This window comes from Gigantopelta aegis, chromosome 3, assembly GCF_016097555.1.
Source record: "Gigantopelta aegis isolate Gae_Host chromosome 3, Gae_host_genome, whole genome shotgun sequence".
Classification (NCBI taxonomy): domain Eukaryota; kingdom Metazoa; phylum Mollusca; class Gastropoda; order Neomphalida; family Peltospiridae; genus Gigantopelta; species Gigantopelta aegis.
This window is the reverse complement of record NC_054701.1, coordinates 48,655,793-48,722,627: the sequence shown is the minus strand read 5'-3', so window position 1 is coordinate 48,722,627 and position 66,835 is coordinate 48,655,793. Positions and strand designations below refer to the sequence as shown.

The window sequence follows — 66,835 nt, the reverse complement described above, 5'->3', positions numbered from 1 at the left end:
TAAATTATCACATTCTACAGTTCAGAACATGACAATATAAGACGTGGGTACTGTGCACAAACAAAAATATAAAACCTAGAAAACATATTTCAGGTTTGCAACAAAGGACGGAATTCTTCCTAATGAAAAAACAATTGAAATTGGTCTAATGTATTGAGCGATCAATCTTGCATCATTTATATAATTGCTCACTATATGAAATGAATACCATTAGATTATATTTCAATGAAAAACAAAAGTATTAAGAAAAACAAACTTGATTCTAATGCAATAGATTTGGGCTGTCCGATACACTATAACATCAAGTATACAAACAGACTGGGAAAAATTGCAAAACAGTTTTGGCTACTCAGTGGCTTCACTATTTAACAGTGAGTGGCTAAAACGTTTTAGCAATTTTTCCCATAGCATCTATAAAGGATTTATGGAACTGTTTCAATTCATCTAAAATTGCATTTTCCCTCGATTCAATGTTTTTATCACTCTGTCGTAAGTATTCCAGAACGGCATCATTGTCACCAAGGCTCCGCTTTCGATGAGTAACTGGACGGGTCAGTTTAATATCTTTGCCTTTGCATGTTGCAGGAGAGGTGAGCACAGAGGCTCTGGATGTTGAGGCCTTTCCCCTTGTACTAGAAACTGTTTTGGTAGTGACAGTATCTGATTCTTCAGTGTTAGACTCTGAGGCATTGTCCCTATCGGTATCGCTCGCTGAACATTTAGACTGCATAGGTGTCACAGACTCCGGTCTATGGACAGTGACTGCTTTGCTGTTTGCAGTAACCACAAAGTTGATGTCATTTCTGTCACCTAGCAAAACGTTCATCTCCGCAAAGAACATGAACCGACTTCGGCCCTTGCCAGTCGTGCTGTTGTTATCTATGGCAGACTTGAATCCATCACATAGAGTCTGCCATTTCCTGACAACTTGCCTGACAGGAAAATCACAACTAAAAGCTTCAGAAAGCTTCTTTGCAACATCAGTGAAGAGGTTCTTCTGGTGACCCCTACCCCTTCTTACCCGTGCATTGAGGTCAGCAAGTGACGAAGGCAGGTTTTCTTCTTCTCCAAGGAAGTTGCGCATCTCGCTTATCAGAAATAATGTTTTGTCTCTCGTCCAGGAATCATGTGTTTTTGGAAATGAAACTTGTGACTGAGACGCAGTGACTGAACCATCGCCATCATTGGCTGAGACTACACTAGCAGGAGATCTACCCTGTGGATATCTGAGCTGACTGTTGCTGTTACTGGTAGCTGGTGGTATACCATCATCATGTGCTGCGGTCTGTTCAATAGGTTCCACCAGCACATCATGTACATCCAGTTGCATGGTAAGGTTTTCATCCAGGTATAACACACCGTTTTCGCCCTCTTGATAAAGTGTCTTGATAGGAACCTGAAGATGTTCATCCAAATATATTTTTCCGCTGGGTATCCGGTAAGCTGTAAAACAAATTAATTTTAAAATATTTAAGCAGATATTTCCTTAATTCCTTTATCAGTGTTTATGGAACATAAGAATGAATATTTTAGCTTGTATTCAAAATTTTATACCATCATATTCATAAATTAATACCTGCAAACATTCTGTGCACAATGACAATTTGTGTATGCAAATTATTTAGGGAAGCATAAACACTCACCCACCCCTAGAACCGTTGACAAAATAGACCGGTCAGTGTTGCGTCTAGACACGGCTGGTTAATATTGCATTCATGTGAAAGTGCACACTACCATATTGTAATGTTTTGACTATAATTAGCTAATAGTTCTAATTGATATATCTACTAGATGCAATCTAACCTTCTATTCCCGATTTACCGCCCCCGCCCCCACCCCCACCCCCACCCCACACACACACTGATCATGATGTTGCAGCCGTGTGAAAATAATACATCGTGGCGATAACACACCAATTGGAAACATTAGCAGTGAAATAACTTTGTTTTCAATCTGCAATGGCTATCAGATACAAATGACTATACATATCTATGCTACTCTCTTGAATGACAACTAACATTGCAATTATTTCATGATTTACCATAAACTACTTCTCTTCCGGCCGCCATTTTTGTTCACGACTTGTGAAGATTGAGGCAGAAATTCCTACCCCAGTTCACAAGTTGTGTTCACGGGTTATTTCGCCAAATGAACGCTCTTCACAAATTGTGAAGTCCGGGGTGGGCGTGCCAGAACCTCTGTGGATATGGGCACGTAAATAGTTTCCATTCCCATTTTCTGTCAAATCTTCTCTAGCCTACTCATGAAAAAAAATGGAGGAACAAACACAAATCATTCGTGGACATCGTGGTAAAGCTTAAAAAAGAATTGGAATTTTTAATTAATATTCATTCACGATAGGCCTATCAAACAGTCATTATGGGGTTCGATATGTGAAGCCTGAAGGGATCTTTTATATAGGCTATAATGCACCATCCCACATGCACGGTAACACATATAGGATACGACGGCCTTTGATAGCCTATATCAGCCGTGATGCACTGGCTGGAACGAGAAATATTCCAATGGGCCGACCGACGCGCACATCGGATATTTCAGATGGTTTCCCCCTGCAGTTTTCTTTTTAGATTTTGATTCTAAATGTTAAAATACTATGAAATTCAAAATATTATTGTTTACATTTCTGGCAGTTGTTTTTAATTGCTTATTGAAGTATTTTAGTTATTGGTTTGTTTCCGTCATTAATATATCAGGAAATGCCACTAATTTGTAGCCCCCCCCCCCCCCCCCCCCCCCCAATAAAATAAATAAATTGAGGTGTAACATTTCGTAAGACATAAACTGTAAAAGAAAGGTTAATGAGTGAGAACAAATTTATTATATATCGTACGAACAATATTTTATTCATCCACTGAACTCATCTCGTTTATTTCTGAATCCCGAACATGAACTGTAGTGGTCATCTTCAAGTCTGTTGATACTTGGAACAAGCAACAGTTCCATTCAACGTCAACACTCAGCTCCACCAGAAATAACATTTTGGGCATTGTATCCAACAACGCTTGCAAAGCGAAGTTTTCACACTAACAGCAGAAAGCCATTTGTTGGTCAATTCAGTGTCAAGCTTCTCCAAACATTCAATATGGGCTGTTACAACTCCAAGATTAAAATAAAGTTGTGGTGGTGGAAATATATCAAGAAGTGGACGATCTCCATGTTGTCTGATAAAATTCACAGGAGCTGTATGAACGCTGTTGTAGTTTTTCGGATCAGCATGGCCACATTTTTGTTCCTCTTTGATTTGTGCTTCATTATCAGCAATGATTGTGAGTGCTGTACGAGGAACTTCTGGTTTGGAATGTTTTTTCCAGGGTGAGAACAGACACCAGACAAGGGGTCGAAGAGATCCGTGTTCTCCAATTCCAGCCATTTTATTAGCTTGTTTCATGCCTACTGGCACAACAATCTCAGCATTTATAAAGTAGGACTCCAGATCATCCAAATCAATTAGCGAATCACAAAGGAATTTTGTTGATTCAAAGTTTCCTTCGCTCCACTGATCAGTCCCTGAATGAACACCCGACGAACACTTGTATCAAATACACCACCATTTTCTTTGGCATATACAGCTCGTTCTGTTTCAGTAGCATTTTTCTTTAGAACAGGATCATCAGCATAGATAACCTGGGCACACAATTTTAGAGAACCACGACCCCCATCAACATTAAACTTTATTAAGGCAACGTCTTTCTTTTGCTTGCCTCTAACTGCAGTAATTTTTTCCAAAAAACCTGCAACATGTTTACACATTATGGCAGCACCATCATCTGGTGAAAGATTACAGTCCACTGATTCAAAGTTACTGGCAAAAATTTGATTGAGTTTTGATTTATGTTTTCTATAGTTCGCTCTTGATGGAACACTGAGACCACGAAGACCAAGTGTTTCCAAACCACGGGCTAAACCTTTTCCTGTGGAGCTCATTGCAGAACTCATTGCAAATGCATCATAAAGATTAATACTTGCTGAAGACTTTGTTTTTATTACAGTGCGTTTTCTTCGATGCGGAGATATTAGTTGGTTGATGTTTGAAGGTGCATCTTTCTTCTTGATAATGCACGAAGGACTGTTAATTAAACTGGGATCTGTTTGTCAGATCTCGTTTTTCGAATATCTAATGCTCTTTCCAGCTGTTCTTTAATCTGGGACTTCCGTTTTTCGGAGAAGTTGTGTTTGGAGTCTGGATTGACCAGATTTCTTAGACAAGATGGACAGACTGATGTTGCAAAAGCAAGAACATGTATGTTGTACATAGGAAAGAGTCTTTTGATTGCAGAAAGTGCATCTGGATTGTCTGGCAAATGCAAAACTTTGCAGTTTCTTCCTGTAACAGAACGCCATTTCTGGCGGCTGATTTGCTTGAAATCAGGACAGGTCACGCATTTACGCATTCGACATTTGTCAGTTTCTGATGTTTCATTGTCATAGAAAGCTTCGGGGAATGGTTTCATGCTAGCTGGACCTGGATTGGACTCAACACATCCACAAACAGTCAAATTATTTCCTCCACGCCCACTGCTTAAATGTGACTTACGTTTCATTTTAAGTTCGTTTTCATAGTCTTTTGCAGCTAAAATCGTAAGTGTATCTAAAAAAACATCCATATCGCAAGGTTCTAATGAATTGTTTGTAGCTTGTTTGAAAAAGGGAAAAATTCTTAAGTAATTTATAGCATTCGCTGCATCAGTAAAAATAGCACACTGATTTCACTGTAAAATTGTGAGTGAGAAATTTTAGCTGTAAATAAAAAGTAAAATAAAAAACTGCCGGAAGAGTAAACGTTCAAATTGTAAATTTCACATTCTTTTCATATATAAAATAAATTTCTAAAACAAAAATTGCAGGGGGAAACCATGCAAAATATCCAATGTGGACGGGAATCGATCTTAAACCGATCACTCACCAGAAGGGCACTTTTACCCCTTAGCTACGGAGGCAGATCGAGGGCGGTGTGTGTGGGGGGGGGGGGGGGGGAGGGGTATAACCCACAACCCTTCACCCTGTCTGCTTTGCAAAGTGCGCTGGAACGTCAATGGCAAAACGTAACAGTTTCAAGAACGTTTATGTTAATTCAAAACGGCAATGTCTAATGTTCAGCGTAATTTTGACGAACAAATAGGCTACACCATAGATGACACTGTTCAGCGCCTGTTAAGTATAGGTTGAATTTTAAACTGAGTTACTAGACTATGCATATGCAATGTTACCTCCAATTTCCGACTGAGGATTTCGATTTGTCCAATTGTGTTACATAGAGAATACTAAACGAGTTCCCGTGTGAGACCATTTATATTACAACGAGTGTTATCAATGGTACATAACATGGGCGTACATAGGATTTTGAAAAGGGGGGTTCCAATACATAGGATTTTGAAAAGGGGGTTCCAAAATAGATTGCAGAGATGTTGGGCATATATTTCTATGTTGAGTAAATATAATAATGTCAGATATGAATGTGAGATATATTAAATTATAAAAAAAAAAGCCATTTCGGGGGGGGGGGGGGGGGGGTCGAACCCATCGAACCCCCCCCCCCCCCCCCCCCCCCCCCCATGTACGCCCATGCATAACGCCTCGATCGAAAGCGAGTCATATACGATTAAAAACACACGAGTTGTAATATAGACGGTCTCACGGGAACGAGTATAGCATTTTATTTATTACACCGCAGATCAATGAACAAAAATCGCACAGAATGACTTCCAAAATAACTAAACAAGATATGAAAATGTATAGATCTATAACGTTATGGTCAATTCATTTAGCTATTTAACAATGAAACTTTGCATTCCTACGCCACACATTTATCAATGAAGTTTACACAAACAATATTATAAACATATTCAAGGCAAAACAAAATTATTAAAATACATGTATATATTTTGTTAAATTATACTGCTAACATTAATGATAAGAATTGACAGCAAGTAATTTTCCTATTTAAAAAATATTAATCTAAAGAACCATGCTCACACTTTTTGCATGAAGATCTGTGAGGAATTGTAGTGTCAATCCACCTGATCAGAGGTCGTGACCTCTGAAAAGGCATATTCCACAATGTGAAACATAGAGAATACTACACGACTTTCGATCAGTTTTTAATGTACGAATTCATAACAAAAAAATGCATTAAACTAAAAGGAGTGTAGGCCTAGTATTTTATTTATTACTTACCTATAATTATTGCTTAGAATTCATCAAACAAAAGTAAACATTCAGAGCAGCTGGTGTTCGAGTGTCAGCATAGGCCCCGCCCACAATCGAGGTTAACGAACTAGATTTTGATTTCACAAATAGTTTATTCGACGGTACTTTTAAAACTAAAAAGTTCAGCCAGCCGTTTTACGCTAACGTTTACGAGCTATTTTGACTGGTTTCCGAAATGGTCATTCTTTTTAACATGAAACGCATAAACCAGTTTGCTGGATGTTTTTCTGCTCGGTCTGGCTGAACTACACTGCTTTTAATGAGACAAAATATTACGTCACATTGTGTTGACCCCATTCTCCCTTAATGCGCTTTTGGCCAATGGCGTTAACTAGCGTTTATATCCCAGCTTTGTTAAGGAAAACGGTAACTCACAATGTGACGTACTGTTTTGTTATTAAACTCCGTTATCTCCACAGGTATGTAATAAATAGAGAATACTACACTCCTTTCAGTTTAATACCATTTTTGTGAACGAGTACAGTAGAAAATGGAATCTAGCGAGCGAAAGCAAGCTAGATGCCATTTACTAATGTACTCGTTCATAAAAATGGTATTAAACTGAAAGAAGTGTAGTATTTCATGTATTACCTACCTATACTTATTGCTTAGAATTCATCAACAAGTAACAAAAGTAAAGACGCAGAGCAACTGGTGTTCGAGTGTCAGCATAGGCCCCGCCCACAAACGAGGTTAATGACCCAGATTTAGATTTCGTAAATAGTTGATTCGACGGCAGTTTTAAAGCTACTTCGTGTTACTGAGAGTAAAATCAGCCCTAAGTTCAACCAGCCGTTTTTTGCTAACGTTTGCGAACTATTTTGACTGGTTACCGAAGTTTTTATTCTTTTTAACATGAAGAGCTTAAACCAGTCTGGCGGACGTTTTTCTGCTCGGTCTGGCTGGACTCGGCACTGCTTTTAATAAGAAATGTACAAAAGCTTACGTCATATTGTGTTGACCCATTCTCCCTTAATGTGCTGTTGGCCAATCGTGTTAGAGTTTATATCCCAGCTTTGTCAAGGAAAACGGTATCTCACAATGTGACGTACGATTTTGTTATTAAACTCCCGTTATCTTTCACAGGTATGTAATAAAAGACGATATCACATGGATATTTTTTTTCACCGCGGTGTAATTATTATTATTACAAAAATTAATGTGAACAAATATCCAGTGAATTGTTTCTTTTGGTTTCCAGTATATATATTAAAGGATATCTTTTTTTTTTCTTTTTTTTTTAAAGTTTCATTGTATTGTCCTTTTCATAAGTTGGTCAATGTGCCATTTTCACTTATTTGTGTGTGTATTTATGTGTGTAGAAGACATTAGTATTTGAAGATTAAAGGCAAGTAGAAAATCACAATGTAAAAATGGTTAGAAGGGTGAAAAGATTCATTGTTGTCTTAATATAAATACCAAATGTTTTATACTATGTACTCTAGCTGTGCCATTTTAAATACAAAATAAACTTTTCGCCCTGTGGCCTAATTCATTAAACTCGCGCAATCGTGCGATCTAGCAGTACTAATACTAGATATAAAAAAATACTTGACAAGACGAAGAGAGCCTAAGCGAGCTTTAGAGCGTTTTGTGAATTAGACCCTATGTTTACTCAGTCTGCTACACTGATAACTGGCAACTTCATACAGAGATCGATATTCTAGGGTGGCATTATTTTTTATATTTTTTGTTGTTGTTGCTGTGGGTTTTTTTCGTTTTATTTGTTTGACACCTAATAGCCGATATATTTTTCGTGATAGGGTGTCATTAAACATTCATCCATTCGCTTCTTTTGTCAACACTTTCTACATTATTAATTTAAGGTAATGTTTATATATTGGCAGCAGCACAAAATTACACAAATTAATAGGCAGCAATAATTTTACTTTAAGGTGAAAAGGAACGGTTTGTATTCGCTAGTGTAACACATTAAAATTCAGTTTTGATTATTCATTCAGGCTACAACGACAACAACAACGACAGTAATACTAATAATAAAACAAACAACAATAACAACAACAACTATAATAATAATAACAATAATAATAATAATGGTGATAAGATTATTATTATTATTACATGTATTACAATAATATTGATGATAGTGATAGTATTGGTGGTGATGATGAAGATGAGGAAGAGAATAATATGAATTAACAACCAATCCTATTAACACTTCCTATTCTTACTGCCTAATACAAAGAGGAATTTCATATATATTTCATATAAATACATACATACATAAATAAATAAATAAATAAATAAATAAAATAATAAAATATTAAATAAGTTAATAAATAAATAATAAAAAAAAAAAAAAAAATTAAATAGATACTACTAAAACATTTCCTTTTCTTCCCTTTCATCTTCTTTCTTTTACTGTTTTTCCCTTCATATTAACCATTTGGTTAATTTTATTCTTTTGGTTTAAATATATACAGTTGTAGTAAAACAATTAAAAACAATTGTATATACACCTAAATCCACGCATTTATGAAACAAATGTTCTTCTAATAGCATACTTGTGTGTGTGTGTGTGTGTGTGTGTGTGTGTGTGTGTGCGTGCGTGCGTGTGTTTGTTTGTTTGTTTGTTTTGAGATAGCCCGAGTACTCTGACTGTGAGAGAGATAGACGGACATTTGGACATAAATACGCTCTTATGTCCAAATGTCCGTCTAGCTCTCTTACAGTCAAGAGTACTCGGGCTAGTTTTGAGACAGCCCCTAAACCAAAACCACTTGAATAGTGAAATCGAAATGATCATTCGCGTAAACACTAACTATTGCAATAGCGATACCCAGTTAGTTGTTTTTAAACAACATATATGCTTATTAACGAAAACACACGAGTTTATTAAAAGTGTAGTTGATTTTGTATTTTGCTTTAATAAACGATGTTAAAATATGGTAACTAGAGACCGTAGCGTTAAGCTGAAAATAGGGGTTCGTCCCTCTAGACCGGCCTCGGTGGCGTCGTGGCAGGCCATCGGTCTAAGGCTGGTAGGTACTGGGTTCGGATAGGGGCATGGGATTTTTAATCCAGATACCGACTACCCTGTAGTGCTCCGCAAGGGTTAAACCACTTGCACCGACCAGTGATCCATAACTGCTAACAAAGGCCATATCCTGCCAAATAAAAGATCCCTTGCTGCTAATCGGAAGAGTAGCCCATGTAGTGGCGACAGCGGGTTTCCTCTCAAAATCTGTGTGGTCCTTAACCATATGTCTGACGCCATATAACCGTAAATAAAAATGTGTTGAGTGCGTCGTTAAATAAAACATTTCTTTCTTTCGTCCCTCTACATAACATGGTTTGTTCTTGCTAGGATATCAGCCCATTAAAACAGAGTACCACAAGTTTTGTTATAGTTACACTCCAAACAATAACATTGGGGATTGTTTTAACGGCATCACTAAACCAGATTGATTTATTATTTGTCGGCTGTTTGGATGTCAACAATTTGGTAATTTTAATAGTCTTAAAGAGGAAACCCGATACATTTTTCCATTAGTAGCAAGGGATTTTTATAAGCACTATTTCACAGACAGGATAACACATACCACTGGCTTTGATATACCAATCGTGGTGCACTGGCTAGAACGAAATATAGCCCAGTTAGTCCACCGACGGGGATCGACCCTAGACCGACCGCACATCTAGCAAGCGCTTTGCCACTGGGGCTACGTCTCACCATCAACGCTAGGGATAATGCTATAATAAAGAGTATACACTTTATTATATATACAACAATAGCATTACTACCCGAAGTTGTTGTTTGGGGTTATTTGTGATTCTGTAAAATGTCTTTATAACAAGCATCAGAGGATACTAAAATGACTGTTTGTAGCTGACCATGGAAATTTCGTTTCCTGTAGTAGTACTCATCGTAATGGATCCCTGTTTTTTAACCGGACGTGCGCAAAATGAAAGCAAAACCTTTCGAAATTTAGCGCCAAACAAACAATAATACACAAAATTAATAGCAGAGTTGAATGTATACATGAAACCTGAGGTCAAATGTAAACCGTAACACATTTCTGGAAGCTGCACGGTTTTTTCAACGGGCACAAAACACAGGTTTCTTTCAAACTGCAACACAACGAGGGTGACGCAGAATGTAAAAATTATCGCCAATGTCACGGCCGTGATCTTATCAGCGACGCTAGCACGTCGTCCAAACACTGCGGAACCCTCCGTCTTGAACTGTCGAGATTTCTGCCAAAGTTTATAAAGAATACAAGCGTTGAAAATCACCAACGCAAGAACTGGGAGGGCCAAGAGGAAGATTTTTCCCAAATATCTTATGTATATGTTGTAAAAGAAGAATGTCATTTCGCTGGAAAACGTAGTTTTGACAAAGACAAATTTAGTCAGATGCGTTATTTGATCTTCTTCAATGTGAATAGTGCCAAGCAAAAATTTAGGTATGTTGTATACAACAGATAAAAACAATATTATGAAACCACATATTCTGGCGTGTTTGATCGTGCACAATGAGATGGATCGAAGAGGAAACAAAACGACACAAAACCGTTCGAATGTCAGCAAAACTGTTGTGTAGACGGAACCAAAATAACCAATGTGTTCAAATGAACGAAATATAACATGTACCGGAATGCTATAAATCTCCTTCAACCTAACCGGGGATAAATACTCACTGAGGATGGTTTTTACTGTCCAAAATAAAATATGTCGCAAGAGAATGAGCGAGTCGAAGAAAGCTAGGAATATGAGAATTACGCTGTTGGGTGACTTCATCCTAGGGGACGCGAGGACACAGACTGCTATGCAGTTGCCCACGAGACCAAGCACCGCGATAACAGAAATGATGACTACACGAACCACCCAAGTGACCACATCCACGCCATTGGTAGTATCAGTTTTGTTAACTGCTGCTTGTACACATTCTGTGTTGTGCGATGAATTCTGACAGTCAGTTCTAGTGGAGTAATTCACACCACTGTTAATCATCTCGCCGACTGTTTTAACTGAAGTGTTTGGAGGACGCTCACCGTCTTCAGTGATGTTTGTAGAACTCCTATCGTCTTCAGTGATGTTTGTAGAACTCTCACCGTCTTCAGTGATGTTTGAAGAACTCCAGTCAGGGATGCTGTCCAGTGTTAAGTTTGTCCACGGATACTGAACTTCACCAAGTGTTTCTGGAGGAACTGGCTGAATGGTGTAGCTGACAAACATGAATAAGCTCATCGCGATTGCGTGTAATCTCGCCATTACTCTTCCCGCTATTGCTGTTCAGTACCGCAGTCCTTGTGGATCTGCAATATTAACGGAATGCTTTATCTATATATTAATAAATATGTTATATATGTCCCACTGTCTACAGCCCAGTTAATCCAGATCGTACTGTAGGTATTATTTAACTCTATTACTAGATCTGTCCAAAGCCAAAACGATTTTTCATTTCACTGAACAATACACCAATAGGACTTGCCTGACAATGGGACACAAGTGATTAGTAATTAATTAATATGAAATACTATGAAATAGCAAGCAAGGTTTTTTTCTTTGGGAAATTAATACACGGCATAAGGGGAATCCCCATTCTGTAGTTCTGCTTTTTCCGCCAGTAAGCGAATGAGAGATTTTCTCATTCTTACAATTTTAAACAATAGACCTAAATAACATTTACTGATTAAACATTAACAACTAACATAAACAGTCATTTTATTAATTTGAAATAAAGAAAATATCGCTAACGATCAATTTGAACGTCGGGTTTTTTAAAAAGTCACATAATATTATTTGGACCAAACAAAGCATTTATAAATAAGAAAAGAGTATTTACATATTGGAATTATTTACATCAGTACATACATGCATTCAGAAATAAATGTAAACATGTCGACACACAAAGACCCAGATTTTATTTTATACAATATATATCAAAAATATTATTAATTACAAAAACATTATATTGATATAGCAATTATATTTCTTAATTTGATTAACGTAATATATATATATATATATATATATATATATATATATATATATATATATATGTGTATATATATATAGTGTGTGTGTGTGTGTGTGTGTGTGTGTGTGTGTGTATGTGCGTGTGTGTGTGTGTGTAATACATGTATACAACAATATAAAATATAAATGAGTGAATGTTTTCGTAAACCATCAATCTGCAGTGATCATCGTCGACAGCAGAATTGTTGTCAGTGGGCCCATTGGGCTATTTCTCGTTCCAGCCAGTGCACCACGACTGGTATATTAAAGGCCGTGGTATGCACCTCCCTGTCTGTGGGATGGTGCATATAAAAGATCCCTTGCTGCTAATCAGAAAGAGTTGCCCATGAAGTGGCGACAGCGGGTTTCCTCTCTCAATATCTATGTGGTCCTTAACCATATGTCTGCCGCCATATAACCGTAAATAAAATCTGTTGAATGCGTCGTTAAATAAAACATGTCTTCTGTTCTAGTTTTGTACTAATTTGCCATGTTATGTTTTCCACACTTTTCTCCGGAGCGGGATGTAGCTCAGTGGTAGAGCGCTCACTCGCCTGAGATGGGTTGTAGTAAGATGGGTCGTAGGACCAAACACTCTAATTAATGGTCTTGATTTTTGTCTCCTGCCAACCAGGACCACACGACTCCTACATCAAAGGTCATATAAAAAATCCCTCACTGCATATTCAGTAGGAAAAGCTTATATGGCGGCTGCGAGTTTCGTCTTATTCTTTCGTAATTTTACGATCTTCTTGTACTTTTCCCGCAATTCATCTTCAAAAAGTAGGAAATTTCTGTATGTGTTAGTGTGTTGTTGTTGTTTGTTTGTTTGTTTGTTTGTTGTTGTTTTTTTGGTTGGCCTTTTGTGGGTTTTGTTTTATTGGGATTTACAAATTATTATTACCTAGTACGTTGTATTTTATTTTAGTAACGATCTTCCACATTTTCTATTCTTATCATTTACCATTTTATATTTTTTAGGCGCTGTCGCTAATATATGTCACATAACAAGGTATTAGCTCGCCATTATCAGCCAAAAACACAGGAAGACATTTTCACTGTTCACTGTTCACTAACAATGTAGCGTATATATATATATATATATATATATATATATATATATATATATATATATATATATATATATATATATATACTGACACACAATGAAAACGCAAAACAGATATTTTTCAATATTTTGTTGTGATTAATGAAAAATATATTTATTGGACTTAAAATAACAATTTATGAGAGGAAGCCATTGATTGGTACTTTTATATGGGTTTTAATCCTGGTTTTGTTCTCGTTACACATACAATAGCAGAAACACAGAATGGTGCGAAATGCGTTCACTACATGCTCAATCATGCTGCATGCAATGCACGTGAAATGCCAGTATGTGGACACATAAAAGTCACGTAACGGTACCATATTCCGTGTCACATTAAGAATGCCACGACTCGGAGAAGAACAAAGGGAGCGAGCGTTGGGCATGGTTCAAGGGGGACTTCGCAAAGCCAAGTTGCTAGGACCTCCAGAGTCCATCCATCAACTATTGGACGACTTGTTGAACGTCATCAACAGATCGGGAGTGTCTGTGATCGACCTCGACCTGGTCAACGTCCCGTTACGACCCCACACCAAGATCGGCAGATTCGACGACACCACCTCCGTGACCGGTTCAGAACTGCGACGATGACAGCAAGCAACACGATAAGACGTCATGGAAGGCATATCCATCCGATGACGGTCATCCGTCCACTCAGAACGGCTGGACTCCGATGCAGACTGTGATTTCAGGAGTGATCTCATCATTGTCCACGATGCACTTACAGCCCAGCGTTATGTTGACGTTATTCTAAGACAAGTTCTCCAGCCACTTTTGCGCCGTCATCGAAGACCAGGAGGTCCCCTTCTGTTTCAACAAGACAATGCCCGTCCACATACTGCAAGAATTACCCAGGCATTCCTGCAACAAGCCGGTATCACCATTATGAACTGGCCCGCAGTTTCACCGGATTTGAACACAATTGAACACATGTGGAATGAGTTAGGACGTCGTGTACGTTACCGCCAGCCATCACCGCGTAACGTCGCTGAGCTTGCACAGGCGTTGCAGGAGGAGTGGAGGAACATTCCTGTGGCTTATTTTAGATGTTTGTGCCAATTCTTTCCCCGTCGTCTTCACGCATGCTTACGGGCCAATGGTGGACACACCATATACTGACCTTGATATGGGGGGGGGGGGGGGGGGGGGGGGGTTTGAACTTTTCGATTATGAATGCAACTCGATTACTTATGATAACTGGTCATGTTTCCATGTGAATGTATCTCATGAATACCAGTCATATATATATAAAATCCCACTAGTGTATTAAAACTTTACTTGTGTTTCGTAATTTGAATTAAAAAATGATGTTATAACAAGGTGTAAATTTACTACTACTAGTCTACAACAACAAACTTACTATAACTACTCGTACTACTACGAATAAAATGTGTTGAGTGCGTCGTTAAATAAAACATTTCCTTCTTCTTCTTCTTCCTACTACTACGCACGTACCACGGCCTTTGGTATACCAGTCATGGTGCACTGGCTGGAACGAGAAATAGCCCAATGGACCCACCGACGAAGATCGATCTTAGATTACTGCTACCAGTGCCACTAATATTGCCAAGTTAGCCAATTGCTAATTTTTATACATTGTAGCTACAACATTAAAATATTCGAGGCGGGATTTAGCTTGTCATTTGAGTGCTCGTCTGAGGTGCTTGCTCCGAAGGATCGAACCACCTCTGTGAATTCATTCAACTGATTGTATTTTCTCGTTCCAACCAGTGTACAACAACTGGTCAAAGGCCGTGGCATGTGCTTTCCTGTCTGTGGAAAATTGCACACAAAAGATCCACTGCTGCTAATGGAAAAATGTAGCAGGTTTCCTCTAATGACTATGCGTCGGAATTATCAAATGTTTTACATCCAATAGCCGCTGTGCTCTAGTGGTGTCGTTAAACAAAACTAACTAACTTTTAATTTAATAAAGATATTCCTTAAATTAACCATATTTTAACAATTTGTTCCAGTGTGAGCCCTGAATACTGCTGCTGCTACAACCACTACCACAACTACTACAACTACCACAGTCACCACCGCCACTACTACTACTACTACTACCACTACCACAACTACTACAACTACTACAACTACCACCACTACTACTACTACTACAACCACAACTACTACAACTACCACAGACACCACCACTACTACTACTACTACTACAACCACGACCACAACTACTAAAACTACCACAGACACCACCACCACTACCACTACTACTATTACTAATCCCACTATCACTACTACAATTACAACCCACCGCCAAAGAAAGAAATGTTTTATTTAATCAAGGGGTTGTAGTAAGATGGGTCGTATCAATGTCCCAGAGTTACATTATATAGCACCAAAACAACACACTATCACTATCTATTATATGCTAAGTGACAAAAGAAAGAAAGAAATGTTTTATTTAATCATGATGGGTCGTATCAATGTCCCAGAGTTACATTATATAGCACCAAAACAACACACTATCACTATCTATTATATGCTAAGTGACAAAAGAAAGAAAGAAATGTTTTATTTAATCAATGGGTTGTAGTAAGATGGGTCGTATTAATGTCCCAGAGTTACATTATATAGCACCAAAACAACACACTATCACTATCTATTATATGCTAAGTGACAAAAGAAAGAAAGAAATGTTTTATTTAACGACGCACTCAACACATTTTTATGTACGGTTATATGGCGTCAGACATAATGGTTAAGGACCACACAGATTTTGAGAGGAAACGCGAAGTCGCCACTACATGGGCTACTCTTTCCGATTAGCAGCAAGGGATCTTTTATTTGCGCTTCCCACAGGCAGGATAACACAAACCATGGCCTTTGTTGAACCAGTTGAGCCTTGCGGAGCACTCACTCAGGGATTGGAGTCGGGTATCTGCATTAAAAATCCCATGCCTCGACTGGGATCCGAACCCAGTACCTACCAGCCTGTAGACCGATGACCTAACAATGACGCCACCGAGGTCGATAACTCACCACCATAACCACCACCACCATTACTACTAGTACAACCACCACAGCCACTACCACCACCACTATTACTACTACTACCACCACCACCACTACCACTACTACTACTCCGACTGTCACTACTACTACTACTACTCCGACTGTCACTACTACTACTACAACTACCACAGCCACCACCACCACCACCACCACCACTACAATTAACACTACTACTATTACTACTCCCACTATCACTACTACTATTACCACAACTACCATAACCACCACCACCACTACTACTACTACTACTACAACCACCACTGCCACTACCACTATTACTACCACTACCACCACTACTACTACTCCGACTGTCACTACTACTACTGCTACTACTACTACCACCACCACCACCACCACCACCACCACAACCACCACCGCTACTACTACTACTTAAACTGGGATCCTAATTAATTAAAAGTTTCAATAACTTCTCAATCTTTATAAATTTATTCCAAAAATTGGTACTTACCAGAACTAAAGTCTGTTTCCGCGTGTTCAGTGTATGATAAAAATGTAAATGATATCAAGTAGTTTCGATAACTGTAAGATCATGCCCAGTGCGCGACATGTGTGCCTCAAGTGAAACCTAATCGAATCCCCAACATGACAACATAATCATCCAAAGTGTTATAATTGCTTTACTAATGACCACCAATTTGCCAACATACCACGCATCAATAACCGATAAATAAACGCATTTGCCATCCAGTTTGAAATAACACACTGGTCAGTGTCGATTGTAGAGGTTGGAAGATACACATTAATCACGAATATAATAGCATACGTTGATTGGTAGCATACGTTGATTGGTAGCATATGTTGAATGGGATAAAAATATGTTGACTTTAAGCGGAAAGCAGCAGTGTTTTGTATGAAGTTACATTAACATATTTACTTATGTTTGTCCTGCAAGCAATAAATCCAAATTACTTGGACCATTAAACAGTCCTTCCACTAAGAGTTAACAACACCCTACTTCTACTTTATTAATATTTCATTTCATTTATAGTTATTTTCGTGTTTATATCCAATTAATGTTCGTACAGGCTGTCCTTGGCACACAATTCCGCTATCTGGATTGTTTGTCCACCCTCGACAGTGGGTTGGTTGTTAGTTGTTAGTGAGAGAGATGTGGGCGTAGTGGCCTTACACCTACCCATTAAGTCGTTAAACGTTCTCAGGGTGGGAGCAGATACCGGGAAGCGAACCCAGTACCTACCAGCCTTATGTCCTATGGCTTAACCGTTACAACACCGAATATCATGAATGTTGTTCTTTTATAGTACATAAATAAATGTAATTGCCAAGAGATTGGAATGAATTCAATTAAAAAGATCCATCAAAAAGAATACATCAGCTATTGGGTGTCAAACACAGGTATGTAGGCCTACATCAATGATGTGATGACAAAATTAATATAAAAATTCAAAAGTTAAATTAAAACAGTGTAGAGCCAAGAGATTAGATATTATATAATATTTAGTGAAATATCTTAAAATATCAGTGAAATAAAAGTGTTATCAGTCACTCAGTGACGATAACACATATTAGAGTGAAAATTTCACTATTTCACTCTAAAATGTGTTATCGTCGCTGTAGAAAGTGTTATCTTCACTTTCAGAAAGCTGGAACTATTTTGCTGCTGACATTTTAAAAATAAAGGTAAATTGCCAAAGGTTATATAATAAATAGAAAATTTCATGTTTATTGTCAGATTTGACTGTTATCTCATCTCGTGAAGTTTGCAATCATATCACACTGATCGCGCTTGCACGACTCATGATATATGATTGCAAACTTTACTCGATGAGATATAAATCATATTTGACAAAAAAGATGAAATATCCTCTATATATTAAACACATTCAGCAAGTAGACATCATTAGTAATTGGTTATATAGTCCAGTTGCCAAATGCCAGTTTGGGGTCAAAGTGTGCCAAATTTAATGTATAGTTGTTCTCTGCAGATTTTGACTCTGTAGGCGTTCCACATCGATAATCCACTGGGTGCCACCCGGACACCCTTAAGGAATTTGAAAAATCCAAGATGGCGGCCAAGATGGTGGTGGTCATAGATTGCACATAACTTGACGGAGAACACAAATTCTTGCATTTACCCCATGGTTTTAGGAGCAAAGTAAACACTGGTGCCAGCAAAATTCAGATTTGATGAATGGGTCACGTAATGTATACAAGATGGTCGCCAGTATGGGGGTCGAAATTGAGAAATTGGCAATAACTTTATTATTCCGTGCAAAAAAGTAATTATTGCATCCAACCATGATTTTAGGCATCATGGAATACAATGAAAGTAGTTCAATTCTTCTACACCAGTTAATTTTAATGAATTCAAGATGGCCACCAATACAGGCAACAAACCGAAGAAGAAACTTAAAAATAAAGTCAGATATTTTCGTGCCACTATTTGGAAAATGATTAACTGTCATGAAAAACACTTGTTGGTTTAAGATAATCACTTAAATAGTACTATGTCAGATATAAAATACATCGTACCATTATATTACAGTGACCTTTTCTTGGCTATTTTAAAAACTCCAATAGAAGATTTCGGGTAGCGTTGTGTGTGGTGTAAGCATGATGTGATTTTGTTAATTTGCAATGGAATGTGATTTTAGATGGCCTAGTACTCGCCTTTTATTCCCAGTGTTAAATACAGCGGTAAAATGCTTGATTGATGCGCGATCGGTCTAGAATCAATTCTCATAGATGAACCCATTGGCTTATTTCTCGTTAAAGCTAATGCTCCACATCTGGTGTAACTAAGGCCATGGTATGTACTATCCTGTCTGTGGAATGTGCATATGAAAGACCCCTTGCTACTAATGGAAACATGTAGCGTGTTTCCTCTCTGAATTACCAAATGCTTGACGTCCAATAGCCTCTCAAAATTACCAAATGCTTGACGTCCAATAGCCAATGATTAATACAACAATGTGCTCTAGTGGGATCGTTTAACAAAACAAACTTGAACGTTTTGTTCACCATGATCCTGCTAATACGCTTCCGCAATTCAAGACATTTAAAGAAAACTATTCACAATTGTTCATATGTCTGCTGTTTTTGACAAATAAGTTTGTTGGCCGATGTCTACCGGTGGAATGTTTCATCCAGAGAGCATTTAGTTTCTTTTGTTATCTCATGTCTTGAATTACGGAATATAAAGTAACACCAATGCCATAAACATTCAGGGACAAGGGTATATTGCCCACCATCTTTTGAATACAGAATATATTTACAAGATTTCTTCTTTAGTAAGTCGGCTACCAGTACATATTACATTAAAGTTAGTCAGTACTATGTCTTCTGTTATATATTTTAACAGTTATGCTAGGGACAGATAACACCAATGACGTTTTCCACTGATCCTGAATAAAATCTTTATCAAAACTGATTACCAGAGAAAACAAATGCTATGGCAGGATGATATTATTAATAAGGCATCGTTAAAGACAACAAACTTAGTTTTCTACATATAAATAAAAAAGAAATTGTGCAGAGACATAAAAGTGACACTTTCTGTAGAATGACCCATACTCGTTAAGAGCATGTGGGTTCCGTGTGGATTGTGTTTACATGGTGACTATGGTAGTCGTACACAATCAGGTAACGTACATCAGTGACATTGCAGAAGACCTGGATACATTCGCATCCGTCAATCAATAGCTGCATCAATAGTTGGGGGATTATATCTAATTTGTCATGGGTGGTTGTAAGGTCATGATACTCCCTAGAGACTCCTGTTTTCCAATGGAACTGGAGCCTTTACTGAGATTCAGTCCTCCATTTGCTTCGCACCAGTGAGCACCCTACTAAGGTAGAGCAATTTTCGAAAGAGCAACAGGTACAATGATGTTTGGGATTTGGAATGAGGCATACTATGGCGTAGGTACAGATTCCGAAAATTATATTAAAATAAAATTAAAATAAATAATCTGAAAAAGTACATGGCATTATTACATACTTTGGTGGTTTCAAGAAAATATTTTCCAGAAAGCTGACAAAACGTACTCGTCCTTGATTTGTTGCGACTAGTTTTAAAATTGCATTCATGTTCTGGGAATCACTTTCTTGCCTTTCCATGAATTTTCAGTTTGTTAAAATGGGATAGGTTGTAATTCAGTGGTATAGTGCTGACTTGATGTTAGACTGGATATTTCAGTCTCAGTAAAGCTTTATTTCATGTTTTATATTTATGTTTTAATGATTTGTCTATTTTATATTTATATCATATGTTCAATGGCTTGTAAAATTTGATTGAAAACAAACAACAAAACGAGATGTTTAAGACTGTAACATTTTATACATAAACAGTATAAATACACAAGGATACAAATCCGAGACAAATGACACATCACAAGTACACATTCAAAGGATTTCCTGCTTGCATGTATTTCCATAAAACAAAAGGAAAAAAAGAAGAGAAAAACAATAATAATAAAGTAAGATTTAAAAAAAAAAAGAAAAAAAAAGTACCTTCAATAGTAAAATGATAAATAATGTCCATGAACACTGAATGGATCAGATATTTTTTTTATCCAGAATGATTAACCAGACTAAGAAAGATGACTGTCCTATTAATAAGACTAAGACGACGACAGGGTCAGCTCTATGTTCCCTCAGGGTTAGGGTTCCTCAGCTCTATGTTCCCTCAAGGTTAGGGTTAGGGTTCCTCAGCTCTATGTTCCCTCGGGGTTAGGGTTAGGGTTCCTCAGCTCTGTTACGTCAGGGTTAGGGTTAGCGTTCCTCAGCTCTATGTTCCCTCTGGGTTAGGGTTCCTCAGCTATATGTTCCCTCAGGGATAGGGTTCCCCAGCTCTATGTTCCCTCTGGGTTAGGGTTAGAGTTCCTCAGCTCTATGTTCCCTCTGGGTTAGGGTTAGAGTTCCTCAGCTCTATGTTCCCTCGGAGTTAGGGTTAGAGTTCCTCAGCTCTATGTTCCCTCGGAGTTAGGGTTAGAGTTCCTCAGCTCTATGTTCCCTCTGGGTTAGGGTTAGAGTTCCTCAGCTCTATGTTCCCTCAGGGTTAGGATTCCTCAGCTCTATGTTCCCTCTGGGTTAGGGTTAGGGTTAGGGTTCCTAAGCTTTGTTCCCTCAGGGTTAGAGTTAGGGTTCTTTAGTTCTATGTTCCCTCTGGGTTAGGGTTAGCTGAGGGAACATAGCCATGATCCCAAGAAGACAGGTGTTCCAAATCTTTTCCACTGTAGTGATATAAGAAAGATACCACTCCTCTAGTCATAAAGTCTGAATTATAATATTTTTAATGTTTTCTTTACATATGTACAAAACAGATAAACTCAAAAATGGCTTATGAAGTCCATTAATACTTTTAGCAGCAATTGCTACTGGCAAAGGGTGATGGAATTAAGATATTTTAAAGTAAGGCCTGATGTGATAAACAAAAAGAAAAAAAAAGATATAACTTGCATCCATAAATGACTAAATATACACTCAGTATGACCATACAGATACATGTATAATCCAATAAAATATTATACACATTCATGACTGCTGCCCTTCAACACCTCAACATATATACACACTTTACTATAGTGATAAATACTATATTTGACAAACAAGACTGTACAACTTGTTAACACATCTACACACACTTTACTACTTCATAGGTCAGTCATAATTGTGGCCAGACTTCAGAATGAGTCACAAACTGGGGAAGCTGGGGTGAGTCAGACTTCCCATACCTATTATACACAACCACTTTTTTTTTTTAAATAACTGAAAAGATTTTTTTTTAAATTCCCCTCACAGCTTTCTAATATTCCTACATTATATTAAAGATGATTGAGATGTTCACCACTACTGCACCACCACCCCAACCCATAACAAAATGTCTGATTGCTTGCATATGAATTAACTTAACATAATTTGCTTAATATCATCAATAAAATGTGGGGCTTAAATAGCAAGGCTGTCAGTATGAAAATATTTACACAGGAAATTATATTTAATACTAATAGTTAACAAAGTTAAAATTTGTCTTGTTTAACAACACTACTAGAGCACACTGATTTACTTATCATCGGTATTGGTAATTTTTTTATTGTCTTAGAGAGGAAACAAATTACATTTTTTCCATTCGTAGCAAGGGATCTTCTATATGTACATTCACGCGACAGGGCAGCACATAACATGACCTTTGATATACCAGTCATGGTGCACTGTTTGGGATGGGAAAACCCCCAATCATAGACTGGGTTCAATCATATGATGCAGCCACCTCAGGCGAACACTCTACTGACTGAGCTAGATAACAGATCCCGCTCTAATGGCTAACAAAGACCAATTGAACCTCAACCTGCTAACCAATTTAAATTTAATTTAATTCCTTTTCTTAGCAAATGACCTACATATCACTGAAAATACATGTATTTTGTAAGAATGTAACTAAGGTACAGACAGGTATTAAACCTTAAAACACTTCTTATTTCTTCATTAATGTCATACAACAAGAAAGAAAGAAATATTTTCTTTGACAATTACGGTTATATGTTATACAGAGTATAAAAGTAATAAATGTATAAAAACAGTTATGAAATAATCATAGATGAAATATTTTGCACACTATGAGGGTACTTGGTCATACAAAAATCTTTATTATTAAAAAAAGACACATTAACAGTAACAGAGATTATAGTTTTGTGTGCGTGTGTATGCTTATGTGCGTGATTTGTTTCTTTTTAAAACATGCATGAGGTCAAGGTTGAAATTTGTAGACACACAAATCACACATAACCTAAATTGAAGATGATACAGAAAATCATTTGTATTACTTCAAACTATATTAACAGGACCATTTATTTTCAAAATGTGTACATACTGAGCATTACAGAACAAGCATAATGTGACCATTCATGGATTCTGAAACTAAAATACCATAGTGCCAAATTAATTTAGTCTTTATGATTAATCAATTATAAGCTATCTTAATGCTTTTTTTCCCCAAGTTAACCAATCACAATGACAAAATGTCAGTTGTGTAAAATGTACATAACCATGTACACAAGTGTCAAATAGTCATATGATTTTGACATAACCTATAAAATACACAATCTATCCCCTTGTAATTCTCCCCTTCAAATTCTTTCCACTAGCAGTTCCTATTGTTTAACTTCCTTTGCTGTCCAGCTCCATCTGAAATGTCTTACAGCTTTCAGATGAGATTATGTTATGTGTTTCTCACGACATGAGTCACTGAAAAGTTCTTGGCCTATTTAACAAGGGATGTCATAATTAAGCAAGACTGATGGCTAACCACCTGGTACATAGCCAGTGAAGTAGGCATATTACAAGAAAGACTTCAGAACATCCTGACGATGGTTTGAATAACTATTATGCACAAAAACTTGATTTGAACTATTAATATTAATTGTCATGCTATCAAATATAATATTATATACAACTTTGTAAAAGTACATGCTTCCAGCAATTTTCTTTAACACACAGTGCAAAGGACCTACAAAGACCAAACTTCAATGTGAAAAAAATAGAATATTCAGTGGGAATCGAATATTCAGCTTCAAAATAGAGATCTACAGTAATTCTTTGGTCACTAGTAACTGGAATAATTTTATCACTATAGTCACAATATACATTACTTTAATTTGACAGGGAATATGGTTAACAGTGACCAATATATAATATAACTTAGGAACTAAATATTTTCTAATAAAGAAGAATATTGCTAACAGTGAATTCACTGAGCAAAAAGCAGAATATATTGTATTATGAATACCAATGATATATGTCTATTTTCTTAGCATGTTAATTCTTCTGTATGTTTTTTTCAAAACATTCTATCAACACATGGATGTACCTTCTGTCCTATAGTTACATATTCCAATGAAATGTTTTTGTTCAGAATTACTTCAATAGCAATAAAATTTGCAAGATTAAATTCTGGGCAGATTTCTTAAAACCTTGAAAAATTAACTCATTGGAAATGTTTGAAAATATTACTGCATAAACATGAAATAAATATTTATATATATATAACAACCCAAGTAACAAATTAAAGTAACTTAAATCACAGTGGCACACTTTCTGCATGTTACCAGAAACGTGTTTAGATGACCTGTATGTTGATGTTCTGCCACCACGTAAGCCTTTTAGTTTGGCCATCTGTTTATAAACTTAAAATTCCTGTATTTAACTAAACCATTTTCACAAGTTAGTGAAACTGAAACTTTTGGTGCATATTTATAGTCTGAGATGACCATCTTGGGACTTCCTGTTTTGGCTTAACACCCCTATATTTTAATTTAAAAAATTCTGACACATGGTTTGTGAATTTATTAATTCCAGATTGATCAGAACCATCTATTCAAACACAAATTACCTAATGATGGTGTAAGCTGATTTGAGGACCTAAAGACTTAAAAGGATAAAAAAATTCAAGACTTTTAAGCACTTTTAGTATAGATTTTAACTTATACATGGATTTCTGATCCTCTTTTCTCTTCTAAAATATCATTAACGTGATGTGAATGTATTCTGGACTAATACAGAGACACGTTTTTCAATAGTTAGCAATTACTACTTACAAATATCCAAAACCATTTAAAACATGTAAACACAAACAAACAATGTTACATTTTAATTAAGAACAATTATATTAATTATAGCCATGGACGGTAATAAGTGAAAAAAAGGAGAAAATCATACAAAATAAAATCAACAAGTGTATAGAAGTATATTTTAGTAATGTTTTATAATTTCAATCAACACTGGTAACTTCTTGAAAAATTACCTTTTATCAAATGAAAAAACCAAAAAAACCAACCCCAAATCACTTTGCAATGATTTTGAGGTTGATTTTTCTGTTACATAAACATCACTGAAAATGCTAATGTCACACCACAACCCTCCAATTTTAATTAGTAAAAGAATTATGAGAATTGGCATAAGAGTTTTAAAAAAAAAATCCTAGAATACTATCACAGAAAAAACATGATTTAAATCATGATCACAAAACTAGTGATAAACAAAAGTGAGTTTCTACAAAGGAACATTCCAGCAAAACATTCTTTTAGTGTATAAAAATTATTAAAATACAATGAAAATGTAGAAAAAGTACAAATTATACCTTGACATTTAGAACAAATGAAGGAAGGAAATGTTTTATTTAACGATGCACTCAATACATTTTATTTATGGCTATATGGCATTGGACATACGGTTAAGGACCACACAGATACTGAGAGGAAACCCGCTGTCGCCACTTCATGGGCTACTCTTTTTCAATTAGCAGCAAGGGATATTTTATATGCACTATCCCACAGACAGGATAGTATATATATATAGAACAAATGAATGTTTACCCCAACTATAAATTTTAATTATATTAAGAAATAAAATGAGTTAAAAATATCTTGCAACACATAATATGACTGCCATTGTATATATTCCATAATATGAAATAACCCACTGTTGCCACGTTTACTCTTTTTCTTTTTTCAATAGCAGCAATTTGTCTTTTATAAAATGAATGCCAAAACCCTTAACATTTTGAAAGTTGTACCTTTGCAATAGGCAAAGTCTAAAGGACATTTGAACAAGGGCATGACTGTTCCCATCAATCGTATGTCATCCTTTGAAGCACAATTTGGAATAAAAAACCCAAACCCCCTTGGGATGATTCACTCGCTGAAAAAGAATGACATTGTAAGTACTCACTTTTGTCTACTAGTTACAAGTAAATGGTCCGGTAAAAACCTGTGAAATGTAGATGTGAAATCTACCATGATTCTCTTTATGTACCACAGCTATATATAATAGAAACTGTCTTTGTTATGATTTGAATCCGTAATATCCTGTACTGTGGATGTAAGCAACTATCTCAAATACCATTATTTGCTTAATTCGATTTTAACAATTAATGCATTTAGTAGCTCTTTGACATTTAAACCTCAACTGAAATGCTATATGAAGAACGCTGACAAATGATACCTATGCCATGAAGACATGGTGTTTGTTTTGCCTAAAGATTATCAATACTGAATTTTGACTCTACTCCAGCACAAGTCATGACTTTGTCGATTGGAAATGGATTCTCTTATCACAACCATGACTCTTCAACGTTTTGATCCATCATTGTAGTCAGCACCTTATTTCCACATAACCATAAATAATTGTGTTGAAGGGAAGTTGAACTAAAATCACTAACCTCATAATTAAAAAATACAATAAAGAAAGCATTATACCTCTTTTAGCCTCAAAGTTTTAGCTGGAATTGTTGACCAAATGAACCCAAATCGGTTGAATCAACAAGCGTTCAACACTTATGTAAATAAGAAAAAGGAGAAAGTGGTGATGGAATGTGTTATGTTAACATTCAGGCACCATACCACCATTACTATGTGCAGCAACTTAGTATAATCTGGTTTACGAAATAAGCCTTCATTTACATTCCATAATTACTGAATTGCGCCAAATGATATGTACTGCTTCCCAATCTCCTATATTTATGACTCTTGCCAGACATCTACAGCAGGAACTATTGATGTAACTTTGGATATATATACCCGATAACCCATCACTCACAACCTCCCATAAAATAGTAATGAAAATTAATGAAACACTCTACTAATCTCTAAAAAAAAAAAAAAATTCTGAACAGCCATACAATAATTTTTACAAGCAATGTATAAAAAATCTTCAATACAAAAGTCATCATCAGTACAAGAGCACATATATAATTAATATGAACAAAATTCTCGTATTTTTTCCTTTTTACATTCATAAAGGCACTTGTAACACCCCTCTTTCATTTCATCACTGATGAAAGCATTCATATCAATGTCCCAGAGTTACATTATATAGCACCAAAACGACACGCTATCACTATATATTATATGGTAAGTGACAAAAGAAAGAAAGAAATGTTTTATTTAATGATGCACTCAACACATTTTCATTTACGGTTATATGGCGTCAGACATATGGTTAAGGACCACACAGATTTTGAGAGGAAACCCGCTGTCGCCACTACATGGGCTACTCTTTCCGATTAGCAGCAAGGGATCTTTTATTTGCACTTCCCACAGGCAGGATAGCACAAACCATGGCCTTTGTTGAACCAGTTATGGATCACTGGTCGATGCAAGTGGTTTACACCTACCCATTGAGCCTTGCGGAGCACTCACTCAGGGTTTGGAGTCAGTATCTGGATTAAAAATCCCATGCCTCGACTGGGATCCGAACCCAGTACCTACCAACCTGTAGACCGATGGCCTAACCACGACGTCACTGAGGCCGGTAAATGACAAAAGAAATGCGACATAATATATAATAAATTAAATTTCTGTGAAATTAAACGTCTGGTCTACTATAAAGGTTTTTGGTGCACTGTGATGAACATCCATAGATATATAGCTATAAACCAATTTTCACTGACCTAGGACATGTAGTTTGTGAGTCAAATAAAAGTTTGTTTTCTTTTATACGACACCACTAAGGCCCTTTGATATATTAATCATCGGCTATTGAATGTTAAACAATTCTGACATACAGTCTTAGAGAGTTAACCTGCTACATTCCTCCATTAGTAGCAAGGCATCTTTTATATGCTCCATCCCACAGACAGGACAGCACATACCATGGCCTTTGATATACCAGTCTTGGTGCACTGGCTGGAATGAGAAATAGCACAATGGGCCCACTGATCAGGACTGATCCTATACCGACGGTGCATCAACTAAGCACTTTACCACTGGGCTATTTCCTGCCCATGTAGTTTGTGAGAAACGGATTAAGTGCTTAACCTTAATGTAAGACTTTAAAGAAAATTTTTACACTGCTGCCTCTGTCAGAAAAGTAATACCTGTATCTCACCGTTTTACTTTGTAAAGGAGAGACCATAAAATGTCTGGTAATGTGAAACAGAAACAGAAATTTTGCAATTTAAAGTTAATACACATATAATATAATAGACATTCTGCTGTTTCAATTATTATCATATATCATAGCTTCCAGGGAATGTGTACTTTGTATTTGTATTTACTTGTATTTCTTTTGTCACTTACTATATACCAGATTTCAAACCTACCTATCAAACCAAGCATACTAAATATTGTTAGTTTGCAAGCAAACAATTCAAATCAACTTTCAAAGAAGAACAAGTATGTTAGTCAGCAAAATATACCAAACTGAATGTAAAAAATCCAAAACAATTATGCAATGCTATTTAATCTATAAACATATTACCACATGTGAAACTACATTTACATAACCAGTATATCTCGCATGAAAGCGTGCACCTGAGATTAAAATAAGCAAAGATATTATCTTGTGATAACAGCACATACTATTACTAAATCAAAATCAGGGATTTCAAAATCTGATATCTTTACTCATTTAAAATAATTTTAATAATTAAACACAACATGTTTGTCTTAAAGACAAAACTCATTTTGCAAAATATAAATTTCGGCTAATAAAAAGATGCATAAATTTCTTTTCACTAATTTTTCTAAAAGAATATAACATATTTCTGAAACTGGCTTAAAACAAACTTGTCAGATAATCTTTCTGTCTAAACTGGCCTTTCAGAGAATTTTGTAAAACCAGAACTAAATGGGTTTTATCTTTTATCACAAAACAATAAGTTGCATCCTTATCCTGATCGGCAGCTGTACTATCCATCATTCACAGTTAATAAGAAAGTCAAATCGTTCTTATAAAACTATATTAAGTAGCCAACTGTCTTACAACACTGTTCCTTTAAAACTCAACTTAGTGGTAACATGTTTGTGTGTTTAAAACTATTTGCAGCCAGGTAAACTATGTAGGCACTTGGCATCTCTAAACCTATTTCCTTTACGGTGGTAAACTACGATCATGTACATACAAATCATTTTGCTTGGCAAACAAATATTTAAAAGCTATTTATACACATTATCAACAAAAATGCACAGCAAACTTCATCTCTGATCATGCCATTTTAAAGTCGTTTGTTATGAACATAATTATGGTCTATTTACATCTGTGATGGAAGCCAATTTAAAAACAAAATAAACATTTACGACAATGATTGGATGACAGAGCTTTATAATGCCGAGTAACAATTCAGTGAACTACAAGTTAAAAGTAGAAACAAGTATTAAAATAACTTAAATATTTATTTTTTTAGTTATTAGTCTCTTTCTAATGTGCATCCAGTCTAAATGAACAGTGAACACAATCATGAACTGTATTAAAACCAGATGGAATTTTGACTAGACAATTTGAAGTGGCCAGCTGGAATAATCTAAAACTTATGCCAAATGTAACTTTAAAAGGAAACATACAACTTCATTTCCAAAACCTAAGTGTCATATTGAACAAGCAATTTCAGCTTAAAGTCACTAATGGATTTTGAGCTTCTACAAACACATATATATACTGAAATTAATTTAAGCAAGACGTTGTAAGTAACGTGAAATTAATGGTAAAAATCTGTAAGAGAACATATTTTAAATGGCTTAGTAACAAGGGTTAATGCCCTGTAATGGAACCCAAATCAGAAAATTTCAAACAGCTGAAGGAAAAAGCTGTTACTCTACATTCAAAGATGTGAAGGAACCAGGGGCTTGTAACTCGAAGCAGTCGGAAGGGCTTGCTAAGCTTACGGTAGTCAGAAAGCAATACTAAAAAGTTAGGTGTGTAACTTGAACCAGTTGTAATTTTACTCCTCACTTAGGACAGGCATAAATTTCCGGATTTACGACAAAATTTTGTTCTACCCCAGACCAGTTGTAGCATGGACGTAACATTAGTTTGTGCGATTAAAAAGGCGAAGGGTGGAATGATTCTAACCCTAACGAGGTGAAATAATAGGATTTAAGGGGCACATTCAGAAAAAGCTGTTGTAGCACATGCCTGTCATGGGTGCAGGTGTTGGCTCTCGCCGGCTCCTCCGTCCTGAACAGTAAAGGGGTTAGGAAGGGACAGGGGATCGCCGCACTGGCATGTGCAAGTGAGCACAAGCAGCCTGACCGGGATCGAAAGCGGGCGAGGGTGGTGGATTTGGTGCTGTTGAAGTTGAAAATTTCCCGTGGAATTATAGTGAACTTGGAACTGTTGCGTAATCTCATGAAGATAACTTGGGACCCATAATTTAGAACAGTTCACCAAAATTGAGATGGAGCTACATGTAGTTAGTTTGTTTTGACTTATTTAGTCGAATGCTAGCTTGTTGTTGTAACCTTGCCTTCATGAAGGTTTTTGACTTGTTTAGTCGAATGCTAGCTTGTTGCTGTAACCTTGCCTTCATGAAGGTTTTTGACTTGTTTAGTCGAATGCTAGCTTGTTGCTGTAACCTTGCCTTCATGAAGGTTTTTGACTTTAGTCGAATGCTAGCTTGTTGCTGTAACCTTGCCTTCATGAAGGTTTTTGACTTGTTTAGTCGAATGCTAGCTTGTTGTTGTAACCTTGCCTTCATGAAGGTTTTTGACTTTAGTCGAATGCTAGCTTGTTGTTGTAACCTTGCCTTCATGAAGGTTTTTGACTTGTCTAGTCGAATGCTAGCTTGTTGCTGTAACCTTGCCTTCATGAAGGTTTTTGACTTGTCTAGTCGAATGCTAGCTTGTTGCTGTAACCTTGCCTTCATGAAGGTTTTTGACTTGTCTAGTCGAATGCTAGCTTGTTGCTGTAACCTTGCCTTCATGAAGGTTTTTGACTTTAGTCGAATGCTAGCTTGTTGCTGTAACCTTGCCTTCATGAAGGTTTTTGACTTGTCTAGTCGAATGCTAGCTTGTTGCTGTAACCTTGCCTTCATGAAGGTTTTTGACTTATTTAGTCGAATGCTAGCTTGTTGCTGTAACCTTGCCTTCATGAAGGTTTTTGACTTTAGTCGAATGCTAGCTTGTTGTTGTAACCTTGCCTTCATGAAGGTTTTTGACTTGTCTAGTCGAATGCTAGCTTGTTGCTGTAACCTTGCCTTCATGAAGGTTTTTGACTTTAGTCGAATGCTAGCTTGTTGCTGTAACCTTGCCTTCATGAAGGTTTTTGACTTGTCTAGTCGAATGCTAGCTTGTTGCTGTAACCTTGCCTTCATGAAGGTTTTTGACTTTAGTCGAATGCTAGCTTGTTGCTGTAACCTTGCCTTCATGAAAGTTTTTGTGGTTTTACTCCCATAGATGTTCTCTTTTAGTTCTTAGGACTCGGCCTGCTAACCATAATGTTAACTAGATCATTATATTAAATAGGCTAAGTATTACTGAATTGTGTGCGATGTTAGAAGATGATCTTTGAAAACAAATGCACTGATCGCAACTGCTGTATGCTTCTGCATCCGTCATTAAGTTATATGTTAATTATGCGAGTTGTAATTTATTTAACGGCACCTCTGCACATTTGATAAACTACTACTATTTGATGTCTAAAGTGGTTATTTCAACACTTCGGAGAGCGAGAGGGGGAGGAAGAGTGAGGGCAACCTGCTGGGCCGCTGCTGCTGCCACAGATTACTCCTTTCAAAAGTAAGAACACGATTTTTATATGCACTTTCCCATAGATAGGACAGTATATACTACAATCTTTGAAAGATCGGTTGTGGGGCACTGATTGGAAAGAAAACGACTGAAGTACACCAAGGGCGACTGATTCTGCGTCGATCCATTGGAACTCAAGCGAGCACTCTACCACTGAACTACATCCACCCTCCTGTTGTCAGTACGTGTTTTAAGCATTTTATATGGATCTCATTGGTGAAAACAAGGGAATCCCCATGTCATAAGTGTATAAGTAGTTCATAAGTTACAGTCATGTTCCTCTAGATTTACACCAAATATAAGTGTGTTTCGGGTTATACTACTAAACTTTTTCTACGACTGTCGAAGTGCTGTCGTGGCAAACACGTCACACCAAAATATTTATGACTGCTTCAGGTTACAAGCCCAGAACTCTGCCACTACTGACAGTTTAACACTTTAATCCAACTATAACTATTTTTTGTTAAATCTATTTTCACATACAAGTCTTTTAACACACAATAGTTTTGTTTTTAATTATAATAAATGTTTAAGCATTCATGGATGCTTAAAAGCAAAGGCCACAGCAAAAATTATAAACTTCCAGCTCCTATATTTAAAGACTACAGATTTTTTAAGCCATCTTAGTGTTAGGACATCGTAAACTATGACATTACTACGACACTTGCTATAGCCTACAACAGTTTTACAATATCACAGCACTAAGATAGCTTTAAAAATATGGGCCCTCTATTGTATAGAACAGTGCAAACCATCTGACAAACTGCACTAAAAATGAATTCTATATTGTATAGAACAGTACAAACCATCCGACAAATGCACTAAAAATGAATTCTGTATTGTATAGAACAGTGCAAACCATCTGACAAATGCACTGAAAATGAATTTATTAACAAAATGTGATGCCAACTGTACAACAGAAGCCTTAAACAACACTGAAATTCAAAACTGGAATACTGTAATATAGCTTAAAAACAAAAAAACCCATCTGAAATGCAAGCTTTGTACATGTCTATACATTCATTGGCAGTTACATAACACCTATTTTGTAAATCAAACTCAAGCATTTTGGCTAATAACAGACTATAGCTTGAATATTTCTAAAATATAAATTAAAGACACTATATACACAGCTTCTATATATAAAAATCATTTTGGCTTCTAGCATTTACAATTATATTTTCAGGAATTTCCCATCCCTTTCCTCCAAAAACCCCAACAACAAACAAAACAACCAAAAAAGAAATTAGTAACTTCTTGAAAACCCAAGAGTCTGGAAGTAAAAAAAGTTAAATTTCTGACAACTTTTGGCAATTCACCTTATTGCTTAATTGAGACAGCCTGCTTCATTGCACTTCTTTCTATGACATTTTTCTCAACATTAACTCTAACATACGTAACAGCTGACATCACAACACTTGTTTTACACTTCAACTAGAAACAAGTAACATGAACTATTTTCAATATTTTCCTTCCGTCACCGGCAGGCCCAAAGTGCCGTACTTTCAATCTGAAGTATGACACTATGAACCAATACTACTAGAACTGGCCTTCCATAGCACTTGTAGAATATAATATCACAGTTTATCATTTTTCTCAAAAAATAGTTTCACTTCTCATAGCTCCTGCTTGGAGCCAACACTTAGGGGAAAAAAAAGAAGAAGTTTTTAATTTATGTATCATGATCTGCGATGGCGAATTTTTGAGTTTTTAGTGACAGCTTCAGTGGCTTGCTCCTTAACTTTTGCTGGCTCTGTCAAGATACTGGTAGTTGTACTGAGGTGACGCAAGGCATTAAGAACCACTAAAAGAGAATACAAATGCAGATAAGACAATGAAGTGAAAGTTGTTATCGAAAACAAACATTAAAAATAAAAAATAATAGTGAAAATAATAACCTTTTTTTTTTCTTCAAAATCTTAGGTAACCGGATATCAGACAATTTTTTTTAACCTAGATAACAACTTATTATATTTGTGTAACAAGTGAGTTATCTAATCCTAGCACATATGTAGTCTGTACAATACAACAGAAAACCCCCCACAATGTAGTCAATAAAACAAATGAACATACTTTTTAATCGACTAAATAATTTAACCAGTATAAAATTCACGATAAAACTTTAGTCAAACCATCAAATCATAACTTAAGCAACATGACAATTAAATACAAATTTAACCTACAAGAAAGTTGAAGACAACTAATGATGAGAGAACACAACGTAATTGGTTTAAGTCTGACTAGAGAACACAACTTACTTGGTCTAAGAGCGACTAGAGAACAGCTCTGGTCAAGCCAAGCGAGGACAGTACGACACAGTTCATCAGTACTGGACGTCGACACTGAGTTGTTGTACGAATCAAACAATGATCCAATGAGAACAGAAAACTGGGTACAGTTGAGGAATAAGTCTATATCATCAAGCAAACTCTAACTGAATACTTATTTTAATAACTTTTTTCTCTCCATGTATACTGGACTCGAACGTAACTGCAGCAACGACAGCAATTGCTGTATGTCAGAGGCTGTACAAATGGCAGTTGTTTGTCTCTGGGTAAATATTATTGCCATTTAATTGAAGGGAATTGTTTTGGTTTTAATTTTGTGTTTATTAGTTACAAAAGTTACTGGTTTAAAATGCTGCAGCAAAGCTCAAAATTGTCTTCGGCAAAAAGCTCTCAAAATTGTATGTTAAGTTAAAGTTTGTTTTATGACACAACTAGAGCACATTGATTTATTCATCATCGGCTATTAGACAAAATTGTAGGTAACAAAATTAGTTCAAGCTATGGTATACTCTTTACGATCAAACTGGTCAAGTATAATTGTCTTAACATCAGTAAGATTGTTTTTTAGAGCAATAGTGGGAAGGGTTAATGGAATTTTAGATCTAGTTTGATAAATCTTAAAAGCATCTCATGACATTAGTGTAATATATACTGATGGAAAGAAACAAAAGAACATACATAGTAATAGCAAATACTGACTGCAACCTCATCCACAGTATCAGGAATCAGGAAGTTAATCGTGTTACTGGCAATCAATGCCACAGTACTGACATTCGATCCTGCATTGGATCCTATTTTATAGTCACAACTAATCTACCAGTGAATTAAATTTGGTTTCATTAGTATACAAACCTTTTGCCCGTAAAATTGCTGTTTACCTCCCTTAACCATTCCCACTGCTCCTGGGATCCATGAAGGTGACCAACAATGCTTGAAGGTCAAGTCAGGTCATAGGTTTTAATGTGCACATTCTGAACAAGCTGTCGTAGCATACACCTGTCATAGGCACAGGTGTTGACTTTTGTCGGCTCCTCTTTCTAGGACAGGAAAAGGTTTGAGGTGGGTGGAAGAGAGGAACGCCAGTGCCGACATGTGCAAGGAGAGCACAAGCAGCCCGACCAGGATCGGTAGCGAGTGAGGGTTAGTTTTGGTGCTATTGAATTTGCAAATGTCCTGTAGGATTAAAGCCAAATAGAAAATGTTGAGTAATTTCTCGAAGGTAATTTTGGCGCATAATTCATAATGGTTCATCAAAACTGAAAATGGAGCTAACTGGTTGATTTGAGTTTGTGCTTGTCTGCAGGTATTTTGTACTTGTAATGATGTAAAAATTCTGAAGAAAGATAAAAGGATACAATCCAGAATTTCCAATTCTGCAGAGTTCTCTTCCTCACATATTCCTCAAACATTTCCTTCATGTGGTCCACTCTTTGTCGTGTCATGGGTACACCCGTGTCAGGCAGCTGTGACTGGACGACACTGAAACACATACCATAATATTAATGTGTTCCCACATAACACGATCACTGGTGCAAACGGACAGAACAAAATACTGATCCCAACAGTAGAGAAGCATACAACAAAGCACACTGTAAAAATATCATCACAACAATACACCAATGCATGAACTAGTCACTGGACATGACAAAAAAAAATTGTGGTCACTGGAAATGACTTCAGCTGTGTTGTCACTGAACATAAGTAACATTTTCTGTTATCACTGAACATGAATAACATTTTCTGTTATCACTGAATATGACACTGTGTTGTTGCTGGACTAACAATCTGTGCTGTCAATGGACATGACTAACATTGTGAGTTGTCAAAGAACATGACTGACATTGTGTTGTCACTGAATATGACTAACGTTGTGTGTTGTCACTGAACATGACTGACATTGTGTGTTGTCACTGAACATGACTGACATTGTGTGTGGTCACTGGACATGACTGACATTGTGTTGTCACTGGATATGACTAACATTGTGTGTTGTCACTGAACATGACTAACATTGTGTGTGGTCACTGGACATGACTGACATTGTCAGTAATAGAAATAAGCAGAAATCTACTTGTCCGCCAACATTTTCACTTGTCCAAATAAATGGTTTATTTTATTCAAGTACAAGGATGATGTTTTTGATTTCTTAAAATGAAACTGCATGAAAATATTTTCACTTGTCCACAGGACAAGCACCAAGGTGCATTTTGTTTATCCGAATAGATTTTCACTTGTCAGGACAAACAGACAAGTGCATATTTCGAACGCTGACATTGTGTATGGTCACTGGACATGACTGACATAGTGTGTTGTTACTGGAATGACTGATATTGTGTGTGGTCATTGGACATGACTGACATAGTGTGTGGTCACTGGACATGACTGACATAGTGTGTGGTCACTGGACATGACTGACATAGTGTGTGGTCACTGGACATGACTGACATAGTGTGTGGTCACTGGACATGACTGACATTGTGTGTGGTCACTGGACATGACTGACATAGTGTGTGGTCACTGGACATGACTGACATAGTGTGTGGTCACTGGACATGACTGACATTGTATATGGTCACTGGACATGACTGACATAGTGTGTGGTCACTGAACATGACTGACATAGTGTGTGGTCACTGGACATGACTGACATAGTGTGTGGTCACTGGACATGACTGACATAGTGTGTGGTCACTGGACATGACTGACATTGTGTATGGTCACTGGACATGACTGACATAGTGTGTTGTTACTGGAATGACTGATATTGTGTGTGGTCATTGGACATGACTGACATAGTGTGTGGTCACTGGACATGACTGACATTGTGTGTGGTCACTGGACATGACTGACATAGTGTATGGTCACTGGACATGACTGACATAGTGTGTGGTCACTGGACATGACTGACATTGTGTGTGGTCACTGGACATGACTGACATAGTGTGTGGTCAATGGACATGACTGACATAGTGTGTGGTCACTGGACATGACTGACATAGTGTGTGGTCACTGGACATGACTGACATTGTATATGGTCACTGGACATGACTGACATAGTGTGTGGTCACTGGACATGACTGACATAGTGTGTGGTCACTGGACATGACTGACATAGTGTGTGGTCACTGGACATGACTGACATAGTGTGTGGTCACTGGACATGACTGACATTGTGTATGGTCACTGGACATGACTGACATAGTGTGTTGTTACTGGAATGACTGATATTGTGTGTGGTCATTGGACATGACTGACATAGTGTGTGGTCACTGGACATGACTGACATTGTGTGTGGTCACTGGACATGACTGACATAGTGTATGGTCACTGGACATGACTGACATAGTGTGTGGTCACTGGACATGACTGACATTGTGTGTGGTCACTGGACATGACTGACATAGTGTGTGGTCAATGGACATGACTGACATAGTGTGTGGTCACTGGACATGACTGACATAGTGTGTGGTCACTGGACATGACTGACATTGTATATGGTCACTGGACATGACTGACATAGTGTGTGGTCACTGGACATGACTGACATAGTGTGTGGTCACTGGACATGACTGACATAGTGTGTGGTCACTGGACATGACTGACATAGTGTGTGGTCACTGGACATGACTGACATTGTGTATGGTCACTGGACATAACTGACATAGTGTGTGGTCACTGGATATGACTGACATTATGTGTTGTCATTGGAAATAACTGACACTGTGTGTAACCACTGGACACCGACTGACATTGTGTGTGGTTAGTGGACACAACTAACATTGTGTGTTGTTACGGGAATGACTGCTATTGTGTGTGGTCACTGGACATTACTGACATTGTGTATGGTCACTGGACATGACGAACATTCTGTGTTGTCACTGGACATGACTGACAAAGTGTGTGGTCACTGGACACGACTACCAACATTCTGTGTTGTCACTGGAGATGACTAATAATATTAATATTCTGTGTTGTTACATATGACTAATGTGTTACAACATTGTTCCATTTTAACTTGAAGAGCATAAAACAAACAGTTTTTGAAAACAGTGATATCTAAAATGTTTGATATCACAAAATCAAAATAACATTTTACAAAAAAATGGACAATAAAACAAGAACAAAAGTACCGGTCTAATTATGTGAAATTTTTGCAATGGGATGGATGAACAGTTTGTTTTGGACCAACCACCATCCCAAGTTGTTCCTACATGTGGTTTGATGGTCATGTATGCATTTGTATGCAAAATATGATTTAGACAAGGATTTACTGTTATGTGCTGTAGACCGTGAAAAGTAGGTCACAGTGACCTAGTAATAGTATGTGACACACCGCCATCCCAAGTTGTTCTTACATGTGAAATTTGATGGTCCCGTATGCAAGATATGGTCCGGACAAGGATTTACTGTTATGTGCAGTAAACTGTGAAAAGTAGGTCACAATGACCTAGTAATAGAACGCGACACACCACTATCCCAAGTTGTTCCTACATGTGAGGTTTGATGGCCCTGTATGCATCTGTATGCAAGATATGGTCTGGACAAGGATTACTGTTATGTGCAGTAGACTAAAAAGTAGGTCACAGTGACCTAGTAATAGTATGCAACAAACAGCCATCCCAAGTTGTTGCTACATGTGGGGTTTGATGGTCCTGTATGCAAGATATGGTCCAGACAAGGATTTACTGTTATGTGCAGTAGACTGTGAAAAGTAGGTCACAGTGACCTAGTAATAGTACGCAAAAAACGGCCATCCCAAGTTGTTCCTACATGTAAGGTTTGATGGTCCTGTATGCAAGATATGGTATGGACGGACGGACAATGCCATACCATAATATGACCCATCATAGATGGGCATATAAAAATCAGTCATGTGAGATCACAACTGAAAGAATATGTATAGTATGTTGAAACCGATTATTAGAACATTTTAAGACAACCCCCCCCCCCCCCCAACAACAACATCAAGTGGTGCAAATTTCTTAGGTGATGGTAAGTGCCACAAAAAGCTCAGCCCCCCCCCAACATTTTTTTTTATACAATCGCAAACAAAAAGAAACAAAAACTTAACACTGAATCACATTACTATGACTAAATTCATACTGGTGATTCACCTTATAGCATTATTGAGAGATTCGGTCTCATGTTTGAGGATGTCTGCTTCTTTCTGCATCTGCATACGTTCAGACCGCAGCTTCTTGCAGTAATCAGCAGCTGTAAGATGTTCGTTCATTTAATGTTACAACAACAGAGCTAACAAAACATTACACGGATGAAAAGAACTTCACTGCACTCACCAATGTCATGGACACAATAAATTGAATTTTTAAAAAAGAAAGAAAAAAGCAAATCATCTAACTCACACTTAACAGGTTCTTACCACCGATTTCTCTGATATTAATTTCTTGGTTTGTCAGTAATCATTTTCAATTATTAATGGTATAGGCAGCAACTTGTCTAGAGCTTTGGTCTAAAAACCTAGGATAGTCATGTCCTCAGTGCTTCCTTTAAGATTATTTTGTCTTCCTGCCAGTGATGTGGTTATGTGTTGTTGTTCTCTTTTTGTAGATTTTATCACAATTACTAAGTGATGGTGAGAATGCTGTTAAATAATCTTTTTTGTTTAACCCTGTGTGTACATATGTGAGACAGAAGTTTGATTGACTTATGTTAGTGCTTAAAAGATATATCTAAACATAACAAATTTCTTTGTAGAACTAGAAACCGTTATCTTGCCTTTTTTTCATATGAGGATGAAAATGATTTTACCCACATTCTACAGTCAAATCTGCTGAACTGCACAGCCCTGATGCTGGGAAAATGTATGCTAATAATTGGTAAATCCAATTATTCATTATAATTTTAACTCAAAATACAGTAAAAGCTAATCATATTTAATTAGTTTTTTTAAAATCTATTCTGGGGCATAATTGCCATGTGCCAAGTTTATCTTTTAGTTTTATCAAAAGCTAAGTGAGTGCATGAATACATATAAAAACATTTCTCACTCCAGCCAGTGCACCATGACTGGTACATCAAAGGCCATTGTATGTGCTATCCTGACTATGGGATGGTGTATATAAAAGATCCCTTGCTGCTAATCGAAAAGAGTAGCCCATGAAGTGGCAACAGCAGGTTTCCTCCCTCAATATCTGTGTGGTCCTTAACCATATGTCTGATGCCATATAACCGTAAATAAAATGTGTTGAGTGCATCGTTAAATAAACCATTTCCTTCTTACATATAAAAACAACAATGGAATTTTCCATTACTGCATGGCATCTTTTTAAAGTGTTGGTCAGTTAATTAATTCCACTGTCAGTATTGTTTTAACTAATTTGGAAGATTATTGTTTTTTTTTACTAAACAAAGAACATCCAGCTTTCCTCTCCGTGCAATTGTAATTGCTTCTAGTAAAATAGTAAAGATCTCAAGAACATTTTACAGACTTTGTTGGGTTTTCTTATGCAAATAACCACCATGCATGTTTATAAGGCTATTTGAATATACAATATAATTTGTACTGGTTTAATGCTAAAAGGTTCTGTGCAGCAATATAATATGCAAATAACCAATTTATTCTATAAACCAATATGAAACAGTGGATTTGACTGTATTTAGATTTTATCTCAAGGTAAATTACTTCACAAGTTAAAAATTTTGACAGTTCCTTTTAAATATCAGAAGTTCATCAACCAAATTCATACTGCAAAAAATAAGACTGTTTGTTTGTTTTATAGTTTGATACAGACTAATGGATTAAGAAAAGGAAACTTACTTTTTTGTAGCATTGTGGCTTTGCTAACTTTGGGGTTGGCAGCTAGAGCTGGGATTAATGTGTGCAACGTGTCAAATCCAGTCTGAAATACAAGGTAAACGTTAACTTAAAAATAATTCAAGTACAAATATACAAGAACTCAACACACTATACAACTTTGTTTTTTGACCAACACAAAAGTAGAATCAGGATTTGTCTGTTACCACATTATTCTGTCTCATGTTGTCGGTAGTATTTCTCAAATTTAACTTGATGACTTTGGAATTTAGCATCGTTCCACATAATATAGGATATTGTTTTAACTTCAAAAACACACATACTTTTCTTTGTAACAAATTTAAATAATCATATGTGTCTAGTACCTATTTATCCCCCCACCATCACTCCCCCTACTTTAACACAACATATTTTATTTACATTATATTAATGTGTTGTGCAGCCAGTCACTTTTTTTTTTAGAACTGGCTGCATAAGAATATTCATACTAGATGAATAGTAAAATGGCCTCTTATGCAAGGTGGCTGCTTCAACAGTTTTCAATGCAAATTGTTTGTATCTGAAACACATTCTCTTTAATGAGAAACACATTCTCTTTAATGACTTAAAAATTACCAATCTGTGTTAAGAAAACAGAACTGCTTTTCAGAATGTATAACACACCTTCAAATTGCATCTTCTTTTCTGCTCAGCAGTAATATGAGCTGCACGTCTATGTTCCGGGTATTTTTCTTTGGGGTGGTCGAGACTTGACTTTACTGGACTAGCCTGAAAATAATTAATTAACAATATTATTCTTACAACACCTAAACACCACATGCTAAAATCTGCAGGTAAAAAAAAACAAGTTACAAAAATAACTGTTTTAATAACATTTAATGGCTAATATAAAGTTATTCAGAGAGAGAGAGAGAGAGAGAGAGCGAGCTAGAGCTGCCACACAGGCAACTCCTACCAAAAAGCCACTTCCCATAACCAAGGCACAACATACAATAGTTGTGAGGCACTAAATTAGACTTGAAGAAAAACTATTCCCCCCACCTCCCATACCCACTAAATAATAATGACAACTCACAAGACCAGTTAACGGAGACAGTGGATCGTCGGACTGGGGGGAGTTGGAGTCACTCAATATTTGAGGGGAGTCATCCTGCTGCAGTGACTCGGCAGTAGAGATTGTGCCGATATATGCAGGAGTTGTCGTGAACTGCACCGGGTTCGCAGACACCTCTGAAAGAGGAGTAACAGCTGGCAGTGTTGTCACGGTGACTAGGTTGCTTCCAGGAGCTGTGGAAAAAACACAACAGGAATGAGCCTGACTGGCACTTTAAAATGTATTTAATGAGCAAAAAAAAAGATAAATGGTATCTAACGAACATGAATGTAGTATTTTATTTCTCACATATCCTTAAAAAGCCAGGGTTAAAACAAATGTAAACGTCTTTTCCAACTAAAACATATTGATGGCACTTGCACTTACGTATCATAAAGTAATCAGTTTCCGATTAACATATAAGTCACAAAGTTATTAATTTCTATTGTATCTATTTCATTGGATGGTAAGGGTGTGGCAACTCGGTCATCACCTAGGAGCTGACATAGGTATGTCATTAAATCAATAATACGGTGTCATTTTCAGTTACATCCACTGAAAACCAAGTCAGAGAGATGACCTCAGGGCCAAATTAGCCAACTGCAAATTTTTATACACAGTGGCTGTAACATTTAGCGTTTGGCCAATAACCACATTTTAATAATTTTCAAGGAAATCTTCTATATATCTAAAAATTGCCACCTGTTGTTACTTCAAGCCTTACCTATTTTGTGGCTGCAGTTGTCTCTGATGGTAACAGTGCTGGTGCCTAAAGCCTGGCTTGCAGCAGCAATAAGAATACTAGTGGGGAAATCAGTACCAACCTGAAAGACAAACAACACAATACATGAGCCTCACATTCCCTGACAATGCCAGGGCTCATTCTTAGAGGTAGCCCTGGGTGTTTTGGCTACTGATTTCTTGCTCGGACTACCAAATATCTAAATCAGGCAGTCCACCGGGCTACTAGATTTTTTTTTTTGCACAGGCCCCGTGCTTATAAACCTTGAAGTCTAGACTTTAATAAAGTCCAGACTTTAACGTCATGGCAACGCCATTCAAATAGCATTATGTTAAAGTCTGGACTTTATTAAAGTCTAGACTTTAAGTTTTATAAGCATGGGCCCTGGTGGCGATTTCGCAATATGATTTAGTGAAATCGAAGAGTACATTTGTCAGTGGTAAGATTTTTTAACACAGGGGACTAATACAAATAATTTTTAAGTAATTCAGTGGCCAGAAAGTGTGATACAGATAACAAAATTTTTTCCCCAAGGAACAAAACTGGCCTCACTCATTATCAAGTTTAACTTTTGAAGCATGTCAGTTTTGTACATCAAAGTAATGCTTTGATGAAAGCCAAGGTTAAAATACAACAAAAGTGGGTGTGAACAGATGGAGTTTCTTGGAAATCTACTTGACAACAAAAGCTTCCAGTTGATCGACTGCTTAGTGAGCCAGCAGTATGAATGAACCATAACCTGGTTTGGGGCAGATTTGTAGTTTCAACTTAAAAACTGAAAACTAAGAAAAACTAACTTCAGAATATTTTAGCGTGAGCTGAATATATTGCTTATAAATATATGATGCCAGTTGTAAAGTTTGTATTACTAAGTAGAAAAATTGACATTATTTGTCATCGTAATAGTTCAAAGTCGGAAAAAAGAAGTACCTACGAAAAAACTCAATGGGGTAGAGGATTTGTGTCGTCATGGAACAAAGAGTTTGAGTGGGTTAACCTAAACAATGAAACAAATGTTGGGTTGAATGGACAAAGCCTGTGTACATTTACAATGCTTAAAAGACCTGCGTTTATGAAAAACAGGCTTTGTAAATTAGGCCCATTATGTTTTGTATCCCGTATACTAGATTACAGTTTGGGGACAAAAAGGGTATATTTCACAGTATCTTGCTCATGATTTTCAAAAACCCAACCATAAAATAACATATTTAAATAAAATAAATGATTTTTTTTAATTTTAATTTATTAAAATTATGGAGCTACCAATTTTTACTGAGGGGTACCAGATTTTATAACCTGGTGGGCTACCACTGAAAAACGTTATGGTCAAGGCCTGATTATGCACCTTAGTCTCCCCAGTGAAAAGTATACGCACTATTTTGGTGGCAGCAGTGGGATATGAACCCAGCCATCATGTGTGGGAGTATGAGTGTGTGTATGTGTGTGAGTGTGTGTGTGTGTGTGTGTGTGTGTGTGTGTGTGTGTGTGTGTGTGTGTGTGTGTGTGTGTGTGTGTGTGTGTGTGTGTGTGTGTGTATCTCATATAATTTAGCTTAAATATAAATAAAAAAACAAGTCTTATTAATTATTCCTAACATTAACCAAGTTACCTTTGAAATATCTATTGCTATCCCGGTTGGCATGGTGATTGGAAATGTGGTGCCTGCTTGTGCTGGATGGACTGGAATTGCTGTCGAGGTGGGAAAGGCCCGGCTGGGATCTGCTGGGAGAATGGGCTGATAGGCAGTTGTAGTTACTGGGTTTCCACATGGTGATGCTGTGACTGGCTCTTTCTTAACACTTGTCAGAGCTCCTGGATATGTACCTATACAAATAATCCACATAATAAATATTTCATTGTTATGGATTCATTGCAAAATAAATTCCCTTTCAATAAATGTATATAAAAAATAATTCTTAAATTAATACACCAATTGATCACATATTAATAATGCCTGAAAGATATAAACATATATCTAATTATTCAAATTTGACAATTTTAAAAATTTGTTTCAGCACTTTTATTTTGAGGATATTAAAGCTCTACCACAGGGATTCTATTCAAATGGACTCATGAGGAACAAGCATTTTGAGAGTACTGCTAAAGCAATACATATCTCCTACCAGGCCCAACAATTTTTTGTATCTCCTAAATTCAAGGGCCATAACTCTGAAAAGTGGGTAAATCACCATGAAACTTCAACTTGATCTGTAAAGCTATATACAAATGATAAAACTATATACAAAATTTCATCTTGATATCTCCAGGCATTGCAAAAATCCGGAAAACAAATTTTCACATCTAATTTCAAGCGCCATAACTCCATTAAATCATCATGAAAGTCAAACTTGATCTGTAACAGTACGTGATAAACCTATATCAGAGTATGACAAATACTTTGAAAAGCCACTAGCCACAGGGCTAGTGGGTTTGTGAAAACCACTAGCCCACCAAGATAAAGCACTAGCCCAAATTCCTGATCAATTATAACTGGATTTTTATATAATTTTTGTATCATTACACATTTACGAGTATAACAGTAAAATAAAACAAACACTTAAATCATGTTGTAACTTTCAGTTTTGTTGTGTCGTACGTTTGGTCTTTTGTCAAGTGTGATCCATCGTTCTTGTCTCGTTTTCGCTTTTGCCTTGCCCCCGGGGAAAAATAATTGAGCAAACTCATGGTTGGGATCTAAACCCACTATCAAATTAATTAAATTTAAATGAGGGTATGACAATGTCACACCCGGTAATAGATTGTTCAGTGTATTTGGTAGTGTGTTATACATTTATAGCCTACTATTTATGTCACCAGGAACGGTGATGCCAATACAAGGCATTATCCCGCGTCAGACCGATATCAAAAGAATATAACAGTGACATCTAATCTCGTGTTAATTGACAAAAAAGGTGTTATCTTGTATCGGCAACTGTGACGCATTATCCAAACCGCTACACGTAATACTAATAGGCCAAGCCGAGTCATTGCATGTGCGGTTACCATTACAGTAAATTGTTTTCCTGATTGCCGATAACCACATGTAAGCTAAGTGTTAAATTAGAAAACAATAGGTAAATAAAACAAACACTAAAATTCAAAGCATGACTGGGGTTTACTTGATTGAGATTAACCTGTCATCACGATTGGTGATTTCCAAGTTCTTAGCCTAAAACATACGTGCGAGATTAACTACCACGTGAGGTGTCCAACCAATCAAAACACGCATGTCATTAGACTTATTTCCTGTGCCAGAAACTTGAAAGGGAAAAGTAAACAATGCATGCTGTAACTGTGACGATGTAGAGATAGCATGTTACTGCAGTTTGCAGACCTAGTTCAAGTGGATTATTATTATATACTGATTGCGTTGTTGATATTATTCGATGACAAACGTCACAATCAAATTTATTAAACAAAATTTCAGCTGAGAGAAAAAGGAAAAAGCAAAAAAAAAAAGTGGATTTGTCGAACTCTGCCTATATACAAAATTTCAGCATAATATCTAAAGGTCATCTGAAAAAAAAGTCTGGAAAACTAATTTTCACACCTCCTAAGTTCAAGGGCCATAACTGCATCAAAAATGGGTAAATCGCCATGAAAGTCAAATTTGGTCTGTAACAGTATGTGATGAAACTATACACAACATGTCAGCTCAATATCTCAAAGCCTTTTGCTAAAAGCATCCAGAAAACAAATTTGGGACAGACGGAAAGACAGATGGACAGAGATGAAACATAATAGTCCCCTCTGGTTGGACCGGTAGGGAACTAATAAATAATAATTGATCATCTCCCATAAGTTTTTATGCTTGCACAATTTGTAAAGGAGTTCCGATTCATAAAAGTAAAGTCTGACTCTCTAATCATTATAGCATTTGAGTTCAATGCTCTTGTATTTGTCTGATTGTAATGTAATTAATATTTGCTTTAAAGAGTTCCATAAATCAGGAAATAAAACTATAGTTGTTCCAGGTTGTGTAGTTTGAAGTTTGATTCATAATACATAATCAACAAACAGGTATCAACTGAAAGGCAGTACCAATCTGTTGAAATACCTATTTATAACAAAACAAAAAGCAATCTGTTGAAATACCTATTTATAACAAAACAAAAAGCAATTATAATAATAAAATGTCCTAAATTGATGACAGTAATGAATAGAGTTGGCAAAATTAAATTTTGATATTAATGACAGAGTTTGTTTTGTTTAATGACACCAATAGAGCATACTGATTTATGAATCATTGCCTTTTATTAGTGACAAATGGAAGGAAATGATGGATTAGTGTTGGGCTCACTATATCTACACAGTGTCCTTATGGCACTTTAGTTTTTAACCCCAAAAGTTTGCACTGGAACTAATGAATTTCAAACAGACAACAACAACAATAATAATGACAATATCAGAAACCAGCATCTGATAAAAATGATAAGAGTGATTTATTACATTACCTTTAGTAAGAAGTTGGGCCAAAAATGTGTTCTGATTGGATGGAGTAGCAGTGTTTATTGGAGCTGGGGCAATATTTCTGTGTTTACGATGTGGATGGACTGGCTTGCCCTGAAAATAAACAACACTGTTCACTGAGCAGGAGGTCATCCACACACAATTCACATATTTAATGACAAATGCTTCTGATCTCTTCCGAGATGCAAGATGGCATATATATGAAGGATTAACCTTAAAACTGTATCATAACAAATCACCAGACTTCATTTTTTTTTTGTCTTACAAAAAATGCATAAACAATAAACAAAATGCTTATTAACACTAGTTACTAAAATGATGACTAAGAGTCAAATGCACATGACAGTGAAAAACATGTTTGGCAAATCAACTATGCTTGATTTAAAAAAACATATCTGACTAAAGAAACATTTTTTGTTTTGTTTTCTGACAATGCAGATGGCAAAAAAAATATAAAAAAATCACCAAACATTTTCACTGCTGTGTGCATTTGCATATAAGTTACAACAAACATTTTTAGGAGTTTCACAAGAAATTCCAGTGGACCAGCATCTGTTCAATCTATATTTCTGTGTAAATCACAGTTCCATTCAGTAACAATAGCTGGGGTGTTATCTGTCTGAAGTTAATAGTTTGTTTTGTTTAACAACACCACTAGAGCACATTAATTTATTAATCATCTGCTATTGGGTGTAAAACATTTGGTAATTTTGACATAAGTCTCAAATACCATTAGTAGCAAAGGATCTTTTATACGCACCATCCCAGGATATGCACAGGATAGTACATACCACGACCTTTGATATACCAGTCGTGGTGCACTGGCTGGAATGAGAAATAGCCTCATCTGTCTAAGCTGGATATACTTGTGCATTTGGTCCATCACCCTTACAAGACAAGAATCCACTGTGTATGGAATTATTTTGACTGTGCCCTGCTATTTTTTATCTTAATAAAACCATCAACATTAAATCAACAAACCAAAGACATTATACACACAAAAATACCCAACAAGATTTCTTACAGTAGGAACAGCAAATCCATCACTTCTCTTTGTCAACACTTGATTATTTGATGAGGTGGCTGATGAAGTAGCTTGTCTGCCCTTGCTACGAGGTGAAGGCACTTTTCCTGCATGTTGAGGTGGTGGTTTGTACGTGGGCGGCGATGGTGACAGCTGAGCAGTTTGAGCAATATCAGTCCTGAGGCCCACGTTGTTGCTTGGAACAACCTGCACAGGTGGACCGGCACTGGCCATATCCACCGGGGGTTTCACAACAAGTGGCACAACAGTGTTCTGAGCAGCAGGGTTAAAAGATCTCTTCGAGTTGCCCAGCAGAGCTGACTGTAAGAGTGACAGTCCTGGCTGTTGGTCCTGCCCTGTGTCGATGGGGTCCGCCAAACCATACGGAAGACTAGATACTGTGCACAGTTCTGAATCGACACTGTAAGGCGATGTCGGTAACAGTATTGATATTTCTGGGTCGGAGGACAAATCCAGCTGTTCAGCACCTGCAGCAGCACCGTCCACTTGGGACTAAAATAAAGAAATCAGTCACAGGTTCAATGGTTTTTGACTTAAAGGAAGGAAGGAAATGTTTTATTTAACAACGCACTCAAAACACTTTTTATTTACAGTTATATGGTGTCAGTCTTATGGTTAAGGACCACACAGATATTGAGAGGAAACACGCTGTTGCCATTTCATAGGCTACTCTTTTCGATTAGTAGCAAGTGTTATATGCACCATTCCAAAGACAGAATAGTACATACCGCGGCCTTTGTTACACCAGTTGTGGATACCATGGCCTTTATTACACCAGTTGTGGATACCACGGCCTTTGTTACATCAGTTGTGGAGCACTGGTAGGAACGAGAAATAGCCCAATGGGTCCACCGACGAGGATCGATCTTAGATCAAACGTGCATCAAGCAAATGCTTTACCACTTGGCTACGTCCTGCCCCTTTGACTTAAAGGGACAAACTCTAGTTTTTAAACACTAAGGCATATTTTTCACTATTAGAGCCATTTATGACCACTGAAATCAAACATTACTTGTATTTTATTGTTTATATAATCCATTTCCGTACAACTGAAGTGTTTCTGGTCAACCGGGATGTTTCTAATACCACAAAATGCATTTTTTATATTTTAAAAAATGCATGTGCGTCTGTGAAATAACAGTTATGGAGTTGAGTTGTAGTCTATTTTTAACACTATTTCACCATTTCAAAGTCACACTCTTGTTTCACTCTCTTGTAACGTTATCCAAATGTGTTACAGGTTTGTAACCAAACTTAGTGTCCATTTTCACAGGTTAAAACTAGGGTTTACACCTTTAAGACGTGTGCTTTTCAAACTGACATACACATGTGTATGTATGCTTTAGTGTAAGTATCATTTTGCGTGAGAAAATAACAAACATATTGTCTGATCTAAAATGTAAGTGTTGATCAAGCACTAGTCACATGGAGATATTAAAACATATTATACATGACCTACAAAAGCAAAACATATTTATTTTAACTGTTTATACAGAATAGAAAAAAATGTAGCAGACAAGTCAATCATAAAATCAATTGTGGGATAGGCCTAAATTAAATATGCTAATATTATATAAATTAAATGTGTATTGCCAATTTAAAAGCATTAACAATCTAAACTTTAATACAGGTTACTGATACTGTGATCACTTCAACAGGTAATGAAGAGCCTAAGACGATTTGTTTGATATTCTGCAGCAAGCATACAACATTATCTAATAAGTGTCAAACAACAAAATTAATTTAATAAATGAATTAAATGAATTATATATATAGATCAGTATACAAATTATATTGTAAGTTAAAACAGTGCTAAAGACACAATTATTTTTACAAACTATTATTATAGATTTTTGGTATAAACTATCACAAACATCTGATAACTGAGAGAAAAAAATGCAATAAAAAATAATTCACATCAAATTCACAATGCCAAATACTATATGGTTAGGCAGCAAATCCTAAAAAAGATAATAACCTTGCAGACACATTGTAATAAACTGTGATAATCATCGAATAATGACAATATGCCCAACAAAATGGATACCATTGAAAAATTATACTAGTTACAAAAACCAAATTAACAGCAACAAACTATAGTATAATTAATCCAATTTGTCCATTCCCCATCTTCCAAATTCAGTCTCTTGTTTTCCATTTTTATTGTTATTTTCATTTTAAATTCAAACTTACCGGGTCAGTTTGAGAGTTGAGGTCCATTGCATTCTGCATCATGGAGCAACTTCTCACATTATTCAACAATTCTGGAAATGAAGGATTTATTACTTTAATAAGAATCCAGTAGAATTAAATGTCCAAACAACCATACCTTTTTTGTCTTATGATGGGATGAAAGAATATTTTATTTAATGACACACTCAACACATTTTAATTCTGGTTATATGGTGTTAGACATATGATTAATAACCAGACTGCTAACAAGAGAGGAAACCTGCTGCCGGCACCAAAGGATATTTTATGTGATGAAAAATTACGATTAATGTACATGTACTTCTCTTTAACAAAGAAATAAACATAAAATATTCATTTTTTAAAATGCACTGAGATGAAACATTTAGTGGATCAAAACATAATTCAGAGTTAAACACAAAAGTCGATGTTGTCCTCATTATTAGAAAAGAAAAGCCTTCCAACTTTGTCACATTGAAACAAAAGCATAAAATGCTTAGAGATTAATTAATGAGCTATGAGGAATTATGAATTATCTGTCCCAAGTGAATAAAAGTTGATAACCCAAGGCCTTGACGAAAGGTTTACAACACTCATTAATGAGAGACACATAATTTGTAACTCCTTGTAGCAAGTTGGTTATTCTCTTTATTACCCATTGTCACTTTTAACTGTTTTGTTTTTTAAATATAAAAATCACTCAACCGTTACATCACATAACCATACACACATTATCAGGGACCACGCGAGTGTTCAAAGTGAGCCGAAACTTTGCTTCGATCAGCTTGACTTCGCCATGCCAGTCATGATACGGTGAAATCTGTGTCTCCTTTTACAGGGCTAACTCTGGCACTCACCAAATTCGCCAATTGCGAATTTTAAAAACAACTGACGAATAAATTTTATGTAAATAATTGTGATTTTATTAGAAAATAGCTGGGTTTTTGCAATTTTTGAAGTTTAAATAGATGATTTGGCAAATTTTTCTGCTCACCCAGAGCTTGCTCTGTTTTAAAAATAGTGACCACTTGCATTGTACACAATAATGGATGAATGGTGAAGAACTTGAGGTGTTAAGTGTCTGAGAGTTTGAAGCGACACTGGCGCCACAAAATCATTCGACAGGATCACAGATTAGTGGTCTAGCTCGGACAACGCATGTGTCTGGCACTGTAAGTACGGACTGTTGAAGCATATAATTATATTGGCAGGCATGTGTGCTGGAACTTGTACATGGGTGGGGATGTAGATTATGGTGAGCGATTTTTTTTTAGAGAAGCTGGGTCATGCTCCACTGGAAAATACACTGAAAAGTAATATTCATTGGGAGCAGCAGACTTTGACGTGAAAAACAAATTGCGGGAAGTGATTAACTAGTTTCATAATGAATAAATTCAACATACAAACAAATATGTCGAAATTATAAAATAATACAGGCAAATCTGTCCTAGCAGTCACCTATAATCAGCGGTCTCCTGCTGTATGACATGCCGGCATTAAACGACCACAGTAAATTCTAAAAAAATGTTATTTAAACAAAATGTGACAGGGTACAGCAAATAAGTGATCTTCACACCTTCACCGTTACTAGTACCCATTCAGTCTGACATCTACACTGTGTATCAATTTATCAATTAAGAAATTGTGACCATGAAATAGGCGATTAGGTAATCTAATCTTGACATTGGTAGATTAATCTACTAGGACAATACTCTGCATGGAGTAGTAATTAAATTAAAAGAGAAGACGAACTTGTGAGACAATGAATTCCAAACACTTTTCAGTTGCATTTTATTATTTTTGAAGACACCAACATGTGGAAAGGTGATTTTTAGAAAACTAGAGCACACATCTATCAATTAGCAATACAGATGGTAAAATAAAAAATAAAGACTGTAAAAGTTGCACCTGTATTCATTGTCCACTTGTCCTAAGCGGTCGCTATTGACTACTAATTTGTGTGGCTGCTTAAGACAGGTTTGACTGTATTGGGTTAATATAACTTCTTTTTGCATATTGATTTTTTTAAGATTAAAAATTTAAGTCTCTCTCCTGTTAAAAACTTTGCTCTGTCTAAAGTTTCAGAAAGAAGTGACTTCACTCTATGATTTGACCTCACATGAGGCCAGCATTATACGATATAATACAAATGATGTCATGGTATAACGGTGTTCTTTTTACAGCCCATTGTTTACGATACAAAATAATATGACTGTGATTGCATTACAAAATAATTATTTTCCTATATTATAATATCAATTCATATTTCTGAAATAAATGAGTCAAACATATTACCCTGGATATTTTAGCCCATATGGGTAATAAACTAAAATAAATATTGTTAGACATTAGTTGAAGCTTGTTTTGGTTCAAAGTTAAAAGTTTGTTTTGTTTAATAACACCACTTAAGCACATTGATTAATGAATTATCGGCTATTGGATGTCAAATCTTTGGTAATTCTGACATATAGCCTGCTACATTTTCCATTAGCAGCAAGGGATCTTTTATATGCACTTTTCCACAAACAGGACAGTACAAACCATGGCTTTTGATATACCAGTTGTGGGGCACTAGTTTGGAGGAAATTTTTTTTTAGGGAATAGGTCCACCGAAGGGTGTTAGATGTTAGATGTATGCTGGACCATTTTTCTATTGTCATTTGAAAATGCACAATGCTTGCATATCCTGCAACAACTTGGACATTTATAACGATTAGATCTGCTTGAATTTCTGGAGTTTTGTTTGAAAATATTTCCTTTTGAATTGTCCGTTTATTTATATTGTTTTTGTTAATTGTGTACAAACAACCATGATGATCCATTACTGACTGATCACCATGACTGTATTCATGCATGTACACTGGTAATGATTAACTGTTTGAATGAAACGAAAGTGAAGACACCACCAGTGACACCTATTATTTCATCCTCCTGTGTGTTCATTTCACTTATTGCAAAGCTACTGGAATTGGCCAAGATGTTCTGACCGACTCTGTGCACTGAAAAACACATTGGTAGCAATTAATATATCGTCCACAAACTATTTATTAGTCGAATCCTTACAATACACACGTTTTTGTTATATCAGGGGCAGAATTTCGATGGCATCATACCAAATTATGTACTGGTATGCATTATATGATCACAATAACAGATTCTTTATTACAGCTACTTTAGGAATCATTTCTGCTTTTGTTATCTCTCTACATAAACAATCCCATTCTGCAAAATTCTGCCCCTGTGAATGTAGGAAAACATTTTATAAAAATAAAGTTTACAAATGGCGAATGTTTTAATACAAATGATCATACATGCCGTTTTAGCGATTGCCATATTTGAAATTTAGAATATCTTCTTCCTATGTCATACTTGTACTTTCATCCAATTCTTAAACTGAATGTATCATATAATACTATTAATAGCATATTAAAGTTGTCGGGGAAAAAAGAAAAAGCATTTTAGAATATTCTTTATTCTTAATAGTTTTGCGATAAACTAAATTTACTTCTAATTAATGCGATTCTGTTTGATCGAGTTCATCATATATTACTTGCTTAAACAATTTGACTAATTGATTAAATACAAGTTTTATGATCAAGTCCAACCGAATACCATTTAAAGTTACTTTCATTCTAGTTCCATGTTGCACAAAATAAACTAATTTAAAACGAAATCTCTTTATCTTTATTTATTGTTTAAAACTTTTAAAAGAGAAAAAAAACTATACCTTCACCATGCTTGGCATAAAGTAGAAAACAATATCGTGTTTGACTGTTTGATTTGTGTAAACTGAGGATCGATTACAAAATCCACTTCACAACACTACTTCCAGTTATTAATTAATGTCTGAATTTCAGGCAGGACACTATATGATTCCAATGTTATATTTTTGTGTGCAATCAGGCTGAGAAGGTCAAGAAACACATCATATCTCAACACTCTGTGAAGTCATCAGGCTCTTGCTTATTACGCTGGTGCAATCCCTTTTTCCAAATGTAGTTAATCAACAAAGATTATATAATAAATAGAATACTTCAAATAATATCTCACAATCTGCCAGTTCACATCTTTACTCGGTATTAATATTCACAAAAGATTAAAAAACCTAACATATTCTCTATATAGCACCAATATGTCCTGATTGAACAAAGTCCTCAACTTATATGGGGTTTAGAGCTTCCATGAGTCTAAAATATTGGACTCGGGTACTCAAGAGTCCAACTTGACCAGGACCCAAGGATCCTGACACTTACACTAGATGATAATAAGACTAAGGAATACAGTAAAATAGCATTATGCATCTCAATTCCAGCTCTGAACATGGACGCCAAATTATTACATTGTAATGCATTTAGAAACCGGTCGTGATGGGACGGATGGACGGCCAGATTAAAAAGAGAAACTAGTGCATGATAATATAAGTATTGTGATTAGTTACTGCTACGTTAATGCCCATCACTGTCTCATATGTATGGGTACTCGAGTCCTGTCAACAGACTCAATTTTTGCTAGACTCGGCCCGTGCCCAGCACTCAAGTACTCGTGTAGACCCTAAAGGGGTTGTACAACAATTTTATAAGATAATAACACAAACTGGCCATGACTGACTGAAGTTATAAATGGATTTAAATGAATATTTTTATAATGTTCTGTAACAATCAACAAACATAACATTTTGTAAATGCAGAGTGGACCCTATAGCCTAAATGCTATATACAACTGTAAGCTTAAAAGGAATGATATTTGAAAGGATTTTAACTGTTTATACGTGTGGTATGCCTGAGCAGGTCCCCCTATACATTTTTAGACTTTTGATGACACCTGTAAGTGGATCTCGACTTAAGTCGAGACCCTAATTTCAAGCCCTGAAAATGTCATCTATTTACGGACTCATTTATAAGTCAACTCTTGAAAACTTCAGCTTTGCACATCTGCATCCAATTTCCAATCAGATCTCCTAGTAATACTTTAAATCATGAAAATAATGTATCAGGATATTATTGCGTTAGGACAGGTACACACTAAAATGCGTATTTTTATTAAAGCGTCTGCAAAAAGGTTTTGTTGTGTTCACTGAATTTACTTTAGTTTTTGCACACACCAATTAAACAAGTACAGCTGGAATTTGTTTTGACAGTCAAACCAATGTTAGTCGGTAGTAATTTCCTCCACATCTTATGCAGAGCACTACAGAAATGACAAGGTGTGGAGCCAATATAGTAAATGTACTTAATGAGAACAAAAACAACAATTGGTGGATTGTTCATTTTATTTGTTCAGAAAACATTTCTTTTACTTTTTTTTTATATGTACACAATTATTTCTAATGACATATCATTCTAACAGATGCACATGTGCTGGCATTTTGGTTTTATTGTCTATTTAAATTTTTGACACTGGTAAACAATGTAATGCATCAAGTGATTATGGCAACAATAAATCAATGTTTCAACAATGATTAATGCCAGTTACCAAGTTGGCAACATGTGGTTGGTATTATTTATTGTTTTGCTATTAGAGATGATTGTTATTTTACCTAACTGGACTGCTGTTATGGTGTGTGAGATTGCACGTCTTTCCCATTACACATTTTATTACCAAAAAATAAGTTACAAAAATTACTTTCTCAAATTAGCATAATTCAACAATAAAACTTACAAAATATTCTTTGTATAATTTTGTGACCACCTTTTAAGTCGACCTCTAAGTTATATAAAATTATATTTTGATGGAAAAAAAATTGACTTATAGCCGTTATAGGCAAAGATATTTTAGGTGACAATTTAAATTAAATTTTAAAAACATTTTATAAATATATATATTCATATAACAAAACTAATAAATCTTACGCTGCAGAGACGAGGGTAGAATGATTGGGCCTGTACTGCATATGCAAAAACATGAAGAAAGGTAAATGACTTGTTTGCAAACTGAGATTTTTACCTTGCACAACATCAATGTCCATCAAGTCATCAAGATTAGGCTGAAGTCCCATCAGGCCGGGTTGAATGAGATCAGAACAACCAAGCTGAGCTGAAACAAAATAATAAATCCAGATATATATACACACACACAGTGATAAAAAGCTGTTCATTTTTTTTTCATTACCGATCAATTAAAATAAAATTAATAGATAACGAACAGGGTGAAGAGTTAGTTATAAAAGACCCAGTGATGCATACTTACATAAAATGACAAAAATCAGAATTTTGCTTAAAAACAGTTAATCACACATAAAACATTTTGAAAATGAAAAACAGATTTGAAAACATCATTATCAATGCGTGTTCTCCAAAATGAAATATGTATTTATCATATAGTAAACATGAAATATTTAAATGTAATATATAGTCAACATGAAGTATATATGTATTATATTATAGTCCACAATATTTTAATATTCCGAAAACATAAAGAATAGAAATGATGATCATACTCAGCTCTCTGGGGTTGGGAAAGGCAAAAGGCTGATTGAGGCTTGCGAATATGTTGAGATCCCAGTCCATTTCATCCCCTTTGAGCTGCAGATCCGTGGCAGCCTGTGGTTTCTGCAGGGACTGTGACAATGCATCAATGTCCTTCACATTCTCCAAGAGAGTGTCCACTGAAACACCCTAAAACAAAATCAAGAAAACTGTACTGTAAAGTTTAAAAGTTAACTTTATAATAAAGTAAAGTTATGATATTACATATACTTTTATTTCCAATAAAGGCTATTTTAAATTTTTTAAAAATTACTGAAAATCCTGCTTTAAAATTGTATTGTAAGCTAAAAGAAAAACATTGTGAATTAACTCCCTTGAATAGTAATTTGTGTGATTTCCTCCGCCTGAGGCTATATAATGTGTCTACTGAAAATGATCTAGAATGATGTTATATATAAATAACTATGTCATCCTTGTTTTTTAAAATAAAGTTTGAAATGTTTAGCTTGGGTATTTGAAAGACATTCTGAGAACAACACTTTTCACTTGTTTATGGGAATACAAAGTATAGACTACCGTAAAATAAATTTAAACCATATCATGTCATAGTTAACAATTTAAAAAATAAAATTAACCTTTAATTGAATTAAAATAGTAAAGGAATGTTTGTTTAACAACACCTTAGAGAACATTTTAAACATCTGGTGTCTAACAGGGTTATGGTGACACTTAGTCTAAATAATGAAAGTAGACCTTCTGCCACCTCACAGTTATACCATCAAAATAGCAGCATGGGATATTTTATACACACTTTCCTACTGACATAGCAGCACAGGGTCCAGTTGGGGTTAATAATCCTATGACCACCTGCACATCAGGCAAGCACTCTACCACCGATATATTAAAAACAAATAATTATACTTTGTACCAAATACTGACTATAGTCCGTCCCACAGGAACGCCTTTTTTCATACTATGAAATTTACTACAAGTTATTTATTTCTGAGCTGATTGATTTGTAAATTGCACACAAAAATTGATTTTTTTTTTTTAAATTCTGAAACACTTTTACTTTTCTTCTTATATCAAATTAAACTGAAATTGTTTACAAAAAACGTTTTCATAGAATGATGGGATAGACTATAGTTATATTTTTCTTATCTTAATATCTTATGGACTTACACAATAAAATATTTGAAGAATCTTTTGCATTGCTTTCTTTAACATGCAGAGGGGTGGGATTTAGCTCAGTCAGTTAAGTGCTTGCTTGAGGTGCTTATGTTGCAGGATCGAACCACCTCAGTGGATCCATTCAACTGATTGGGGGTTTTCTCATTCCAACCAGTGCACCAGAACTGGTCAAAGGCTGTGGTATGTGCTTTCCTGTCTTAAAGATCATTTGCTGCATTAGGAAAAATGTAGCTGATTTCCTCTGATGCCTACGGGTCAGAAATTGTTACCAAATGTTTGACATCCAATAGCTGATGATTAATTAATCAATGCCAGTCTCCATCTCTAAACAATTATACCTCAGATTTCTGCCTTCAGGGTTTCTGCCAGAGGGTAAAATGGGTATGGTGCCATACCCAGATTTTTTTGCATATTTTATTTTTTAAAGTCGACCTTCTGACAAAATTAATTACTCTTATCATTACTGTATGATTTTCTTAACCTTAACCCTAATCCATATCCATTTTCTTTCTGGGGGAGGCCCTCCATGCCTCCTACACACATTGTGAATATTTAATTTCATAACGCCATATCCAAAAAGTTCTTTCTAGCAGAAACACTGGCCTTACCTGCTGCATGTCTGACTCATGGTCATGAGATACTCTGTCCTTGAAGTATTTTCGCCATTTCTTGTATGTCGCTGTCACAGTATCAAGACGTCGTTTCCAGTATTTACCCTCCAAAACCACTGCCTGAAACAAGTAGCCAAAATTCCACCGACTTTCACTAGTCAAGTACTATATAATCCAACACACAGACCAACACTAAAAACATATCTGATATGCCTTATTTTCATACTAAAGACAAACTAAACCTCTGAGAGTCTAGCAAACAAACACACAGCCTATTTTATATTAAAACAAGAGTACTGGTGAGGTACATGATATGCCCGTTAAAGTAAGTCGTGGTGACCTAGTTACGGTATATGTGACACACCACCATCCCAAGTTTGATGATCCTATAAAATAATAAAAGTAACCCAAATACTATAATGATATAAAAGAAATTGTTGGGAGAATCAACTCAGTGTATCCATTATACATGTTCTAAAATAATGTGTTGAACTTGAAGGCAGTATAAAAAATACAATAGAAAACGAAATTTGTTTATTACATGTATTTTGACCTTGAAAGATTTTATCATCTTCTGGAATGCTATGTGTTGTTTATTGTTTATAATCATACAAAACTTGCTGTATTAGTTTTAAAAAAACCTGGAAATGACAAATCCTCCATAATATTAAAATAATAGTTCTGAAAAATAAACCAAAAATTATAAGATTAAAACAAATTATTCACCTCTGGCTTAGTGTGAATATCATCTGACAGTGGTGTAGCAAATTGACACACAATTGGTTTCTTGCAATAGATATCTGCAAATTAAAACAAGATTTATAAAAAATTTACTGGTATATATGTTTGTACACCGATCTATCTCAACCAGATCATGGTACTTAATATAAATAACACAACTCTATCAACCAATTACCAGGTGAGCATATATACATCAGTAATGAAATTATGTTAGGCTGGGAACATTTCGTTTTCAAATCCTTAATTAGAGATATTTCTAGCAACTACAATCTATATAAATGACTCCACCCCCCACCCTTTTTCGTTCAGCAAAGCAACAACAACACCACCACCATCACCAACAAAAAAAAAGAATTTAAAAAAAGCAACACACGACATACTGTTTTTGGTTGGTTTTAAAACATAGACAACTATTTTGTTAAACTGTCAGACATCAATGTTTTGATTTGCAATTTGGATTTGTTTTCTTGAATTAAAAGTTTAACCACTGTGTAGCTTTAAGATTCACATTCCTTTATCACACACACACACACACACACTAACACTCCCCCCCCCCCACTTTTAAAGCCGGATCGACGCCCATGCCTAGTGACATTACTTCTTAAAATAACTACATGTATTACTGCAAAATAAAATTCCAGATGCAAAACTGAAATGTGCTACACAAACCAAACCTAGTTAATGTAACTACATGAGAGGAGATAGCAGGTAACCAAAAGAGTCATGTTGATAGTCAGTTTAGTATGTACGTACATTGCATATGCCATTCCCGCCAGATGATATTGTTCAGGCGAATCTTGTCTTTCACTTGAAGATGCATTCCCCGAAATGCATTCCATTTTGGTGATGTAATCTTTCCACTGAAAGGTGATGGAACAAAAATGTCAAATAACAGTCATGGTCTGTTTTATTAACACTGATAGGAGACCGATTCATGTTACATGGATATTCCCCACTCCCTATCCCAGGGCATAATACTGAGAAACAATAGTAGTGATTTCCATAGAAATTTGGCAAGGCATTGTAGACCAAACACTTTTGGGGCATTTTCACCATTTTCGGGGCACTTGTTTTTCATTAAAAATACACAAAAATTAATTGAAATAAACATTAATGTAATTTATGTGCTTGCTTTAATAAATGAATGGCAAAAGATATAAAAGGCATATTTTATTAATTAATAATACCTTTTTAGGTGTTTTATAAAGGCAATTTTAGAATTAATTAGTGAAAAAGGCTTGTTTAATCTCAGGGCAGCATGGTGCTGATTAAGGCAAGATGGTGCTAGACTATTGAGGCATAGTGCTGCACCATGCTAAAACAAGCTAGGAAAAACACTATATAGTAAACCATTACATTCTAATAATAAAAATTTAAAAAGTAGAAAGAAAAATTTAATTATTATTTTGTTAAAAATGTATATTGATCTGTATTGTTGTAAAGAACCTTAACTAGTGTACAAGTGTGGAAGTTTTCTAAAGGTAACTTACAAATTAAATATATATTATTTATGTAACAGTATCAGTCTCCATTTTAAGTTGCTGACCAATGTTTTTTAGAAATTGCACATGAAAATAAAACTTTAGTTATTTAAAAAAACCAAAAAAACATTTGCTTTTTATGTCAAGCCAAGCTGAAATTATTGACACTTACAATGAATGAAGTGTAAAAAAACCCATGTGAAATAACTTCTAAGTTATATCTAAAATTTTGAAATAATATCCCATGCTAAACCATACACTTGAAAATTATCGTTTGGAGTGGCAAATTAACATAATGTCAAATAATCATTCACAAAACCTGAACTGATTATGGATTCTCTGGCATACATCTTAAACTGGATGTATGAACAGGAGTAACATCATCATGCTATAAGTATTACTAAATATTTTACAAACAGCCAAGTTGAAGATTGCTTTTATAATTACTGTATGCATAGCAGCCTAAGCCGTACCTAATAGGGTGGGATAGGAATCAGATGTCCCACTCCAGGGCTTCTAGAATTTTTATAAAATCCACTAGCCATGGGATCAGTGATATAAAAATTTTACTAGCCACAATTAAAAATTCACTCACCCTACTTTACTATAAGTTAATACAATTTTACTAAATAACAGTAATAATCAGATATGTCTCTTAAAGAGGGAGATAGAGCTTAAAAACACTCACATTGGGGGGGGCTCGGGGTTACAAAATAGACTTAACTGCAACATTTGACCAAAAAAATTCAGTAGCCGTTAATAATAGTTATTTACTAGCCCAACATTGAATATCACTAGCCATGGGAGTGGGGCTACCATAAAATATTTTATAAAAAGTGCCCTTTTATATTGCAAGACGGCTGAGTGCTTGTGAACAATTTGATTGATACCTTTATTAGAACTGGGTGGTATTAACATTTTGGGTTCGTTATCGATATTTTACCTCAGAATCAATGCGGTATTTGGTATACCTGGCACTAAACGCATGCTTGCATAATGTTCATATTACTTTGTAATCCATTATCACATTGTTCATGGGCCATTCCATGGTATTTGGTCCATGGGTTTGGAAATTTCAAAATGATCGGTTAAACTAAGTTTTTATTATAACTTAAAGTTAACATCCTTAAGCATATAATTTTTTTTATTTATTGCCAATTTACTTATGTTTTGTGTGTTTTAATGACAGTTTTATTTGAAAAATGAATTTTTGTAACCCAGGACATGACATTTGTTTTTTGGTAGTATTTCATTACTGTTATGCCAAATTTAAAAATTAGGTATTAGGACATCACATCTATAATATACTGCATATGAAAATATTACTTTGCCTTTTTTTATATAATAATTAGTATATTAAATTATTTTTTAAAATATATAATGTCATGTCCTGGCTGATTTGACATATAAAAGTTAGTTTTATTTAAAAACAATTTTTCAGAAATAATAATCCTTTTTAATTCTCCTCCTCAATGTTCCAAGTATAAATAGAAGGTATAATGATGACTGGTTGTATTATATGTGAAAAGTTGGACATGTTGTATTTTCTGTGTTAAATTTCCTCCAACTTTTACTGTCAGTCAGTTTGCGTTAGTGTAATGTCGTAAGATACATTTTTATTGTGTTTTACTTAATGGAGGGAATATTTTTCAATACCAAAACTTAGGTATTTTGAGGTTTACTCGGAACTGTAAATCAGTATTGACATAATACCGATACCGAACGGTATACTGTCCAGCTCTATCCATTCTTCTTCTATCATATCATATTCATCTAACTATAGGTGCAAAAACAAGTCTAACAAGCAACCATGATCTTTTGCCCTCCTAAACAAGCCACAGATTACACAAAATGAAATGGATCACCAGTAATTAATGTTGTTGTTGTTGTTCTTTTTACAATGTTTCACTTCTCAAAAGCCTGGTTTAGTTTAAAAGTACCATTTTTGTCTACCAGCATCTGCAGAAGATTTTCTATTACTGTGCTTTGATTTTTCATTCACTGCCCCAAACTCTCCCACTTTGGTCAATATGATCTTTAAAGTTCCAAACTCATATGTCTTCAAGAAAAACAAAGAGATCAATACATTACATGTATTTCCATTTCACAGATAAATTTAAATATATATTGAGATTCTATATCTGCTGCTGACCATTAGGCATCTGAAGTATTGATTTTGGGCTATAATGATAAAAAAGAGAGGAAAGTTTGCTTTGTTTAATGACACCACTAGAGCACAATGATTTATTTATTTATTGGATGTCAAACATTTGGTAATTTTGACATACATGTATAGTGTTTGAGAGGAAACACACTACATTTTACCATTAGTAGCAAGTATTATATATGTATTGAAGATGAATCCAACAGTTAACAATCCAATAAAGAACCTTAGACACAATATTTTAATGTTTGCTTATATACTTTTAAAGCTTTTAACTATTTTAAGTGTATCATTGAGTAGGGGTGCAACGATATGGTCAAAACCATACTGCGATATAAGAAACTGTATTGCAATATGTATTGCAATATAGTTGATGTTATTTAAATTTAATATTTATGGAGGTTTTTTTTTAAATGAAAACAGAAGGCATAACTTTTTAATAATCTTTATTAGTTTCAGCTGTTAGGCTAAATGTTTTAGGCCATATTTTAATTTTTTAACACAATAGTAGTCTACTAGAACACCGGTGTGATGGTGTCAAACTATTTATAAATTGTCACATTCGGAAATCCTTACTATTGGGCTTTTCCGAGGTTATTAGCTGAGGTATTTTGAATGATCGGCCGAAGTATTCCGAGTTCAGTGAAAAACAGCGAAGTGTGATTCTCATTTGTTGGTTTATTTTTTTGAAGATGATAGCCGTAGCCGTATTCCAACGTAAATGAACAATGAATGATAATGTGTAAGTAACAAAACATTTATTTGTAATTATCGTTAACTGGTTATTTTCATTGGACTTTTAACACGTTTTGTTTAGAAGTTAGAACCAAGTGTAAAAGACCTATCACTTTGTATGCCAACAAGTAAATCGACTACGCTTGATGTGATTGTTACATTTCCTGTCATCACCAATTAATAAAATGATGTGGTTTTTGTTTGTTTGCCTATTTCAAGTCAATTAAGATATAAGGAAAAAAACATAGCGTATAAAAATCGCGATACGCAAAACTGTACCGCGGTTCGTATCGAGCTGATGAATTACCGCGGTATACCAGTATACCGGTTTATCGTTGCAGCACTGTTATCGAGTAATATTCAATACAGCAAAGTTTAGCTGGACATTCTATATTGAAAATCAATATAGCAATGAAATGCTACTGACATCTTTTCGACACTGAAAAGCCAACATTACTTTTGCCTATTCTTTTATTTTGCTAAATAACGGTTTCAAAAAACAAACAAAAATTCAAATAATAGGAAGTGAATTAAATTAATTGTTGCTTTTTTTTATCCTTCAATCAAACTATACATTTATATGTTTGTTATGGATATCAAAGCTGTCACTTGATCTTTAATTGCTTAATTGTTATTTGCCAACCGTACCCAACCATATGTAACAGTGATTACACATTTAGTGGCTAACCTAAGCATGTGTATATGACACCGCCTATGTACCCAGTCATAGGTAATAGTGATTACACATCTAATCATCTAATAGTTAACCTGAGCAGATGTATATATATTGCAGGTAATCTGGCTGAAGACAGTGAAGTGATAAGAAACAAACAATTAGTGACGCCATAATGATTGACAACAGTCTGATCGTCTGGTTTTCAGAGGTAGAAATTGCACAAAATAAAGTATTTTACAACAATGGGACTCAATTATTTGTCCAGTGTTAAGTTTAAAGAGGTTTCTGGATTAAAGAGGTAAACTTTAATGTTAAAAGATGCGTAAATCACAGAACTTTGGAAAACGTCCGGTTTACAGAGAATTCCGGTTTAGAGGGGTTTTACTGTATATGGGGCTAGGGATTAAAGTTTATTTGCATAGAAGAAGTAGGGGCCTACTGTTGCTTTTGTGTACAACATAACTGTCATGATGCCTGTTGATGTAGAATGTTGCGCATATATATATATATATATATATATATATATATATATATATATATATATATATATATATATATATATATATACATACACACACACATGGGTAATCATATATGGTTTTGTTAAAAAGGGCACAGAACTAAAAAGGAATATATTTTAAAGGAGGATGTCAGTGGTACGTGCTGTCAAGTGTCATGTTATTAACAGATTAATCTTTAAGATGCAAATAATGACATTATGCTCAGGATATTCTAACACACAATTACCATATGTTTGACACCTATAGCACTACAATATCGATACAATTTCATGTTTTTGCTTCGAAAGACAACACAAAATGTATGCTGGATAGAATTATTATATAACATAAATTTAATTTTGAAATTCATCTCCTAATAAAGCTAAGCGCCCCGAAATGGTCAGCTGTGATCAATGTTGCATGTGTATTGCATTTCCTTTTTGGCATTGTCACATGATTGCGATTTGTTTACCTGTATGCGAGTGTCATGCACTTAAAAAGATTGGTGAGCGACGCATCAATCGCAAGGGTCTGGGTGCTTCGCGGCCCAAAGCGGTAAGTGCGAAAAGTCTCTTTTGTAGCCGTGAGAAAATCAAAGCCTTTTGTCTCCAGATCAACAGCATCTTCATCATCATCATCTTCATATTTGATGTGCACGCGAGTCGCCATAAAATGACCAGAATGAATTGTTTTGTCCATTTTCGCTTCGCACTGGGCTCCAATTACGTTGTTGTTTTTTGAATCTAACATATTCATGGATGGTGACTCAATTTCGAGCATGTTACGTATGACCATTCCAACGCATGGAACCAATAACGTTTAAAGATGGGAAGAATTTCCTTAAAAACTTGTTATAATGGTGGCCTTGGCCATGGAATAACAGATTGACAACATTGAGGTCACGCTCAGATAGCGTGCTGTAGTAGAAGGTTACAACCAATCACGTTCACAATAGCAAATATTTTCTTGACAAGTTCAAGGTCATGGTAGTGATAAGGGAGGGCACTCTATTAAAGCAGTCAATTCGTACCATAATTAATTCATACCCAAGTCAACTACAGTAACTACCAATTCGTACCAGGAAACACGTATAAAACTCAAATTCACAAGCCTGGGTTATCAAGGGGTTATGAAAACGTGCAGTGTTCACAAGCCATGGGTTAATCCGAGCGTAACATGTAGTTATGGACACTGCACGTTTTACGTGCACGGGTTTTTATAACTTCGGGCTAACACTAGGTTACAAATGCACTGCCCTAGAAATCTGCTATTATCTGGGTAGGTAGGTAAACTACTTTAACGTGCTCATATAGGCCCTACCACTAGGGTTTCGAACACGCCCATCCAGAGTCCGATCTCCGATAAGATCGGTGGCCTGACTCGGGATGGGGCAGGGGGGAGGTTGAGTTGAAAATGGGCAGAATTTTGAAAATGGCAATTAGTAAAAAAGTTAATAGAATTTAAAAAAGAAAAGAAAAAAAAGTTACAAGCCAAAAAAAAAAAGAATAGACTGCTCGGCCGAATATTTATATAATTTGGTGCATTTTAGAAGGACAGTCGAAAAATAAATAAGAGAAAGAAGAGAGGATTATTAATAAAAGAAAGTAATTTCGACATAAAATTTTGAACGCAGATATAAAACTTTAAAGTCCGATCTATATGTTCACGTGAGTGGCCTCGTTAAGGCCGTTTGGGTGCACAACTTATAGGGACGAGATGGGTTGCATCCCGTCAAGTAAAGAGCTGGTCTCCATAACTGTTACTTCTCAGAGGTACGTGCGATTTTAGAAATTTGAAAAATGGATTTTTTGGTATTAGAAACACTTAAGATGTGCCTACAGAAATTGATAATAT

The 66,835-nt window shown here is 35.7% G+C and overlaps 2 protein-coding genes across 2 annotated transcripts; both read right to left on the bottom strand.

Annotated features, from left to right (window-relative positions):
* Positions 1 to 27,925: 27,925 nt before the first annotated feature.
* On the bottom strand, positions 27,926 to 32,141 carry LOC121368160 (calponin homology domain-containing protein DDB_G0272472-like). The gene is made up of 2 exons (XM_041492771.1): positions 31,462 to 32,141; positions 27,926 to 31,350 (listed from the first exon to the last, which is right to left on the bottom strand). Exons 1-2 carry the CDS (start codon positions 31,470 to 31,472, stop codon positions 30,510 to 30,512), a joined length of 852 nt encoding a protein of 283 aa, XP_041348705.1. The 5' UTR covers positions 31,473 to 32,141; the 3' UTR covers positions 27,926 to 30,509.
* Positions 32,142 to 32,724: 583 nt separating this feature from the next.
* Positions 32,725 to 65,876, bottom strand: LOC121368159 (carbohydrate-responsive element-binding protein-like). The gene is made up of 18 exons (XM_041492770.1): positions 65,454 to 65,876; positions 60,179 to 60,285; positions 59,411 to 59,484; positions 58,682 to 58,804; positions 56,894 to 57,071; positions 56,401 to 56,490; positions 50,461 to 50,531; positions 48,247 to 48,759; positions 47,207 to 47,315; positions 44,362 to 44,576; positions 42,735 to 42,834; positions 41,993 to 42,204; positions 41,581 to 41,685; positions 40,921 to 41,002; positions 39,257 to 39,356; positions 35,498 to 35,621; positions 34,113 to 34,242; positions 32,725 to 33,658 (listed from the first exon to the last, which is right to left on the bottom strand). The coding sequence occupies exons 1-18, from the start codon at positions 65,774 to 65,776 to the stop codon at positions 33,534 to 33,536; spliced, it is 2,781 nt and encodes a 926-aa protein (XP_041348704.1). The 5' UTR covers positions 65,777 to 65,876; the 3' UTR covers positions 32,725 to 33,533.
* Between the last annotated feature and the right edge of the window lie 959 nt (positions 65,877 to 66,835).

What these genes read in the sequence shown, in the direction of transcription:
- LOC121368159 (XM_041492770.1), bottom strand. Translation starts at nt 65,776, where the DNA reads ATGGTCATACGTAACATGCTCGAAATTGAGTCACCATCCATGAATATG. An exon ending in GCGGGAATGGCATATGCAAT is followed by an intron (nt 59,485 to 60,178) that starts GTACGTACATAC and finishes TTTAATTTGCAG; the next exon opens with ATATCTATTGCAAGAAACCA. An exon ending in TCTCTCAATAATGCTATAAG is followed by an intron (nt 35,622 to 39,256) that starts GTGAATCACCAG and finishes TATGTGTTTCAG; the next exon opens with TGTCGTCCAGTCACAGCTGC.